The following is a 72,089-nucleotide window of genomic DNA, read 5'->3' on the forward strand; positions in this document are numbered from 1 at the left end:
ACCTTAGGAATTATTGCATAATGCAGCAGAATCCAATGGACACAATGCATGTTAGCAAAAAGATTAATAAAATCCCAGATTCCCCCCCCCCCACTTTAAAGAAATCATTAAGGCCACTGGGAATCTGGCTGCCTATCTGGGACTCCTAGCAACTTTGAATGAGCCTTCCAGTCACACTGCAGGCCAGCTTTGAAAATAAGAAATGCCTTTCATCCACTGGACATCCTAAACATACATAAGAACTTTCTCCAACACAACTGCATTCAAAAAGGTAGGCCCTGTCAATTGTATAAGGGAGACTCACAAACCATGATTAAAAACCCACCAGGTCCCACCTTGGCTTTGCCCAATCAATGCCCGAAGTTACGACTCAGGGCAGCTCAGTCAACCCCCTCTGGGCGAGGGACTTCCAAGTTGCCTCAAGACACAGTTTAGAAGTTGAACATCAACCTCACATGCTGCTATCTGCTACCACCAGCTTGCTTCTCACTGGCCAGTATGACAATGGAATTGGGAGCAAAAGGCTGCTGTTATCTTTGGAAAGTAATTCCCCCCCCCCCCCAGTGCTGCATCTTCCTGAAGCGAAGAGGCCACCTTCCAAGGGTTACTTCTCATTAAGTACTTACAGCAGAGGTCTTCAAACTTGGCAGCTTTAAGACTTGTGGACTTCAACTCCCAGAATTCCATAGCTGGCTGGAGAATTGAAGTCCACAAGTCTTAAAGCTGCCAAATTTGAAGACCTTTGGCTAACAGTAACGCTGGGAACATGAATTTAAAAATGCTACTTGAAGGCCTCCTAATGCATACTGAAATACTGGTACCGATGTAGAAATTCAACCTGACGCACTCGCGCTTTTAATAAACCAGATTACGGTTATTTCTTCCCACTGAGAAATGGGACAACCCTCTCCAATGTTTTTCCTCGGTCTAACTCTACAGGTACCCCTGGGTGGTTAGGCATCTTCTGTTGACATGGTACATCCACGCCCTGATTGGGACAAGAAGATGGGTGTTAACTATTGGGGGAAGAACAGCTCGAGTCTGTTCAAGGTGTCAAAAACAGCAAGAAAGTGGTTGTAGATTTTTAATTTTTTTAATCCCCTCTGGACTGCCAACGTTTGTGCGACTACATAGGATTCCGTCATATTTATAGTGCCAAAAGGAGGCAGACCCTTGGGTCCCATTGGATCAGTCAGCTTGCTTGGACAACTGCTCACTTGACAGGCTCCGGCTGCTCCGGCACAGTGCCAGATGGATTAGCCAGGGGTTCAGCCCCAGCTACCTGGACTGATGTGCTGGTCAGCTTGGATTAAACAAGGTGTGATCCACATCGAAGTTTGTGGGGCTAGTGTTATGACAGAAAACCCCTGCCTGTTTTAAACGCAGCCCTCCTTCAACCGCTATCCCTGATCACAAAAAAAAAAGGCAACTGAAGCTTAAAGCATGTCTGCCATTTGAAGAAAACAGGGTTTTTTTTCCCCCCCCTCAAGAAAGCATTTTCTGGCCAACAACATCAAGAACATTTCACTGCGTACCTTCAAGGTTTACAAGCGACACAGACACAGCTAAGGGCTCTTGGTCGGTCTTTCGATGATAAACTTAAGTTGGCTGCATATATTTCTTACTTATCCTGCTTAAGAAAAGAAAAGCTACTTTTCCCTGGCTTAATTTAGCCTATCTGGCGCCCTCCAAATACACCACGGTTTCCAGCTAACAAGCCAGGTTATTTGAGGACGATGGAAGATTTTAGCCCAGAGATCTTCAAACTAGCTGGCTGGAGAATTCTGGGAGTTGAAATCCACAAGTCTTAAAGCTGCCAAGTTTGAAGAACTCTGATTTAGCCTGACATATTTGGAGGGTGCCAGATTTGGGGAGGTTATTTTGATTTTATTTTTTTTAAAGGGTGCGTTTTTCTATAAGAAACATTCTATAACTAATATTCAGCAGAGTTCAAAATCAATGCTGTGGTAGATTTTTCAAATTTCATTTAACACTTTTAAGTGTTTTTTTAAAAAATGCCATTTCAAACAAGTGTTCTCAGATTGATACTGGAATAAGATTTCAAGACAACTGAATCACATTTGCAATTTCTATTTCTGTGGTTAACCCTCCCTTCCATTGATGGCCTATCGGACAGAATTTCTCAGTCTCCAGTGACTGTCTATCAACTTTCCCCAAAGATTAAAACGTTTTTGTTTCTTTTGTGACTTCCCAAGATTTCCCCCCAAGTGTGTATGTGTACATAAATGCATTTGGCATTTTTAAAAATAGGGTTTAAAAAAACGTAAGCTTTATTATGAAAAATAATTTCTGAATCCCTACATATATGGCAGAATTTTGTGCAAACATTCCAGATTGGCTTCTTGAGATGTTTTAGTTGTAACAGAACTCAATAAATAATGTTACCGTTAAGCAAGCCTTGAAATGAAAATTTACAAGCTGGCGGTCATGGACTCCTCATTTCCAGAGTCACATCACATGCCATTTGACAACCGTTGGTATAAACCAAAGTCTGGGATATATATTAAATACTGCTTTTCAGTTACGCCATGATAATTGAGTAACACTTATATATTCTACAGAGCTTATCTACAAGGAACGGGTAAGACTTTTAAATATAAATATATCCATTTCACCCTGTGAAATTTTGTGGCCACTTGTGAACCATGAATTAGGGACCCCAAAAACACAGAGAACAGTTTGGGATCTTCCTTGCGAAAACATACAACCTCCGTTAAATATTAAATATACATCTTTTACAAAGTTTGGGGTTATAAATAGAGACAATTTGCATAGGCCTCTGGAGAGACAGACTTATGGCTGAAGAGTAACGTGAAAGGAAGAAAACAACAACAACAAAAGAAAGATCAACAGTATCATTTGTCCATCACTCTCTAATTAATTCCCAGAACCGGAAGTTGGGCCTCTCAGTCATCTATTCTTCGGGGAGACATCTAAAGCAGGGGTCTCCAACCTTGGCAACTTTTAAGACTTGTGGACTTCAACTCCCAGAGTTCCTCAGCCAGCTTTGCTGGCTGAGGAACTCTGGGAGTAGAAGTCCACAAGTCTTAAAAGTTGCCAAGGTTGGAGACCCATGATCTAAAGGATACAATTTCCATCAGCAACTTTCCCGGACAGAGGAGACCATCGGCGCCATCAGGAGAGGTCACAGGCTCGTGCAGATCGAGGCTTGAAGAAGCAATGCACTTTTTTTTTTTTAAGAGGGTAAAACTGAGACTAGAAGAAGCAGCATCTGATGATGCGCATCGTTTGGTGCCTTCCAGGCTCTCACCGGAGCCTCCTGGACAGGAAAAGGGCGGGCAAGCAGCGTCATGGGACAGGACCGCGGCAACGACATGGGAGAGTCCCACTCGGGCTACGTCTTTGGTTTAGGGAGTCGGGAGTGACGGTGAAAAGTCAGGCCCCCCTCCCCGGGGCGAAGGGCCGGATCTCGGCTCTGTGGGGTGTCTTTTGCTGGCGTCAGGAGCTTCGAGGGGCCAGCCTGAAATCTCTGCTGCTCAGGAGCTACGATGGTTTGGGGGGTTGTCCTCTGCTTGGGGCGGAAGGAAATGGCCGGAGGGCGAAGTTTGGAGGCCCTCTGGGTCCTGCTACTCGGAAGGGAGAGGTTAGACACTGACTGGGGTTGTGCTTGGCCGCTCGGTGGAGGCACCAGGGAGTCTCTCGAAGAGCTTGCTGGAGGAGGCACTGGCGCGGTCTGCTTTGGGGCTCGGAGAGCTCTTGACATCTTTGGTGGCAAAGCCTGGTTTGGCCTGGAGCTGTGACTTTTTAGAGCTGGCGTGGCCTGCCCATCCTGCGCATTCAACTGGGCCGAGGGGGCAAGGGGCTGCGAGGCATTCAATTTCTGACCAGCGACGTCTTTCGCTTTTTCTCTGACCGTTTCATTCTTGATGGAATGTGCATTCGCCAGGGAGTTGTCATCGTTCCGCTGTGTGTTTAAAGTGCTTGGTTCATGTCCGCTGTCAGTGCCGGAGCCCAGGGCAGCGTGGTCGTCTTTGTGGCCAACGTGTTCCGGTTGGTCCTGAGGAGGGGGCTCACTGTGAGCCACGGTGGGTGATGCTTTTGCTAGTTTTCCCTGGCTGAGGTCTGCGGAATGGGGAAGGTGGCTGGAAGGCTGTAGTACTTGAGGCTATAGAGGAAACAGTACATGCCAATGGATTAGGAAAAGAAAGCATGGGAATCTTACTGGCATCTGCTTAAAAATTAACTTCTGTATTTAAAGCTAATGAGCAAAGGGCAAAGGAACCAATGTTTTCCATGCCTGTGCAAGGACACTAAAGGAATAGGCTTTTGCAGTCAAAATTCATGATTATATTTAGGTCTGTATGTAAATCTATACAATTCCAACACCCAACTGAACTCTTATTATTGTTCCTTAGTCACCTGTATTTTTGCCTTCTAGCCCAGAGGTCACTCAAGGAAACTAATACTAAAACAGAAGTCTCCAATCTTGGCAACTTTAAGACTTGTGGTCTTAGCAAAGCTGGCTGAGGAACTCTGGCAGTTGAAGTCCACAAGTCTTAAAGTTGACAAGTTTGGAGACCCCTGTACTAAAACATGAAATTGTATCAGCTAAAAACAGTTAAAATCAACTAATCTTCAAACTAGAAAAGGACAGGTAAAAAGGAGGCACTGGACTCTTTACCCTAAATGCAGTTAAAAGACTTTTCCTGAAGTGACAGTTGAAGGCAACTCCCAAGGCAATTATCCTCCATAGTTGGGGAGCAATGCAGCAACTGTACCAGTAAACAAATGTCGGAAAAGGAGGTCATTGTCTTCATTTGATAGGGTCTTTACTGGTTCAGATGAATTGGGCAACCCCTCCAAATATTTCATCCATTACTGCAGGGATCTCCAACCTTGGCAACTTTAAGACTTGTAGACTTCAACTCCCAGAATTCCCCAGCCAGCTATGCTTGAAGTTTAAAGTCTTAAAAGTTACCAAGGTTGGAGATCCCTGCATTAGAGTAGAAAAACTGGCCTATTCCTATTGTTTTATCACAATAGCAGACGTAACTGTGCCACAATTAAATGCTGTATAAGCAAATGTAACCACATGAGCACCGTCTTCCCAAGATCCATTGGCTAAAGCTTATTATTTGCAAGAATATGTTGATTTATTGGATTAATCGGACGTTGAAATCTCCATAAAGTCTTTGGGTTCTTCAGCTGTTAATAAATGGTAGGCTTAGTTAGAAGGTTATCTAGGCTGGCTTATATTTCAATGCAGAGTATACAACCTGGGATTACTACAGTAGTCCTGTTTCATGATCATTCTCTCTCAGAAACGATAACGAGTGTAAGGAAAAATTCCATAACTTGGTGAATGAGTAAATAGGGTTCAGGCCTGAGAAAGGTCTCTCCCTCACAGTTTTCACAAGACAAAACAGACAGTAAGCTGCATCATACGTTCCCTGTGTTTTAGTCTCATTTTAGCACTGTACATCCTGAGTTAATTGACGTGGCCTGATTTTAACAGATATATTTTACTGTTTTCTATACACAATGTACCCACCTGCATAGATGTGATGTTAGAAGACATGCAACTGTTGCAGATGGCAAATACAGACCAGAGTGATTTGTAGACAGAAAACATACAACACATAAAACACAAACTGCCCTCAACATACAACAATCTCACACAATCCCTCTATTTATATCAATGCCTGGAGGCTTTGAGGGGTATTATTATTTTTTACTGATGTAAAAAGGGCTCTCTTCCATTTCAGGATTTTAAGTTACCCAATGGAGGATAATAAAATAGTTATTCAACCCCTTTGCCTCATCATGGACCAGGCAGCGTTACACACAAATACAAAGTGATTTAATTTTTCTACAGGATGATCCTTTCTTACCATATATATCTACTGAAGGATACCTTCCTCTTTATATTATAAAATACCACCACCACTGAGGGGTGACAAAATGGAATTTGATCAGTACAAGAAAGAAAATTATGTACTAGTATTTGACAGTAAATGGGACGGAATAAAACAATTATTAAAACTGAGAATTAGATTACAGCAAACCTCAATTTATCAAAAGTTCCCAAAAAGAAAATACATTAAAATGCTGCAACGTAAATGTTATTTATATGTTGAAAAACAACAAAAAACAAAAAACTGTAACATATGCCTCATTACTCATAGTCTTACACAAATATGTGAGTTAGATCCTGTTCTTCTGCTTTAGGAAAAAGTGTGCCTAATGTAACTAAAATGAAACTGAACTAGTTATTAGTGTAATATCAAAAGGAATTCTAAGCCTCAAAAAGGTTAGAGCTGACTTTTGCCTAGTAAAATCTAATTTTGGGAGGAGAGAGAAGAGAGGAGAGGTCAGATGCAAAATTTTGACAGATCCAACATCAAGTGCAATAATTTAAATACAAGTTTTTAAATTAAACAGCCTTCATTTCTAAATAAAAATGGGACAGGTTTACACTCAGTTTCACAGATTGTTCAAATAGAAATCTATTTAGAATTTTTTTCCTCTCTCTTCTACTTGATCTACAAAACATTTCTCCTTGAAAGAGAGAAAGTCAGAGACAAAACTAGTTGACTCACATTTATAGAGTTTATCTTGGAGGGAGAATTAAATAAGGAAAAAAAAACATAACTGGATTAATTTTCTCTTAATGGACAGTGTGTCTAATCGGGTTGGTGACAGGACAGCGGAGGAAAAGAAGGAAATAGATGAAAGGGTGTGTATAAGGAGGGGTAACCCTAGTTATCTCCCACTCACCCAGTTCTGAAAGCAATGGGGGGAAAAAAACAGAAAATATAGGCTCAGTTTTTCCAACTCCTCCTTGATTAAATCACTGCTATGAGTCACTTTCTACTTCTCTAGCAACTGAAAGAAGTTACTGCAAGTTTATATAGAGAAGAAAAGGAAATCTTGCTTTCTGGGTATGGTGGAAAAATCTGTTTTTCAGCTCCCATCATGTTAAAACAGATCTTGTTTCATGCCAGGAAGGAACACACCTCCTTCAGCAAATCCTTGCTGCCCAATTGGTCAAATTACTGTCCCAAATGCAGAAACGTGCACCTTCTCCTTGTGACTGCAGAATCCCTCCCAAACACTATTTTAATCCAGTGATTAAATTCACAACCCTGGTCAAAAATAGCCATGGAACAAGAACTGTCAATTCAGATAGTGGCGAGACAGTTGTGTCAACACTTGAGCTATCCACCGCATCTCCTTATTCAAAGTTTCGGTCTTCTACTCTAACTCAACTGGGAATGGTCTGGTTGCGCGGGGAGAGCAGCTCCCAGAATCCCATTGGCTAGGAAAATAAAGGAAGGATTGCTCTAATGCAGGAGTCCCCAAACTTGGCAGCTTTAAGACTTGTGGATTTCAACTCCCAATTCTGGGAGTTGAAGTCCACAAGTCTTAAAGCTGCCAAGTTTGAAGACCTCTGCTCTAATGTGTTTCTCAGTTCCTTTATTTCTATGGAGATTCTCAATCACCCACATCATGGTTGTCCTAAAGGTGCTTTATCCAAAAGGCAACTGGACTTCCTTGGGTTTTTTTTTTTTCTTTGAAAACATTTCGCTTTTCACCCAAGAAGTTCGAATTTCAGTTAGAACTGAAAAAGCTTCTTGGATGAGAAGTGAAATGTTTAAAAAACACACACACACACCAACAAGACAGTCCAGTTTGAAAAAAGCATATTGGGGACTTGTAGACTTTATTACGCAACAATTCATAGAATAGACCTTTTTTTCACAGTCATGGTTCTCGACTAAAAGCCTTTAATGTAAATAATTAGCAAGATAGCTTTTCTTATAATTAAGCTGGCTATCTAGCCCATCTCAAAACTTGATGGCTTGAAAACAGCAAACTGGTTTTGGTTGGGTCCAAATGTGGTGAAATGGTTGGAAGATGCTGAGTGACAATTTATCACATTAGGGAATGTGTCTGTTTTTCTATCATACTTCTTCTTGCCTTTTGAAGCTAAGTGATCATTATATGAATAGGAATAAATCCAATTCAGGGCAACTCCTGAGAAACCAGGCATCAGTGTTTATTTAGATCACAAAAGTAATCTAAAAGCAGTCAAATATATACAGTAGTGGCCAAAATTGTGGAAACCTTATGGGAAAAGTGTATTTTTGAGGTTTGATGGCTAATAACACCACTTTTTTTTTTTTTTTTGAGTTTCAAGATAATCCTATTCCACTGCTGGAATGGCCCGGGAATAGCCCAGACCTTAACTCAATTGAAAATCTATGGAGCCGACTGAAGAAACTTGTTAGTCAGAAGTGACCCAGCAATAAAACCCAGTTCATAGAAGCCATCGTTCAATCTTGGTTTCACATTCTAACAGCTGCAGAACTAAAAGACTTGGTTCACTCCATGGGAAGACGTTGTAAGGCCATAATTCATGCTAAAGGTGACCCAACAAAGTATTAACTAACATGGGGATCATTTTAGTATATCTCGTTTTTTCTACGTGTTTCACTTTTCTTCTTTATACTGTAACTGCTATTCAAATAGCAAATCCTTCATAAAACTTATTGCATTACATTCTTGTTTAAATTATCTCTCCATTGACATATAATTTTATGGTACTACTCCCCAAAAAAGTGGTGTTATTAGCTAGTTTTAGAAAAGACACTTTTCCCAAAAGGTTTCCACAATTTTGGCTACTACTACTGTGTGTGTGTGTGTGTGTGTGTGTGTGTGTGTGTGTGTGTGTGTGTGTGTGTAGTCCTTGACTTACAACAGTTCATTTAGTGACCGCTCAAAGTTTAAAAAGCGCTGAAAAAAAGGATTTATGGCCATTTTTCAGAGTCATGATCTTTGAAGCATCCCCGTGATCACGTGATCAAAATTCAGATGCTTGGCAACTGGTTCATACTTATGACGGTTGCCGTGTCCCAGGGTCATGTGATCCCCCCTTTGTGACCTTCTGACAAGCAAAGTCAATGGAGAAGCCAGATTCAGTTAACAACCAGGTTACTAATTTATCAACTGCAGTGGTTCACTTAACAACTGTGGCAAGGAAGGTTGTAAAATGGGGCAAAACTCACTTAACAAATGTCTCACTTAATGACAGAAATGTTGGGCTCAATTGTGGTTGTAAGTCAAGGACTACCTGTATACAGTATATAAAAATAGCAATTGCTCCTTTGGAACTTTTGACTGTTTTGCACATCTCTGACAATGTTAGTGAGCCTCATGTAGGTCTATTTAATACAGGTGGTCCTTGGATTATGACTACTTGTTCAGCATCCATACAAATTTATGATGATGCTAAACAAGTGTTATTTATGACTGGTCCTTGGAGTTCCGGCCATTGCAACATGCCTGCGGTCACGTGATCATGGTTTCTGATATTCCCTGCCAGCTTCCCACAATCAAAATTGATGGGGAGGTTGCAAGAAGTCAGAAGTGAGGTCCCTGCTTAATGACAGCAACCAAGGCTGCCAGAACTGCTGTTGCTAAGTGTCGTTGTTAGGTGACATTGCATTTTACAATGGTATCGTTTCATTATGGCAATTCCAGTCCCAACTGCTATTGTAACTCAAGGACCACCAATATATCAATGGAGTGTCAGCTAAGAGTTACTAGCAAAAGTTGTGACTCGTTTCATTTGTTAAAAAAATAAAAGTTGTCCAACATCTGAGGTGGTGATCGATCGATACGTAAGAAGAATTTTATGGAGGGAGTTCAACCATTTTGAGAGATGCACGACCAGAACTGCTTAGTTAAGAGAATGAGCCTCTTTCCCACCAAAATTGTATTTGTCAGAATCAAGCATGTACTTTAGGCCTTCTGCTTTTGTAGCAGGGAGACAATCCCAGGCTTCCTTTAATTTGTGTCCTTTAAAACACAATTGACCTATTTGGAGCACTGGAATATTCCAATGGAGTTACTGTAGTTTAAAATTCAACTTAGGTGCAGCCAAAGAAGTCATATATCATTTTCAAAAGAGAGTATAGTGAAAGGATCTTTGGGAACATTTGTTACTGACGCTGGGAAAAAGCAGAAGGTTTTCTCGTACCCATTTCTCTCTCGAGATGAACTTTTATACTAAAAAAATGGGTACACAGAGAAGCATGGTCATATCCTGTGATGACTGCTTCCACATTAAGATGCTCCATAACCAAACATTTATGAACAAACAGATTCACCACTTAAATACCTTGACTTGAAACTACTTCAAACCTTGTGTAGGTTCACATATAGTGGAGTGTATGTTCGTATATAACAGGGGTCTCCAACCTTGGCCACTTTAAGACTTCTGGACTTCAACTCCCAGAGTTCCTCAGCCAGCTTTGCAGCTTTGCTGGCTGAGGAATTCTGGGAGTTGAAGTCCAGAAGTCTTAAAGTTGCCAAAGTTGGAGACCCCTGGTATATAATTTTGCTTAAAATACAATTTAAGCTTCTCAATGATAAAATAAACTCAGAAGGAATCTGGTTGACATCGTTTCTGATTAATAAATGGTTATTCAAAGACCTTTGAATGAAATTGGTGAGTTGGACATTAGAATTCTTTTTGAGTCTGGCAATATGTGTATGGTAATACACCAACACATCTCTCATCCTAAAATGTTTTCAATTTTCATTAAAAACCTCTTTCCTTTTCCTATTTACACAGTGAAATGTATGTATGTATGTATGTATGTATGTATGTATGTATGTATGTATGTATATATGAAAAAAACAAGACAAGAGCATGCACAAGTGTGATCTGCATGCACCATGCAGAAAGCAAGCACAACGGTGAAGACACAAAAGGAGAGGTCGGGAAAAAAATCTAAAGTTGTACTGTACCACGCTTTATCACAGAAGTAATGGACTAACTCCTCAACTCCTTGTCAATAGCACAATAGGAAGCAGAGACAAAAAAGAAAAGACAAGGACAATGATATCAGAGGGCCGAGACACAGTAATGAGCCACTGCCATGATTAAGAACATCCTCTTTACACATTGTGATAGTCACAATGCAGATTCCCCCAGTGTCAAAAAGGCAAACGGAGGGCATCTTTTAAATGCAACCATACCTACTCACCTTTATCCAGATCTCAGTATGCAACTATATCCGGTCATCCAATGGATCCTGCCCTCACATCTTGCTCTCAGGGGCCATCACATAATTTTATTATGTCCACCAGGTCACAAAGCTTCAGTGGGTTATCCTATAAATCCATATCCCCGTTTGTCTTTTTCCCACTAAAGACAGTCTATTTCTGTGCTTCATAATTTTCTAAAGTGTAAGCATGTCACTCGGCTTCAAATTGTCTTTGGATAACTTCCTAATTTCTTGAGCTAAACATCTGCCATGCTATAGAAGTTCTTGAACTACAACCCACCCATCAGCCTCAGACAAAATGGACAATATGGGGGAGGGGGGCTGGATTTTGTAATTCCTACGGAGTTTTCACTCTGCCTTTAAAGTTATGCAAGTTGAAAAGCTGCTTAATGGATGAGCTCTCTCAGCAACCGTAACATACAAGAGGCTAAGGATCTCTAATGAAAAGTTGTAAGTTCTCATGATGCTCTATTTTATTGGAATCAATTTTGCATGGCAGTGCTGTTCTTCCTGATAAATTTTAATAATATTCACAACAAATACAGCTGATAAAATTAGGATCTCCGAGATAAGGGCATCAAAGCACCAATAGGTCCACAGATGCCTCCTTAGCACTGGTTCAAGGTCTCTTTTCCAAATTTTAAAAAATATTTTAAAAATTCCCTTTTTAATGGAAATATTGCAAACTTCAGCTTACTGTTTTTAAGAAATAAAATTAAAAAGGTGGGACGCTCCTTGAAATAAGGAGGAAGTGATAGGGAATTTTGCTGTCTTCCTTTTCTCTCTGGTGATCCTGTCACTGGATATATTATTTCTCTTAAAACACACCACTGGAAGGCCATTTTAGCTTCAATTCTTGGCTCTCTAAAATTTCCCAAAATAGACCCCCAACAACAGCAAGCCAATAAGGCCAGTGGCAAAGATGCTGTTTTTACACAAGCAAAAAGCCAATTCCCCATCCCTAATCAAAGGGCAGTTCTCAGTTTAAATTCTGTTTCTAATTGTGTACCGTGTTTCCCCGAAAATAAGATCCTGTCTTATATTTTTTTGAACCCTAAAATAAGCACTTGGCCTTATTGCCATGCGCTCAAAAGCCTGATTGGGTTTTATTATCAGGGGATGTCTTATTTTGGGGAAAACAGGGTAAACATCAAGAATAGTACTGTGTCACCTGAAAGAAAAACAGAATCTAAAAGGCTGAGTAGCCTAAACATTAAGTGTACGGTTAGGTGGCAAATCCCAGCCAACCTTGTCTGATTCCCCAAATTTAAACAGGGTTCAGGCCTGGCTGGGATTTGATGAAAGTCTACCAGAAAACCTGAGAGCTACACACGAGTTTGGGATGTTGGAAAAACACAGCAGAACAGCAGAGGCAAACAATGAGAAATCTCTGTTGCCAACAAATTGTAGATTTTTTTTTAAAAAAAGAACAGCTTTATATTACTTTTTTGTGGAATGAGAATCATTTTAGCTACATTAATAACTGTCTTTTTTTGTTTTTGTTTTTGCAGATGTCTTTGTAAGTCGATATATTTATCTACTATTACATGTGTTTCTTTTGCTTTATGTATTTTTGGTTCACTTGTTCCAATACAGAAGCACTGACAGTAAAATAAAGAATGATGATCAGTCTAATTGCCGATACAAAATATTTCAAATTGTTGTTTTTAGCCAAAGAAAACCTATTTATAATCAGGATATGGCTTCAGTTAACTGGAACCCTTTGGAGACATTCATACAGCTATTCAAATCCTTCATATGGTCAGATCCAAATGTAATAAAATGGCCGCCTCTATAGCTCAGTTCCCAGATTTTGCTGTATACAGCAAGGCATCCAAGCTCAGGAATGGACTGTGAAAGGATCACCACTATAATGATCACCCCTATGTAGAACTTCGAAAAAGACTGGGCTTTGGGCAATTCCCAGATTTTTAACCGTTAATCCAGGCTAACTAGTTGCTTAGTTAACACTTCCTTGGAAATATCTTAAACAAATTCTATCAGCTGGATCTGAATCCCTGACCATCAGGATTTGTTTTGCATAGCTGTTTCTAGTTAGTCTAAATCCATCTGTATAGCACAGGAGTGTCAAACTCAAGGCCCCGGGGGCCGCATCCAGACCATGGGGTACTTAGATCTGGTCCGCAGGGCCGCCCTGGAAGCAATGAAGGACCAGCTGGAGGTGCTTCTGCCAGCGAAAACAGGGTCTCGAGCTCCGTTTTTGGCTGTCACAGCCTCCTGCAATCCTCTGCCAGTGAAAATGGCAGAGGGTTGCAGGAGGCCGTGGCAGGTGAAAACGGAGCTCGAGACCCTGTTTTCGCTGGCAGAGCACTTGGGCCGCCACAGGCACCCCTGACAAGAGTGATGTCGAACTGGCCATGCCCCCTCTGGCCTCGCCGCCGCCCCCCCTCAGGTCAAACACAACCCTGATACGGCCCTCAATGAAATGAAGTTTGATACCCCTGGTATAGCAGATCAGGAAATGGGACAACACTCCATTGGAAACCATGGTCTAAGGCTGATTTGTAAGTCTTGGCTTGTGTTTAACTATGGAAGAAACATAATCTTGCTAATTGGTAGAGATGAAAGCCAAGGGAAACCAAAAAAAGCGTATTAAAGGCTTTGCAGACTTTGTTGATTCTTTCTTACTGAGGTTCCATATTCTCCATGTTGATCTTCTCCTTCCTAAACTAGAGGTGGAGAAATTAACCTCCAAACCAAATCTATACTCTCTAAATCCTTCTTTCCAAAAGGGCACACACATAAAACTGATGCAAAAGCAAAACATTAATCCAGAAACCAAGCACACCTGCTGGAAATCTCTCTCTTCCCCCCCCCTCTCAATGATTCTATTTGTTTGGAAAACTCCAGTTTGTTCAACAAATTGTGGTTAAAATAAACATTATAGTTTAAGCATGACATATTAATTCATTTCTCCCCATACTCTGAAACTCTTTTCTGTACTTAATTATAACAAACAAGTTCATTAATATTGTGCACTATGTCAGGTATTGCTGACAGTTGCCATGGGTGCCCCATAATGAGTTAACATGGTCTGATATAAAACCCTGAAATAATGCAAGGGTGACTCAAGGAATACAAGTTGTTAAAACTATAAAAAAACTATATTTCTTGGTTTTCACATTTTAAACCATCTGACTTAGTTCTTACTTTGGAGATCAGTCTTCTATAATCTGCATATGTTAAAACTCATTAAGTCTGCCATAAGATTTTGTTTTTTTTAGGTTTTGCAAAACTGCAGTGTTGCTTTTAAAATTTCCCTTGTAATAATTAAAGAATACACAAAAAATTATATTCTCTATATCAGAACACTACAAATGAGCAAAAATGTTGTTTCTATGGTGCATTAACAAGAATACGAAAAAAAATTCCCATTTTAGTTCAAACAGTTACAAGTTAATAAGTAATATTAATACAACATGCAGAATTGAAAAAGCTGCTTCTTAGCTGTTACGTGCTTTTTTTTTCTTTCTTTTCTTTTCTTTTCTTTTTTTTTTTTTGAGGAAAGACCCCTTGGAGAAACATACACATGTAGCTAGAAGCCAAGCTTAATTCTCCAAAGAAAGCAATGTGTCATGTATTATTATTAAAATATGGTTTGCCTTGAATGTATCTACACAAATATTTTGCAAGGAAATTGGGGTGGTGGGTACACATGCCAATAACATGGACGAACACAGCCACACATTTCAAAAAGCCACGGGGAGGGGCAGGAAGCAGGAGGGCAAGCAAATTATAGTTTGCAGGAGAAAGAAATAAAAAACTTCCAGACCGATTTAAGGCCCGTTACAAAACCGTTTTCCATCCAGTAGTCAACAGAAGTTTTATAGCAAGTGAAGGAGGCAAAGGGGTTAAGGATTGTCCCATGTTCTTGCAAGGGAGAGCAGAGAGAGCGAGAGCTGAGCGACGGGGGGGGGAGTGCGTGCAAGGGGGAAACTGCTAGTGGAGCAAGGGTTGGGGGGACAGGGGGGTGAGTGAGGAGTACAGACTCACTCTGTCTGCGCTGCGGTGGAAGAGTCCGAGGAATGCCCTGGAATGAGCCCTGCCAGGGAGAGAAGGAAGGAGCAGAAAGACCACTCTGTGCGGAGAAAGACGGGGGAGAAAGAAATAAAATAAAACACAGAACCAGGGGGAAAAACCAGTACCAAAAGCTACATTGTTCCTCTTCTCTTAACGAGAAAAAGCTGCAATTCTAACCATCCCAAATGAATCATTGGATTTGCCAAGCGTCCTTCGACCACTCTCTTTATTCCAGACACAGACCCGATTCTATTAGCTCATGATAAGCAGAGTTCGGGGGGGGGGATTCACCCCCCCTTCTGAATTTTCACTTTTTTTTTTTTTTTTTTTGCTTCTGAATGTTATCAAGAGCCTCACAAGGGTCCTACGTATGCATAAAAAGGTTGAACGGAAAGCAGCATAATTAAAATTTAGTGTCTGGCTGCGTATATTTCATAAACAAAGACATTCAACAATACAAGTAGTGCTCAGGTTAGGACTATAGAGGAGACTGGACAATTTGTCATTTAAGTGGTGTGGTTGTTACATGAGGCATCACGTGACTGGTGGCCATGGGACACTGTGACTGTCATAAATGAATGAGGGTTGCCGAGTGCCCAAACCACAATTGTGTGACCATGGGGATGCTGCAACCGTCTGTGTGAGGACCAGTTGCAAGTTACTTTTTACTGCAACTTCAAACAATGGTTGCAAATCAAGGACTACCCTTTACATTTTAACATATCACACAACCAACTTGATAAAAATTGCTGGGATCTTCTTTTAATTATTTCCAAAGATTGTTAGCTCAACGCAGAAACTAAAAATAGGGAAATTAAAAAAAAAAACAGGACAAGGAATTGCAGAAATTTTAGTTATTTTGAATGAAACTAATAATTAAATGGAGGTAAGTAGTTTCACCCACCAGGAAGGTCCCAAGGAAACGTATGTCAAATATTTCAGTAAATCATAGAATATACAATCAAGTTAAAACAATGTATCCAAGCAAACTTTATAAGTTTCAGAAATCTGGAAAACAAAAAATAATTTTCACGGAAGAAAATTCTATCAGCAAGGCCCCAGGACTAAGAATGCCCCCGTCCTGGCCATCTCTCATTTCTGATAGGGGACCCCACAGTAGAGTTAAGAAGACAGGATAAGTCCCCTGAATATAAATCTTTTGAAAGAAGAGGTCTTCACAGCAAACAGAGTCCCTTCTTTGGATTATTAAAGAGCTGTATCTTTGCCCAGGCCTGAATAGCAGCTACTCTGTAAGCTGCTTCTACAAGAGTCTCAGAAGCAGTTATTCGTTTCTGCTTGAACGCATCTAGAGTTATCTACTCTCTATCTCGGTCTTTCCATTACTAAACTGCTTTTACTGTCAGGAAAATTTCTCTGGCTTTCAGCTGAAATATGTTTGCACACACACTGTAGACTGTTCCTGATCTCTTCTGAACAACATCTCTTTAGGAGTTGAATCTTAACTGCCTTCACAAGGCTAACCTCCACTTCTATCACTGTCTCCTTGTAAGACTTAATTTTCTGGAGCTGACTCTCTAGGTTGATCATTTGTGCATCCCTTCCTGTTTATTTAAACCAGGGGTCTCCAACCAAGTCTTAAAGTTGCCAAGGTTGGAGACCCCTGGTTTAAACTCTTCTTCCAGTGAAGTGTCTGGAACTGGACGCAGCACTTAAGAAGTTTGACTTCTACAGAAACTATTTTTTCGTACTTTAGAAAGTATAATTTAATAACACCCCAAAGGTCAGATTCCTGACTCATTCAGTTCATAATTATCTAAGTTCTTAGATCCTTCCTTCACCTCTCCTTTTTTTTTTTTTAAAAAAAAATGATTTATATGCCGCCCTTCTCCGGAGACTCAGGGCGGCTTACAATGCTTTTAAGCAATAGCCTTCATGCTTTTGTATATTTATACAAAGTCAGCTTACTGCCCCCACAAACTGGGTCCTCATTTTACCTACCTTAGAAAGGATGGAAGGCTGAGTCAACCTTGAGCCTGGTGAGATTTGAACTTGCAGTAATTGCAGACAGCTGGTGTTAATCACAATGCTATCAGTCTGCTGACCCACCAGGCCCTTCCTGAATCCTCTATTAATGAATTTGTTTTTTATTTCTAAAAAAGAGTAACTTGTCTGATTAAATGTTGTTATTTTCAGTCTTTTCCCTAACTTTTCAAAATCATTTAAGTTTGTTTCTTCTTGCCATCTGCGAATTTCCTTTCTTTCCTTCACGTCCTCATTTAATACAGTAACAGCAGCCTGGGACCACCCTTGGTATCATCTCACTCAATATTTCTTTCAATAAAAAGGATAATTTATGAAAACATACTGAAAATGTTTGTCAAGCTTCTATGCATCCAACTAAAGTTATGCCATCCGCCCGCACTTAATAAACTTGCCAATTGGAATAGGATTAATTAAATTTCTCCAGATTTATCTATCAGGTGCAACTATAGCTTTGGTTGTTATTTGGAAATTCTGAGCATATTGTTTTAAAGAACTTAAATACGCGTATTTACTTCTATTTCAGGAATTAGATATATGTGTTTAATATATTTTTAAAAATACTCAGAAGCATATTGATTTTTTTTGGTGGAGTCTACCTTTTGTGTAAATCTCCAGGTGTAGTTATTGGTATATGTCATTACATAAATATAATTAATAAATAAAAAAATAAATGAAATGAAATGAAAAGATCTGGCTATATACATTTTCATGTTTTTCTTTCATCTATTTGAAAAAAAAAATAGATTACGATATCTTCCTGCCCTGTTTCATTTATTTTCTGGAATAAAAATGGAAGAATACACAAATACAAGGATGGTTAAAAGCTATGAGTCTGAGAAAAGAAAAAAAAACCTGATGACTTTTCAAGCTGATCTGAAAAATTAATTCTTTTTTTTTTCTTGGAAAGTTTTAGGGTTGAACCATGTTTTGGTAATTCCAACTCTAAAAATCTTCAAGAACAAAAATGAGCTCATTCCTTTCTAATTCCCAAAGGCAACAAGGGAAGGGGGAAAAAAAAGAAATCCTCAAGGGGACTATAAAAAGATTTAGTATATTCCTTTGTAAAAATTTTAACTTTCAACATATCCATTTTTTTTTTTAAATAACAAAAATTAGCGTGACTTTCCAAACAAGTTCTACAGTTGTGTTTGATTTACTGCACTGACATTTGCTATCCTGGCATTTCATGCAATATCCACTTCATTTACCGTATTTTTCAGAGTATAAAACACACCGGAGTATAAGATGCACCTTAGTTTTTGGACAAGAAAATAAGAAAAAAGCTGATTGGCAGGTGGATCAGCCTCCCGGAATACCCCCAATCAGCTGTTCCCAGAGGTGAATTTTAGCAACAGGTTCCTTGGTTGTGAGCTCTGTGCCTTGCTTTTTTTTCTGCCTCTGAAACTTCTGAAACTTTTTTTTTCTACCTCTGAAAGCCTCCGAAACAGAGCTTCAGAAAAAAAGCCTCTGAAGCTCTGTTTGGGGGTTTCTTTTCTGAAGCTTCTTCTGATGCTTTTTTCAGCCTCTGAAACCTCAATTTGAGAAGCTGGGCAGGACTACATTCGGAGTATAAGACTCACCCAGATTTTCACCCTTTTTTGGGGGGGGGGGGTAAAGTGTGTCTTATACTCTGAAAAATACGGTAAATCTTCAGTAAATTATCTCTGTGTACACTTTATAGATTGTCTCTATCTTACATAAAAGTACAATTACTAAAAATTAAAACTGGAGTAGGACATTATAGTATAATGTAGTATTTTTTAAATTCCAGAACCGCAAAGAAAACTTAATACTAGGAGTAGTGATTCTAAATGGTCAAGAAATTAATGTTGTCAAAGAAATGTATGTTGGTAAATGTTCCCACTACTTTAGAAAAAAGTGTGTTAAATCTGACTGGGTTATAAGATATATTCAGAATTGCCCCCCCCCGTTTTTTCAGAGATCAATTTTTTTTCGCTTTTGCCATGTAATCCACAAAATCCAGTATTAATGAATCTAGGATATATAATACCCGCCTTTTGAATGTGTACCTAAAATATGATGAATGAGGCAAGTCTAGAATTCTAAGCCTTAAAGACTATAAATGTTTTTTATAAAGATTATAAAAAAAAAGAAGTGATAGTGAAAATATCATTATAAAGTATACACACTAGAGCACACTAGAGGTGTCAAACTGGATTTCTTCGCGGGCCAGCAGGTAGGGGTGGCGGGGAGCGGGGTGGGTGGGTGGAGAGATGGGACGGACACCTCCTGCAGCACCCTGCTGGCGAAAATGGCCCCCCGCACCTCGTTTTCACCCTCTATGGCCTCCTGCAACACTCTGCTGGCCGAAGGTGGGCCGAAAACGGGCCTCCATGCGGCCTGTTTTCGGCCTGCCCGGCATCCAGCAGCACTCTGCCAGCTAAAAACTGGCACAGACACTGTGGGCCGGTCCTTTGATATTTCTAGGCTGCCCCCCTCCCCCCCGGGTTGGATTTAAGCACCCCGCGGGCCAGATCCAGCCCCCGGGCCTTGAGTTTGACACCCCTGCAGTAGAGCAATGATGGGAGTGCAGATAGTTGTAGACTTACAACCACAATTGGAACCAAAATGTCCATTTCTAACAAGGCGGTTGTTAATTGAATCACATCCAACTTCACAGGGGTTTTGCCAAGCAACTCCCTGGAATTGTTAGGCATATTAGACAACTGTTAAGCAAATGGCTTAGGGCCAGGGTACCTACGAGACCGCCTTCTGCCACCAATAGCCTCCCACCGGCCAGTACGCTCGCACAGAGTGGGCCTCCTCAGGGTGCCGTCTGCCAGACAATGTCAGCTGGCGACCCCCAGGGGGAGAGCCTTCTCTGTGGCGGCGCCCACCCTCTGGAACAACCTCCCCCCAGAGATACGTACAATAACAGACCTCCGGATTTTTCGTCGGGCACTGAAAACCTATTTATTTCAACTAGCTAGGCTGGCTTGAGTTAAATTTTAAATTGATTTTAAATTGGGTTGTTTTAATTTACGGCCAAAATATCTAATTATTTTAAACTGTTTTTAAATTTTGTATGTCCTGTTCTTTACTTTGGCTGTTCACCGCCCTGAGTCCTATTTGGAGAAGGGCGGTATAGAAATTGAAACAAATAAAATAAATAAATAAAATAAATCTGGCTTCCCCCACTGACTGTGACACTATGTGTGATTTCAGAAACCAGCTGAGGTCACACATGGTGATCGTACAATCCAGGGACACTACAACTGTCATAAATACATGCCAATGGTCACGTGCCCTCATTTTGATCATGTGGCCATGGGGATGCTGCAAAGGCCACAAGTGTGGGGACCGACTGGTCGGCCACAAGTTACTTTTTTTCAGTGCTGTTGCAACTTTGAACAGTCACTAAATGAATGGTTTTAAGTCTAGGGCTACCTCTATTTTGAAGTATGATACCCAATAATACAACTGAAAGTAAATATATAGCATAAGCAAGTATCTCTATGCAAGGAGCATCTTTTCCAGTAAATGACTCACCGTATTTCTTCTCCAGGTGGTCTGGGTGAATTTGTCAGCAAAGCCGCCCGTGGTCACTTCAGGCATCTTACTGCCTTTGTGGCAGTCACACCTAACAGTCTTTATGCAGAGGGAAGAGAGAAAACCCGGTGAGGACCAAGAACAGCCACACAGAGGCTACCTCACAGGGGGATCCAAAGCCAGCTTCAGTCAAGAGGCAGTAGAGATACAAATTCAAATCCAACAGATCCACTAAGAGTAGACCAAAACCACCACACAGCACAGGTCTTCCTGAGAGAAAATTTACCGTATTTTTTGCTCCATAAAGATGCTCCTGACCATAAGACACACCTAGGTTTAAAGGAGGAAAAAAAGAAAAAAAAAATATCTGCCTCTGCCTCCCAGCATCCATCCGGTATTCATCTGGCTAGCACCCTTGCAGCAAACGGCCTGGTCAGCTTCAGCACGTTATCACAGCCCCAGCACGTGGCTCATCAGGGCTCTGCTCCGTTGCACCCACCACCAGTCAGCGACGGCTGGATCCCGGCCTCCCGTAACCCCACCAATCAGCAGGCTGGCCGACCGGAAACACCGCCATTGCTGCCTCCTCCGTGTCTGTTGTCTCCGCCAGGGAACGCTGGAGCCTTTGCTGCAGAGCAGCTGATTGGTGGTTAGATCGGCTTCCCAGAATACCACCAATCAGCTGTTCCAGGCAGTGGGGATCGCTGCCACAATTCGCCGCTGCTGCCTGTCACTCATGTTTGCTGCATAAGATGCACAGACATTTCCACCCACTTTTGGGAGAAAAAAAAGTTTGTCTTATGGAGCGAAAAATACAGTAAGTGCTTCTTTCCTAAAATCTTCATGCAGCTAAGGGGCACAACCGTTTTCTGCCATTATTATGATCGCATTTTTCATGTGTGGCGTTATTACTTACAAGACGATGTTCAAGCTCCTGGATGGTCTCGTCTTTCTTTTTTAAATCATCTTTCAGCCGTGTGATCTCACTCAGTAATTCGTCAGTCTGGCATAAAAATAATTTCCATAAATTAAGATATTAATGTGTTTTGAGAAATATTATAATGTCTAATTATATGCTGCAGAAGGAAAAAGTATGGCTTTGAAACCAGGACTGAATAATGGATTTCACATTACCAAATGTTTAAGAATGATACAAATTGCAGGTATTATTGGTATCTCTACCCTCATATTTCTCTTATTTATTAAATTTCTTTGCCATCCATCTCGCTGGGAGACCTCATCAATTACATGCTGAATACATTCAATAAATAAATAACATTTGCCTAAGACAGATATGTATAGTTTTGTACCAAGACACAGGCATTTGTTTAGGAGGAGAAATAAAGTTAAAAAGACTGGAAACCTATTACTTTTCTGATACTTGCCATTCACAAAATAACTGCTATGTGTAGTGAACATTCTACCAGTGCTACCATCATTCACGCAGTCCATATATTATCAGACTTACATAAAAAGTTATGCCATTTTGGGGGATGCCACATTTATAACTACACATTAAATATGATAATTTACACAGCACATCCAAAAATGTAGGAAGCATTACTCAATTTATTCTGAAAAACTGGATTGTGCAATACTTTCCAAAATGGAATATTACATAAGTTAGGGACTGCCTATGTACAATCTTCATTTAGATCATAGCTCAGACATTTACGGTTTTATTATTAATTAAATAATTGGATATTTTCCCCACTCCAGTCTATTAAATTACTTGTTTGTGATGTTTTTTATATTCATGTTTTAAGCTAACTTTTAAAGGCCTTCCGGTGTTTGCATTTCTCCCACTTTCACATGTTTAAAAGTATTAATTAGAGAGGTCTATTCTATTATGTGTTGTCCGATTTTTAAATAATTTTGTATGCCCATTTATTTTAATTAGCCTCTGTTCCTGTTCTACGTTATTTCCTTAAATTCTATGTCTCTACACGGATCCTTTTAAAATAGTTTTATTTAAGTGCCTAATCTATTTTGGGGATTTAAGATGATAGTACAAGCATCCCAACCCTGAGAAAAACATGCAGCTTGGAATTATTTAAATAAGACATATAAATAGTTTAGAACAGATATTAGATTGTATATCTGTGATCTGTCTGGTGTGATTTTCCTAGCAGAACCAAGCCTCTTCAATATCCTGGGCAATTCCATTTTAAGGTCTCATCTCCAATTACCTTATACGTTGGTTCAGGTTCCACCTCTTCTGGACTTGATGGCACCGGGAGTGTGATGTTGTGCAGTGACATGTTTTCATCATTCTGCAAAAGAGCAACATTTTTTTGTCGTTGTTTTGAGCATCTAAATCTTACGAAGATAGCGAGACTTAGGAAATTAAGGCTTAAAAATTTTAAACCCCAGTTGAACAATCTACCATAAACAAAAGGAAGGAGCGTAAGTGGATTCTTGCATGAAGAATGACCCAGAAATTTCATTTTTTTCAACTAAAATCAGAAAACCTTTATCAGCTGCCTTCTTTTCCCAAATTCTCCATGAGGGACAGATCCTACAGTAAGTCCAAACTATAAAATAAGCCAACAAACAGAAAAGCAATAGGAATCAACAATTTAACACAACTGCCCAGAGTTTCTGTAATGGCCTTTGATATCCTTGCAAGAATTACATTTTCTCTCCCCTCTGCTGACCAAAGCAATGAAATAAAGCAACCTATTCCAAGACCTTGTCAACTCAGAGGCAGCCTGGAGGAGAGTCCATCCTCACAACCGCTGTGGCTTGCTGCCATCACTGGCAGTCATTTCTGGTTGGCTGATTTAGCTCTTCATTATTACCGGATGCCGTTGCTTCTCCTGGGCCTTTTACAACCACAGCCAGCATGAAACCCCCCTTCTGGGCCTTCAAGGGTTACTGCAGGGCCCATTAACTGCAGCCAGTCCCACACTTTGGCTTTTGCTAGATGGGCTAATAGAACAGAGCTGGAAGGGACATTGGAGGTCATCTACTCCAGCCCCCTGCTGAAGCAGGAGAACCTATACCATCTCAGACAAATGGTTATCCAACATCTTCTTAAAAACTTCCAGTGTTGGAGCATTTACAACTTCTGAAGGCAACTTCCCTTCCACTGGTTAATTGTCCTCACTGTTAGGAAGTTTCTCCTTAATTACAGGTTGTTTCTCTCTTTGATGAGTTTCCAACCATTATTTCTTATCCTGCCCTCTGGTGCTTTGGAGAACAATTTGACCCCTTCCTCTTTGTGGCAGCCCCTCAAATACTGAAATACTGCTATCATGTCACCCCTAATTCTTCTTTTCTTTAGACTAGCCAGACCCAAGACTGGGAGCAAGTTAAGACTCTTCTGATATTTAGATACTCGTTTTTCATCTGCCTTTTCTTGGTGGCTGCTCTAAACCTACCTTCAACGGCGCAAAGGCCTGCGCCTATTTTTAAGTATATAAAGAGCTCTTTGTTTTTGATGCTTGCCAAGTGCTTGAAGCCTTGTCTTGGTTACCTGCTCTGGGGCCCACTTTCCTACCTCTGCAACAAATAGGCCTCTCCAACCTGGCCTCTGGGGGATCTGCTCCTTTTGAGGTTTCTGAAACTGTTCCATCCTGAATTCCTCAACTAGCTGGCTGGATCCTCCTGACTGCCTCTGCTGGGTATTTTCCAGAAGCCCACAGCCTCCTTGCACTGCTCTCCTGTTTAATCTCCCTTTGCTTTTCTCTCTTTCCTGAGGAACCCTCAGCTCCAAAAGCTGAAGCCCACTAAGGCCTCTCTTCTCCTTGAGAAGGCAGAGCCAAGACATGGCTATGAAGAAAATTCCCCTTAGTCCTGCCCTCTCAGGCATCCGTTCCTTCCATTGTCCTAATCACTTGAGAAAACAAACCCTCTTCCTTTTCTGCAGCCTGTCAGGTCTACGAAAAGCTTGGAAAAAGCTACACTCTGTTTTCAGTCTAAAATACTGGGCAACAACAACAGAAGAAGCAGCAGCTTGAACTTTAGCATGGGTGGGGTGGGGATACATCTGTACAGTTTCTGACTGAATACTTTTATTAAGGAATCAAAGGCAGAAAAATAAATAAAAGTGGTGTTGCAAATAAAATAAAACAAAAAACAAGGGCATCTGGGGTGTGTTTAGATCCAGAAGGGATGTGGTTCCACATCTGTTTTTTTTTGGGGGGGGGGGGCATAAGCCTCTCCTATGACTTTTAGCACCACAATGACTGGAAACAGGGGATGCCCATTTTTAAGCAACGTGTACACAGATGAGGCAAAAGGGGAAGGGGACGGCAGAAGATGAAATGGTTAAGTCAGTAGCAGTGAATGTGAGTTTGGTCAGAGTCCAGGAATGGAGGATGGGGTGGGGATACAACTTAGTGACTGAACAACAACACACAAACATTCTAAAAAAGAGCTAAAAAAAGAGAGGAAATCTCCTGTGTTCTCCCAGAGAGGAAAATGCCAGGCTGGGTCTGGAACAAGGTTTGTCTTGGTGTCTACAAAAGGCAGCACTTGAAGTCACTGTCTACTAAAAGGCTCTTGGCCTCGAGTAGATGATCAGGTCTTAGCCAAACTTGGCAGCTGTAAGACTTGTGGATTTCGACTCCCAGAATTCTCTGGGAGTTTTTTTTTTAATTTGATTTATATGCCGCCCTTCTCCGGAGACTCAGGGCGGCTTACAGTGCGTTAAGCAATAGCCTTCATACTTTTGTATATTTTTATACAAAGTCAGCTTATTGCCCCCACAAACTGGGTCCTCATTTCACCTACCTTAGAAAGGATGGAAGGCTGAGTCAACCTTGAGCCTGGCGAGATTCGATCTTACTTTAATTGCAGACAGCTGTTGTTAAATTACAGAGCTCTGTCTGTTGAGCTATCCAGGCTCCTGTTGAAGTCCACAAGTCTTACAGCTGCCAAGTTTGGAGACCTCTGCCTTAGCCCAATAAGCCTCCTGAGGTCCGGACCATCCCCACCCTATCGGCCTTCCGAAAAGCGGTGAAGACCTGGCTTTTCCAGCAGGCCTGGGGCCGTTGATCTCACTCTTGTGATCTGGTGAGATCCAGCCATGAATGGCGTGAATGTGTTTTTAATTTTTCAATGTTTTTTTTATAATTATTTTTTAAAATGTATTGTGAGCTGCCCTGAGTCTTTAGAGAGGGGCAGCATATAAATTTAATTAGGAGGAGCCTGGATAGCTCAACAGACTAAAAGCCTGTTATTAACATTCAGCTGTCTGCAATTATTGCAAGTTCGAATCTCGCCAGGCTCAAGGTTGACTCAGCCTTCCATCCTTTCTAAGGTAGGTAAATTGAGGACCCAGTTTGTGGGGGCAATAAGCTGACTTTGTATAAAATATACAAAAGTATGAAGGCTATTGCTTAACGCATTGTAAGCCGCCCTGAGTCTCCAGAGAAGGGCGGCATATAAATCTAATTTAAAAAAAAAAATAATTAAATTAAATTAAATTAAATTAAGCCAATGTGGAGAAAACCTTTCCCTCTGACCTTTATTTTTTTATTTTAAGAAAGAAAAAATCAGCTTCTCAATCTGTACGAAAAACAGTCTGAAAGATGAGACAACTGTGATTTAAAAAGGATAGCTTTAAAACTACCCGCTAAGTTTTAAATACCCATGGTATTGACAGCAACCCATTTTAATAATTTTATTTTTCCTCTATTGGATCTATATTCCTTCATGTATTTTCTACAGTAACTGGAAGAAGCCGTCTTCCGGAATTTGGGCTGCGGGGCTGCCTTTGGAAGCACAAATGCTGACCGTTGGTATTCAGACAGACGGCATCATGGTTGACATCACAACCTGTTGGTTAACAGGCCACGTTCCTCTCCCCGGCTGGGGCCACAATGTGAGCCATGAATGGTTTAATAAGTTTATGTTCCAACTCTAATTAGCATAATCAGCAAGCGGCAGCATTAGCTCTGGAGGAACCCAACAGATTTATATTGCTATGATACTTTAATCCTCTTTTCCCAGGCCAAAAGTATTTGTGACTGTGAGGAATGAGAACCAGCCCCTTAATGCTCCCTACGGCAGTTAAGATCAGGGCTGTCCAACCATGGCAACTTTTAACACCTGTGGCCTTCAACTTATAACACCAACGCAATTATTAAATTTGCGGATGACACAACGGTGGTGGGGCTCATTAATAAGAACAATGAGTCTGCTTACAGGAAGGAAGTACAAGGGCTGACATTGTGATGTAATGAAAATAATCTCACATTTAACACCACAAAAACTAAAGAATTTATAATTGACTTCAGGAGGAAGAGAGATGTACACTTACCATTGTACATAAATGGTGAGGAGGTGGAGAGGGTGGGTAGTTTTAAATTTCTGGGCACTTATATCTCGGAGGACCTCTCATGGACTATGAATGCTAACATGCTTGTGAAGAAGGCACAGAAGAGGCTGTACTTCCTGAGAATGCTCAGGAAGATAAATCTATCTCAGTATCTACTTCTGTCCTACTATCGCAGCACCATTGAGAGTGTCCTGACATACGACATTCTTGCATGGTATGGGAGCAGCTCTGTAGCGGGCAAAAAAGCTCTACAGAGAATCATTAAAACTGCCCAGAATATCATTGGGCTCCAGCTACCAACCCTGGATGACATCTTGAAATCTCGCTGTTTGAGGAAGTTGCATAACATTCTCAGAGATTCTTCCCATCCTGCTTACAACCTTTTTGGTCTGTTGCCTTCTGACAGAAGATACAGGACAATTAAAACTCGGACCACACGTTTTCTGAATAGTTTTTATCCCAGAGCTATAATTGCACTCAACAATGAACTAAAGGGCCACCATCAGTGAGCTGTTGGACAGTATTATTTGGTCTGTTGTGTGGATGTTTGGGTGGTTTAGGGGAAGTTATTATTATTATTATTAACTTCCCGAATTCCCCAGCCAGCTGAATCTCAAGCAGAACTGAACTAAAATTTTGAGTTTTAATCAATTAAAAAATGCTTGCTATTCGAAGTGATGCTCTGGTTGCTAAACCCCCATCCACTGCAACATCCATTAACCTGAAAATCCAATTCCCAGCATTTGGGAAAAGACATTCCTCAGACAGGATGACCTTTCTCTCAACCCTCCATTCTGCAGGAATGGGAATATTTACTATTACTACTACTACTAGAAGGTAAAGTAAAAGGTAAAGGTTTCCCTCGCACATATGTGCTAGTTCAAAACATTTCTAAACCTAAAATGCAAATTAGACTCTTCGGGGCACAGGGATTAAGTTTGTAACAGACTATTTTGTACTGTACACAACAGTGCTTGTACACTTGGCACACTTCCAAAACTTGCCCAAAACAGCTATCTTGCTCTATGACGGTGCCTTTTACACTCAAAACAAGGGATTTCCGATTCAAGATGCTACGATCCAGGACATTAGGGCTTATTACTATTTCAGCAGCCAACTTCAGTGTCTTTAAATATTAAATATTTAGGTTCATAATAGAAAAGAGTAATGACATGTTACCTTTTCTCCTCACTAACCTGATGGAGTATTCTTTTCATTTTTAAGAGCTGGGTTTTCACCGCTGTGCACTCTTGAACCATATGCCGAAGGGTCATTTCATCCAAGACCACAGTATTTGCTGGCAAACTCCTCAGTGGTGGATACAAGCCTGATGCCCCATAGCCTTCGAGATGACTGACAGGGGGAGATTCGACATAGTTGCAACCCCTGAAACAGAGTTTGGAGGGTGTTAGTAAAGAACCTTTGTTTATTAAGTCTCCACAGGAGAAGTGCATTTCTGTATTGAATTAAGAGCAATGCAGTATTCTATCTACAGTAGTGGCCAAAATTGTGGAAACCTTATGGGGAAAGTGTATTTTTGAGATTTGATGGCTAATAACACCACTTTTTTTTTTTTTTTAAGTTTCAAGATAATCCTATTCCACTGCTGGAATGGCCTGGGAATAGCCCAGACCCCAACCCGACTAAAATCTATGGAGCCGACTAAAGAAACTTGTTAGTCAGAAGCGACCCAGCAATAAAACCCAGTTAATAGAAGCCATCATTCAATCTTGATTTCACATTAGAACAGCTACAGAACTAAAAGACTTGGTTCACTCGCTGGGAAAACGTTGTAAGGCCATAATTCATGCTAAAGGTCACCCAACTAACTATTACAGTAACTGACATGGTGATAATTTTTGTATATCTCGTTTTTCCATTAATATATAATTTTATGGTACCACTACTCCCCCCCCCCAAAAAAAGTGGTGTTATTAGCTAGTTTTAGAAAATACACTTTTCCCAAAAGCTTTCTATAATTTTGGCCACTACTGTAGTTGTTCAAGATCAGATGGTTATTCTCTGCTCTGAATCCCTGCCAGAAAAACTGTTTGGCTGTGGCAGTGGATCTCCTTTATGATGGCTTTCCAACTTTCAAGGGTTTTCCTCAAGAGTTTACCTTGCACTTGTGTCACTGGTATTTCACCCTCAGGTCAAGCCTTATTTTCCCAGGCACTGAAAAATACATGTACCATTTTTACTTATACTGTTTCATTTGTTCTGTCCTACACACATTTTGTTGTTTTGCTTTTAATATGGTTATTCTTGCTCTTGCCTTGTAGGCCATCCAGTTATCTTCACACAAAGTGCAATCTTAAAATATTAGCGCTCATTGATTGATAAATCATACATATAACTCACTCCCATAGACTCATTTTTGTTTTGGCTATTGCGTGTTATATATCAAATGTGAAGGTGAACATTTCACCTTCAACACAGTCGCAATCACTTTGGAGAAGCTTTCAGTGAGAAACAGCCTCGTTTCAACTGTTTTGCCCTGAGTTTGAAATCTTTTCAGAAAGATTAAAGTAGCCCATCAGGAATGGAAAACAGCCATTTCAAGCTCAAGGTAAGGTGTTGATTGTTGTCTGAGTTAGGGACATTTGACAATTCTCTGGACTGCTGTCTTTTCTTTCTAAGAATCACTGTAGATTTTTAACTCAGGGAGGGGACCTCTAATGATTAATGGCTGCTGGAATGATCCCAAACCCCAACCTTCAACCTTTTCCTCCCCTGAGAATCACACCTGTTCAGATCATTTCGGACGTGGGAATAGTGCTCAGTGGGACTAAGATGATAATGATCCTGAGTATTCCACCTCTGGGGTGTCCTCTTCCAGAGTCCCTCTGCTTTCTGCTGTCGAATATTTCTGTCCGGTCGCTCATAACGGTTCATATTGTCATATTCCTCTGTATCAACAGAAGAAAATATAGCAACTCTGATTTAAGCAGAACTAGTATCAACACAAAAACCAAAACAGGTATCAGATGGCACTCTTAGTTAATTCACAGTTGGCCATAATGAAGTCAAGGAATTGCACATAAATTAGGTCGGGCATAAAAAATGACATTTTATTTCACAATATGATGATGATCAGAGGCAAGATATAAATCTCAAGTTTATATCAAGATGTGAAACTCAAGTTTTCTTCTCCATAACACATCAAACAACAGAAATACGATGCTAGTTGTGCTAAATTAACTGGCTTCCAGTATAGCAAAGCTGCTACTGCAGTTCAATAATTTAAATTCTTTCTTTAGCCGCATGAGGAATAAAGAATCAAGCCGTTCCTTTGCTATCTCTCCGAACACAACTTAAAGCAGACAAAACTGCCTCTATTCTTCGCAAGGATTTTCCCCTACACTTATATAATCAATGATGAAACATTATCTTTGAAGAGTTTTATTAATTAAGGAAAGGTTTCAGAACACTCGTTTTACCACGCAACATGAAACTTCTAAAAAAAACACATCCGTCAGTGCCTCCCAAAACAACAGTCTGGTTTCTGACAACTGGATGAGGCAATTGTTTGGAAATCTTAAAAGCCAAACCAAGAAGCGCAGCGGGGGAAGAAAAGTTTGAAGAAACCCTGCTTTCCACTTACCTAAAACTGTTTTTCTTCTCATGGCTAAGCCTTGGCTGCGTGGCCCTTTTCCTAGCTGTTGCTCGGCTGCCCACTCATAGTTTTGCAGAAGACGGGAACAAACAGGCCTTCCTTCCTGACCATTCCCTGCTTGCGTAGAGTTGGGAAAGCAGCCCAGTTTGACCCTGTGACTTACAACTCCCGTCCTCCAAGTTGCATACTTCTTGCCACAGAACAATTGCTATAAATAGAGGGCAAGTTCCATCACAGGCTCCAAAAGGGAGCCAGAAAATTACAAACCTACAAATTACTTTAGCATTTGCTAGGGTCAATCAGTCTTCGGGCAAGATGTAGTTAACTCCTGAATCTTGGGAGTTGAAAGCGACCACTGAATCTAAGATCTGTTTTCTGAACCCACATTAAAGCAAGACTTGAATGCATCCAGTAAAAAAGAAACCCGGTCTATACCTACAGTCAACGTTGGCTCTCTTCGGATTTTTCCTAACCTTCCACTGAAATTCTAATCACTCTGCTCTGGATGTAAAATTAAAAGGTTTGGTTACTTAAGTTCCAGACTGTAGAAAGGTTTTCTGTGTACTTATATAGCTAGTTGATTTTGGTGTGTTTTTTTTTTAAAAAAAAAAAACAAACAAAAGGATACACTGTAATTTTAACCCTATTATACCAAAAGCATCAGTGAGAACTAATTTAAAAAGACTTAGCTGAAAATGCTGGCTCTAAAAATGAGACAAAAACAGAAGCTGAGAAATCTCTGAACAGGCTTCTGTGCAAACAGTGTTTCAAAAGTATTGTTCTGTTAAGAAACTTCAGAAAAATTAAACAGTGGGGATATTATTCATTGCATTCCTTGAGCATAAAATGAAGTTGTACGGCAGGGGTATCCAACGTCAGCAACTTTAAGACTTGCAGACTTCACCTTCCAGAATACCTCAGCCACCTTTGGGAATTCTGGGAATTGAAATCCACAAATCTTATCTCAAAGGTGCTTTTTCAAGAGGCAACTGGACTTCCTGGTTTTGCTTTGAAGACGTTTTGCTTTTCATCCAAGAAGAAGTGAAACGTCTTCAAAGCAAAACCAGAACATCCGGTTGCTCTTGAAAAAGCACCTTTGGGATAAGATTTGTAGACTTCAACTCCCAGAACCTTTGGGACAACCATGGCCTGGATGACTGAGAATCTCCATAGATATCCACAAATCTTAAAAGTTGCCAAGGTTGGTCAGCCCTGAGGTACCCTGAGATAAATGCCTCTATATAGGCACAGCCTTGGTGTCCTACAGATTTCACGGGATGACCACTCTATAAGTTGTTGGTTTTCTTGGCTTAATAGAAATCAAAGCTGAGATCAAAATAGCATCAGTAATACAGACTCCAGACACTTCATGTTATGGTCCGCCAGCAGCCTGAGGACCTGGCAGCGGAGTCAGACAGCGATGAGGCTGAGGAAGAACATGGGCCAGTCCTGGAGGCTGGGGAAGGCCCAGATGAGGGCTCTGTGTCAGAGGCAGAGATGGGGCCAGGGCCATTGGGGGGTGATGTGCAGACTCTGGAGCCTCCAGAGGCTGACAGTAGAGAGGCAGAGGAACAGGAGGAGCCTGTTCTTAGTGCACGCATGAGAAGAGCTGCCAGAAAGCAGGAGCAGCTAAAGCAGAGAGGACGACTCGGGAGTAGGGCCAAGAGATGATTGGCCCCTCCCATAAGGCTTAAAAGGCCAGCAACGGTTCTTGGCCTCTTTGTCAGAAAACAATGTTGATAGTCTTGCTGCACTTATCTCTGGTCGGCGTCTTCTGCTTTTGAACTTTTGCCAAGAGAAGCCTTTGGCAGTTTGCCTAATTATACCAAGGTTGGTGATTAGACTGAAGAATTTGTGTTATGAAAAGTTTGTTTTAATTTAGTTTGGACTATGCTGAGAATGAGTTAATTCTCAGCTGTTCTAATAAAGTCTGTTTGTTTTGGAACTGTTTGTGTCTAATACTACCTACTTGGGCCTGGGTCAGAACACTTCAGAAGGATCCTTTCACTAACCATTATCACAGGGTGTGTCCTCAGGTAAGTCGACATCAAGCATAAGATCATCATCTTCAAGATCACAGGACTCAAGGTTGTTCAGGATATCCTGCAAGGAACGAGAAATGGCTTCAAGCTGAGCCCACCGGACTGTGTTTCTCGAAGTCCGACTAACACACATGCAGTTTGAAAGTTTCTGCAACTACAGAAGAGAACTTTATCATGGTCAATGATCGGAGCAGCTTCCAACTATCCAGCACAGCTAGTATTGAAGTGAAAAGCAATAATTAACCCCCAGGCCTCTTCAAATAGGTGCTAAGTATTCAGGTTAAAACAGATCTTTTATTTCGGCCATAGTCCAGCGTAAAATACAAGGAGGAAAAATTACACCCATTTCAGCCTTAACTTATAGAAACTTGTAAACGATAAAACATCATTTAAAGCTACAACGACAAACATAATACAATTATATTCAAATGCTAAAATATGTCTAGGAAAGTAAGGAAGAGATGACCAGCAACAAGGAGGGGGGACTCAATTATGCTGGCAATGGGGAACCACTGGGAGACTTGGAAGAACACAATAATAAGGGATGGATCCTCATGGAGAAAATCTACCTAGGTCAGGGGTGTCAAACTCAATTTCACTGAGGGCCGCATCAGGGTTGTGTTTGACCTCGGGGGGCCAGGGGAGGGGGGGCATGGCCAGCTCGACGTCACTCCTGTTGGAGGCGCCAGTGGTGGCCTGAGCGCTCTGCCAGTGAAAATGGGCTCCTGAGTGCCATTTTCGTCTGCCATGGCCTCCTGCAACCCTCTGCCAGCGAAAACGGAGCTCGGGAGGCAGAGGGTTGCAGGAGGCCATGGCAGATGAAAATGGCGCTCAGGAGCCCATTTTCACTGGCAGAAACACTACAGGCTGGTCTACTGTTTCCAGGGCGGCCTCGCAGGCCAGATCTAAGCACTTCTAAGAGCCTTGAGTTTGACACCCCTGACCTAGGTGGTCATTAAGAGTTGCAAGCGACTTGAGGACACTCAATTAATCAAGCATCTCTATGAATGTTCTTAATATTATTGGACTAAAATGGGGGAAGGGCTATGAAAATCACATAAAGGACGTTAAAAACAGATAAAGCAGCACAGGGGAGCCATCATATTTTCCAGGTACAAAACCAAGGATTTGGAAGGTAATACATTTGATTTGCATATATTTGATTATTGGCCTTGAAGAAATATCCCAATAGCGTCAATAAAACTATGTCCATTAGACTAGTCCCCAGTACTGGGACAAAAGGCATTTATGAAAACTTTTATTAAGTTTTTAAAATGTTTCTGGTTTCACAGGTGATAGATGTGTCTCTCTGAACGCTGTTATTACTTTTACAAACTACAATTTAAAATAGAATAGAATAGAATAGAATAGAATAGAATAGAATAGAATAGAATAGAATAGAATAGAATAGAATAGAATAGAATAGAATAGAATTCTTTATTGGCCAAGCGTGATTGGACACACAAGAAATTTGTCTTTGGATTTAATAAGCAACTAGGACTTTTCACAACTATCAGAACATCATAATTGAATGTAGAAATGAAATATTACTACAGCCCCATTAATATTTTACAGTAAACTCCTCCCCTCAATTGATATTTCACTCGTCCCTTAAAGAGAAAAGGGTAAACTGAATTAATAAACTCATTTCTTTCATTCTAGCACATTGTAGATTTCAAGGTCTTTGTACTAACTGAGTGAAGCAGCAGCAGATAAAGTTGTATCTTCCCCACTAATTTACAAAAGGGATGACAGTCAAAACGGCAGTATTTCTTTTCTTTTTTTAAAAAAAGGGGGCCAGTCAACATATTTTAAGTTTAAAAAAATCCATCAAATAGTGCTGGATATTAACCTATCCATACATAGAGAATTGCTCTTCTACATTACATCACAGCTGAACGGTGAAGCAGGTCCCATACCTTTAGGAAAGAAAATAAAGATGACGAAGGATTAAAATAAAATACTTCTCAAGGAAGGGAGACCAGGGACAAGACGCAGAGGCTGGGTTTAAGCTTATTACTGCCGTTGCCATAGCAACCCTGGGGGGGGATTCAAGACCACCTCCCAGCCTGTATCCAATCACAGAGGTGCAACCACTGACTGCCACCACATTGCCAGTCTGCCTGAGGCTAGCCAAACAATCACATGGAGAGGGATGTCAGTTGCCATGGTGAGAAACAAACCTTACTCTTTATCCTCTTATTGACTCTAGGAAGCCAAGGGAAAAAAAATGCACAATGACTTTTGCTCAACTACAGTTGTGGAAATCATTCCTCCAAACCAAACTTTGGCAAGTTTCTGGTCACTGCTATTTTTTCATGATTTGGGGTCATTTGCCCATACTTTTGAAATGGAAAAGTGTTTAATGTTTAAGCATAAGGTAAAGGTTCCCCTCGCACATATGTGCTAGTCATTCCCGACTCAAGGGGGCAGTTTTCATCTCTGTTTCAAAGCCGAAGAGCCAGCGTTGTCCGAAGACGTCTCCGTGGTCATGTGGCCAGCATGACTCAACGCCAAAGGCGCACGGAACGCTGTTACCTTCCCACCAAAGGGAGTCCCTATTTTTCTACTTGCATTTTTTTTTACGTGCTTTCGAACTGCTAGGTTGGCAGAAGCTGGGACAAGTAACGGGAGCTCATCCCGTTACGCGGCACTAGGGATTCGAACCGCTGAAGTGCCAACCTTTCAATCGACAATCTCAGCATCTTAGCCACTGAGCCACCGTGTCCCACCGCGACCACTGTACTACCAAGAGCCTTGGTAGTACAGTGGTCTAAAGCACCATTATTAAAACCAGCTGCCTGCAATTACTGCAGGTTCGAATCTCGCCAGGCTCAAGGTTGACTCAGCCTTCCATCCTTTCTAAGGTAGGTAAATTGAGGACCCAATTTGTGGGGGCAATAAGCTGACTTTGTATAAATATACAAAAAGGATGAAGGCTATTGCTTAGCACATTGTAAGCCACCCTGAGTCTCCAGAGAAGGGTGGCATATAAATCAAATTAAAAAAAATAAAAATAAAAATAAAAAAATAAAAAAAAATAAAGGAGAATATTGGTAGTGCAGAGTTGAAATGAGGGGTGCTCTCTGACCTTGGTTGTTTCCTGGCAGACATTTCATTACCCAACTAGGTGGCATCATCAGTGCTAGAAGGTTGAGTGCCAACCTTTCTCCCTTCTAGCACCGATCATGTTACCTAATTTGGGTAATGAAACGCATGCAAGAAAACAACCAAGGTCAGAGAGCATCAAGGGCCCCACATTCATAGATGTCAAGGCAATGCCATGGCAGTGGTTCAGATGTAATTCAGAAATGATACTTGGGAATGGGCTAGAGAGCAAATGCAACATTTAGTTGTGACTTATTAAAGTAGCCCCCTCTTCTTCAGAATTGATGATGGGACAATAATTTTAATCGGGTTTTAAATATGGTTTTATAAGGGTTTTAGAATGGGAATTTTAAATTCGGCCAAAACTGAATTATTTTAATATGGTTTTTAAATTTGTCTTGTATATTGTTTTATTATGGCTGTTCACCGCCCTGAGTCCTTCAGGAGAAGGGCGGTATAAAAAAAATATAATAAAGAATAAATATAATAATAAAGAATTGACAGCGACTGCAGCTGTGTAACCCTGGAGACTGACCTGACTGCTTTAAGAGGCCAGAGAGAGATGCTGTACCTGTGTCTCTATAACTCCACAGCATTTATTCCAAATTAACTCTGAACTACTGCAGGATCTCTAATTGCTATATACTAATTATCAGATGTAAAGAAAAATATGTTTCATTAAAAAAATTCAAATTAGAGAGTATAGTAGCAATCCATAATAAATGAGATCTCCATGTTCCTGATATTCTTTAAAGCCATTAGATCACTGCCTTTTTGCATGAAAATAAGTTTTTTTTCAATCTTTCTCCTTTTTCTACTGCTTTGTTAAACTACTGTAATAATACCAATGTAATAGGTAATTCATAAATAGTAATTCAGAGCATTTGGAATTATAAATTAAGTCCATTAAAATATCCTTGACTTTAAAATAGAGATTCTTCATTATGGCTTCTTACACTTGCAATAAAAACAATCTCTTCATTTCATTCTTCCAGGGTGAGTTTCTAAAAACAAATTTATTGCTTTATTCTGAATAAGACTGATCGTCATCGACTGAGATTCCAGCCACATTCTTTTCATAGGCTTGCTTTTGCTCAGCGTGACACAGAATGACCTCTACAATCCTGCAGGTTGCTTACTGCAAAAGGTCATCTTCACACAATAAGAAAAATGTACAGCTTTAATTGGTTGAAAGCAAAAATGTTGGCAGGTTTCTAGGTGGAAAAGCAGCAGAACAATACACGTTTCTTTTTTAACAAAAAAAGAAAAGAAAAAAAAAAGAAAGAAACTCCAGAAAAATCATCTCAAGCCTTGCTTGAGCCTTGCATTTGATAGATAATTAAGATATCCAACCCATAAATGTAACAGGATGGTAGCAGGGGTGAAATGCTCCCAGTTCAGACCGAATCGCCCGATCCGGTAGCGATGGCAGCGGATGGTTTGGAGAACCTGTAGCAAAAATCCCTGCCCCCCCCCCCATGCCCAGCTGAGCCACGCAATCATCAGAGGCTTTTTTTTAACTTTTAAAAGTATTTTTTCTACAACCTCTTCGACCAAAAAATGCTTTTAAAAGTAAAAAAAAAAAAAAGCCTCTGATGATCGCGTGGCTCAGCTGGGATCATCAGAGGCTTTTAAAAGCATTTTTTTCTGCAATCTCTTAAGGTTGTAGAAAAAAATGCTTTTAAAAGTAAAAAAGTAAAAAAAAAAAAGTTGGCCACGCCCACCCATTACCCCCCTACCAAGCCATGCCCACAGAACCTGTAGTAACAAATTTTACATTTCACCACTGGATGGTAGTCAAATGTTTGTGTATGCCAGAGGTCTTCAAACTTGGCAGCTTTAAGACTTGTGGACTTCAACTCCCAGAATTCTCCAGCCAGCATAGCTAAAGTTTTTTAAAAAAAGCCAGGGTCCATATTTTATAAGGTACAAATCGTGACTAAATCTCGAATTTGTACTCCGTTTTTATTGAGCAGGCAGGGAGAATAAATGCTCAAAAAACCATTGAAGACTTTTGTTGGAAGAAATGTCCATCTGGGTTCAGTTCCAAGTGGGGAGAAAGACACTGGAAACATGGAGGCTATTTGGAAAGATGGCTTAATGGTGAACAGGACTACGTGGTTTGAGGTCCTGGGCAAAATGAGCACATGGGTGAGAGAGAGAGAGCGAGAGAGAGAGAGATTTATACCCTCTCTTGAGCCCCGCCTTGGAGCTTCCTGTTCCTGTGTAAAAAATGTATTCTGATTGGTTGTCAAACTCCCATGGGGCCCTGCAGGGGTAACTTTGTAAATTGTCTTGAGTCCCAGGCTTGGTTGAATCTTGCTGAGTGATGCAATCTCCCCAGGTGTCATGTGGTGAGTTCTGTGCTAGATGGGTAGAGGGCTAATCCTATTATATCCTGAGGGCCATGTCTTAATTCCATCACCCTGGATCTGGTGGGGCAGGGAGCTGCTGCTTTGTCTTTAAACGTATTTCTTCTTTTCTCATCCAGGGAGGTATAATATTCTGCCTTTTTAATATTTCCTAAAATATTTCATTCTTCTAGGAGGAGGGTGGGTGCTAACCCCTACACTTTTGACTCAGTTTAACTACTACTGCGTTTTTGAGCAACAGGCTGTCTCACAAAGTAAGGTCTCTAGAAATGCCTTGTACTAAGAATATTACTACTGTCAGATAAATAGATGGATTTCTGCTTTCTGCAATTAGGATTCCCATGATTTACAAATAAAATGAGGATTAAAAAGTAAGAGAAGTCATGTTTCTTCTCTTCTTCTTCTTTTTAAATTGTGTTATTACCTGACTTGTCTCCCTGGCTTGTTGTAACCAGCTATCTCTGTATACCTGAGAAAATGGATGCCCTGGCCCTTACATCATCACTCATACAACAATTAATTGAATAATAAGCCATAAGGAAGATTATGCCAACTCCCTTTTCTCCTTTATAATTACACATTGTTGCCCTGTGTTGATCATTCTGCTTCCTTGCAAATTTTGCCACATCAAAATTAACCCCCTTCCCCTGATTCTTTAATGTACAAAGCACTAATATCTTCAGGGGGATTATTACAGATTGTTGAATGCCCTCTTTATATAAATTTGCACTGAAGGAATATTTTAAAATGTATACTCTTTTATCTGCATTTAGAATGTAAACTAAAATTAAACAGAGAACACTCTTACTTTTTAGGCAGAGGCTCCATGCAAGAAAATATTTATTGCATGCCCATAGAACATTTCTGTTTTAATACTACAAACACACAGGGCCACTTTGAATGAACCAAATTGTAAAGTGTGACAAAATAGAATATATTGACAGATACGGATACTGCCATTTTCATTTCTTAGCACAGGGGTCTCCAACCTTGGCAACTTTAAGACTTGTGGACTTGTCCACAAGTCGTAAAGTTGCCAAGGTTGGAGACCCCTGTGCTAAGAAGACTCAGCAGTTAAAACGTCTGCTTCTTAATTACAAAAGCATATATATTTCTCAAGTGACGTGTGCATCTATGCCATTTATGTGAAATGGTATTCCTATTACCTGTGGATAACAACATAGATTGCTTTCTAGGTGGCACAAAACAGCACTAATGGCATTTTGGATCTAGTGTCAGAATTCTACAAACGAGGCCATTTTAATCCAGGTATATTTTAGAAAGATAGACATGCAAAGTATGCTAAATTCTAGGCAATTGGATATTTGGCACAAACTGTAAGCACATGTGATCAGTCAAGCATACAGTTAACTTCATTTGTTTCAGGAACAAATAAATAAATAGAGTTGTGAATATTGGTACTACTGTTGCCAAGTTAATTACATAATCAGAAAGAGGAAATATGACATCGGTCTGACATGCAATGTTTACACCAGTTATTGCACACTGTTGTGCTGCCACCTAGCCTCTACTCACAACATTTCTAAAGAACTGCTTAAAATATTCAACATCATACAGTCTCAACTGTATTTAAATTTGGGAAGGAGAGAGAAGTTGCACCAAAAATCACCTAGACTTTTTCAGGCAGCTTAACACACCGTGTTTTCAAATACAGGACTGTATTAACAGTAGTGGCCAAAACTGTGGAAACCTTTTGGGAAAAGTGTATTTTCTAAAACTAGCTAATAACACCACTTTTTTGGGGAGTAGTACCATAAAATTATATATCAATGGAAAGATAATTTAATCAAGAATGTAATGCAATAACATTTATGAAGGATTTGCTATTAGAATAACAGTTGCAGTATAAAGAAGAAAAGTGAAACACTTAGGAAAAAACGAGATATACAAAAATTATCACCATGTCAGTTACTGGAATAGTTAATTGGGTTACCTTTAGCATGAATTGCAGCCTTACAACATCTTCCCATGGAGTGAACCAAGTCTTTTAGTTCTGCAGCTGTTATCATGTGAAACCAAGATTGAATGATGGCTTCTATTAACTAGGTTTTATTGCTGGGTCACTTCTGACTAGCAAGTTTCTTTAGTCGGCTCCATAGATTTTCAATTGGCTTAAGGTCTGGGCTATTCCCAGGCCATTCCAGCAGTGGAATAGGATTATCTTGAAATTTCCCCAAAAAAGAGTGGTGTTCGGTTCGGTTGATGCTCCAAAAAGCCGACCTTCTCGCGCTGCGAGACTCCCCCCTCTCGCAGGCCTGGCCCTCCACATTATTGAGGGCCTATCTTGATGACGGGCTTTGGAACCCCGAGAGATGGCATGTAGCGAAGAGGGGGTTGAGGGGTTTTTTAGTTAAATTTTTAAAGAAAATTTTAAGGGGACCCGGGAGGGAGGGAGGGGGTTGTAAAAGCAGACCTGGGGGGGTCCAGATAGCGACTGAGCGGGATGATGGGTCGATTAGTTGCAGCAGGAGGGTCGTGAAAGGAAATTTAACCGGGGAGCAGGGGGATGACAGGAAGGGCTGCGAAATTGAAATAATGAGTGGGAGGGGCAGGTATGACGGACGCAGGGGGTCATATCAAGTGTCGGGGGTGCGCATACGCTGTTTATGAGCGATTGCGCACTCCGGCCCCCAATGCGTGACTCGTGTCCTGGGTTGTGTAGAGTCTCAGGCCCAGGGTCCGCGGCTGATGTTGTGTAATGCCAGGTCGGTGGTTAATAAAGCCCCCCTCATTTGTGATCTTATTTTGGAGGGGGGTGCGGACCTGGCAGGTATTACGGAGACCTGGTTGGGCCAGGAGGGGGGGGTCCCCTCGTTGAGATGTGCCTGCCAGGTTTCCGTGCATTTCATCAGCCAAGGGCCCAGGGGAGGGGTGGGGGAGTGGCGGTGATTATTAGGGAAAGTCTTTGTCCGAGGGAGACCACTGTTCCTCAGATAGCCGGATGTGAGTCCCTTTGTGTGAAGTGGGGCCGTGGGGTGCAGATGGGTTTGCTGACTACGTACCTGGCTCCCTGCCACGTGGCAGCGACCCTGCCCGAGCTACTCGACGTCATTGCCGGGGTGGCGGTTGATACCCCCAGACTTATTGTCATGGGGGATTTCAACCTTCCATCTGCGGGTGAGGCGTCAGAGGCGGCTCGGGAGTTCATGGCTTCCATGACGGCCATGGACCTGACCCAGTTAGTTCAAGGCGCAACTCACATAGGGGGACACACTCTGGACCTGATTTTTGTCTCTGGTCAGTGGTTGAATGATCTTGGTAGAGGGGACCTAGATATTAAACCCTTGTCATGGACAGATCATTTGCTCCTCCAACTAGACTTTCCTACCGCCTTCTCCCGCCGCAGGGAGACGGAGCCAACTAGATGGTTCCGTCCCAGGCGCCTGATGGACCCCGAAAGGTTCCTGACGGAGCTTGGGCCGTTCCCTGAGACCCTAACACACGACTCGACTGAAGAGCTGGTGGCCGCCTGGGAAAGGGCGGCCACCGGAGCTTTGGACCGCGTCGTGCCTTTGCGGCCTCTGACCCGATGCCGATCTCAACTGGCTCCTTGGTTTTCTGAGGAGCTGAGAGAGATGAAGCGTCGGAAAAGACGCCTAGAGAGCATTTGGAGGACTAGTCAATCCGATTCCGACCGGACACAGGTGAGGTCTTATATCAAGACCTACCTAGTGGCGATAAAAGCGGCAAAGTCTAACCACTTTTCCGCTCTTATCGCATCTGCAGAGAACCGCCCAGCCGCCTTGTTTAGGGTGACCCACTCCCTTCTCCGGGGGGGAGTGCGGGAAGATCCCTTGCAGGGTCGTGCTGAGGATTTTGTACAGTTCCTGCATGATAAAGTCGCTCGGATTCGGGATGGCTTGGACTCCGACTGGATGAGTCCGCGGGAGGAGACGAGGGCAGGTCTTGAAAATGTTATCTGGGAGGAGTTTGATCCTGTGACTCCCGAGGATGTGGACAGGGTTCTGGGTAAGATTAATGCCGCCACGTGTTTATTGGACCCGTGTCCCTCCTGGTTGGTGCTGGCCTCCCGGGAGGTTACACGAGGCTGGCTCCAGGGGATTATAAGTGCTTCTTTGAGTGAGGGTGCCTTTCCTGCCACCTTGAAAGAGGCGGTAGTGAGACCCTTCCTCAAGAAGCCTTCCCTGGACCCGGCTGAATTAGCCAACTATCGTCCAGTCTCCAACCTTCGTTTTGTGGCGAAGGTTGTTGAGAGCGTGGTGGCACGACAACTTCCCCGGCACCTGGATGAAGCTATCTATCTGGACCCGTACCAGTCGGGCTTCAGGCAGGGGTACAGCACAGAAACGGCATTGGTCGCGTTGGTGGATGATCTCTGGAGGGCTCGGGACAGGGGTTGCTCCTCTGTCCTAGTCCTATTAGACCTCTCAGCGGCTTTTGATACCATCGACCATGGTATCATGCTGCAGCGGTTGAGGGGGTTAGGAATAGGGGGCACCGTTCTGCGGTGGTTCTCCTCCTTCCTCTCCGACCGCTCGCAGTTTGTGTTGGCAGGGGGACAGAGGTCGACCTCGAGGCATCTCGCATGGGGAGTGCCGCAAGGGTCAGTCCTCTCGCCTCTCCTGTTCAACATTTATGTGAAGCCGCTGGGTGAGATCATCCGTGGTTTTGGGGTGAAGTGTCATCTGTACGCTGACGATACTCAGCTGTACATCTCCACCCCAGACCACCCCAACGATGCCCTTGATGTGATGTCCCGCTGCCTGGAGGCCGTGCGGGCCTGGATGGGGAGGAACAGGCTCAGACTCAACCCCTCCAAGACCGAGTGGCTGTGGCTTCCGGCGCCCCGATATAGTCAGCAGGTGCCATCGCTGACTATTGGGGGTGAATCCTTGCCCCCCACAGAGAGGGCTCGCAATCTGGGTGTCCTCCTGGACGCACGGCTGTCTTTAGAAGAGCACATGACGGCCGTGGCCAGGGGGGCCTTTTATCAGGTTCGCCTGATTCGCCAGTTGCAGCCCTTTCTGGATCGGGACGCCTTGCGCACGGTCACTCACGCCCTTGTCACCTCCCGGATGGACTATTGTAATGCTCTCTACATGGGGCTCCCCTTGAAGAGCACTCGGAGGCTCCAACTGGTCCAGAATGCGGCCGCGCGGGTGGTTATGGGTGCAACTTGTTGTGCCCACGTGACACCCCTCCTGCGCGAGCTGCACTGGCTCCCAGTGGTCTTCCGGGTGCGATTCAAGGTGTTGGTTACCACCTTTAAAGCGCTCCATGGCATAGGACCCGGGTACCTTCGAGACCGACTTCTGCCACCAATAGCCTCCCACAGACCAGTCCGCTCCCACAGAGAGGGTCTCCTCAGGGTGCCATCGGCCAAGTTATGTCGGCTGGCGACACCCAGGGGGAGGGCCTTCTCTGTGGGAGCCCCAGTCCTGTGAAATGAACTGCCCCCGGAAATACGTAAGATCTCCGACCTCCGGGTGTTTCGCTGCGCTCTGAAGACCCTGTTGTTCCACCAGGCCGGGCTATTAACATAACGTTTTAAATTGGGGTATTTTAAATTTCTGGGATTTTAATTGGAGCCTAATTATTTAATGATTTTAAATTTTAACTGTTGTTTTGTTTCTGTGTTTTTAAATAGGCTGTACACCGCCCTGAGTCCTTCGGGAGAAGGGCGGTATAGAAATAAAATTATTATGATTATTATGATTATTATGATTATGATTATTATTATTATTATTATTATTATGATTATTATTATTATTATTATTATTAGCCATCAAACCTCAAAAATACACTTTTCCCAAAAGGTTTCCACAATTTTGGCCACTACTGTATATGGACATTCCCATTAGTGTTTATATTTCAGCTCCTAAAAGAGAAAGATTGTGTCTTAAATTTCTAAGCCTGTTTAGTAAAATGAAAAGTTAGTGGATGGTAACAAGATATTAGTAGAAGTTTACAAAGTTAACTTTTTCAAAGCGAGCACGTTTATCTCTTCAGTGGGCAATTTCAGCCTCTGTGTTTGTGTTTCTTTATTGCCATTGGGGCCAAAGACCAAAAACAGGGTTACAAAATTGGTACAATTGCTAAAAATGATGAACCACTCGAAAAAAATATAAGCTTGCTCAACCTTGCAGAAATCCAAATAAAAATTCTGACTGCTCAAGAGATAAAATATTGTAGCTAGACTCTTAAAAGAATCCTCGTAGTCTTTAAAATGAAAAATGTTCAGAGTATTAATCTAATAAATCTTAATGTCATATTAATATTCCCTCCTGTCTAATTTTCAGGTTTCATATATTTATAATGATAAATGACAGATTTTTTTTTTCAAAAATATATCTAAAAGAATTAATCAACAATGGGGATAGCTGTACTGTTAAATCAAAAAAAATGGAAGTGCTAGAGAAAGGGCGATCAGAGAATAAAAAACCTCATTTTTTTGCATTTATTTCACTATGGAAGATATTGCGAGTAGCTTCAACTTACAACTATTTGTTTAGTGACCGTTTGAAGTTAAAACAACACTGAAAAAAGTGACTTATGACTGTCACATTTATGTCCTTTGCAACGTCCCTGTGGTCACGTGATTAAAAGTTGGACACTTGGCAACTGACATGTACTCATGACAGTTGCAGTGTTCCAGGATCACATGATCGCCTTTTGCGACCTTCTGGCAAGTCAATGAAGAAACCAGATTCACTTAACCGTTAACAACTGCAGTGATCTGTTTAACAACCATGGCAAACAAGGCTGTAAAATGGGGCAAATTTCACTTAACAACTGTCTCACTTGGTAACAAAAATTGTAGTTGTAAGTTGAGGATTACCTACAGATAGAAGCCAATCACTAAATTAGAGGGGTTTTTTTCAAACAGGACAGCTGAAAAATTCATATTGTGAGGCTTAAGAGGAGGCTTCTGTGGGACCTTAAGAAACTAGCATGTGATATTAGCATATATAGTATCAGCATTCTCCATCAAATGAAGAATTAAAGTTTTCAAACTTTCTACACTTTCCACAAGGTATCAGTCATAGAATAGAATAGAATAGAATAGAATAGAATAGAATAGAATAGAATAGAATAGAATAGAATAGAATAGAATAGAATAGAACAGAACAGAACAGAATAGAACAGAATAGAACAGAATAGAAAACTAGAAAATAAAATTCTTTATTGGCCAAGTGTGTTTGGACATACAAGGAATTTGTGTTTGGTGCATATGCTCAGTGTACATAAAAGGAAAAAGAAAAAATGCATTTATGAAGAATTATAAGATATAACACTTAGTAAGTCATAGGTTACTAAAAAGCAATCAAATCATACTAGGAAACAAACAGAACAATATAAATCGTAAAAATACAAGCAACATGGTTATAGTCATAAGTGGGAGGAGATGGGTGATAGGAAGGATGAGAAGACTAATAGTAATGCAGCCTTAGTGAATAGTTTGACAGTGTTGTGGGAATTAGTTGTTTAGCAGAGTGGTGGCATTTGGGGGAAAACTGTCCTTGTGTCTAGTTGTTCTGGTGTGCAGTGCCCACCAGATTAAGATTTTCTGCTTAACATCAAGCATTCACAAACTTTCTAGTGCACCCTCAATTTCCATAGGCCACTGGTCAAAGACAAAAATATACAACACTGAATATTCTCAATAGCTTGGATAGCTGCACCCTGCACGACAACATCCTAAGCAACTGTCTTTCGAAAAAGACTGACCACTCTTGCTCTTGAGCTACAAAAACACTTCCAAAGAATCTTGAAGAGCAAGACCTCTGCTATCTATTTTTCTTATTTAAAATATTTCAAACAAACCCTTAACAGTATTTTAATTCACTGACAGGATCTTAATACAATTGAACAAGTTTGTAAGTTACAACTGCAAAAGCAATATAAGCAAAAGCACTTATTTCTACATTTAAAGATCAACCAAGCTTATAAAGGCAGCTTGTTATATTAACCAGTCTCCCCTCTGGTTCTAACTTCTCCAATTATTCTCATTTCCTGCTTTATTCAAACTGAGATCTTTGTACATGCTGCATCAGCCATGGAATTCTCAGAAAAAGATGGAGTTAATGTGAGATACAACACAGATATTTGCATGGCACTGATAATGTATCAGTGTGTGTGTATGCATGTGTGTGTTTGTCTGTGTCTACACAGAGAATACATACAATGCTGTTCATAATATAAAAACAAAGAATACATACGATGCTGTTCATTTCTGAAGAATCATAACTGCCGCACGGATGGACACTCCCAATGGGCTCCAGCCCTTCTTCATCCCACATGTAGGTCCCATCTGAACTGTCAGAGGGGGAAAGCTCGAAAGAGGAACCAGCTCTGTAATCCATTTCCGAAGAAATTTCATTGTTCCCAGTGGGAAGTTTGGCAGTTTCACTCTTGTCATCTACTTCTTAAATAAAAAAATAAAATTTAAAAAAAAAACCCTTATTACAAATACATACAGTATACAGATTCTTAATTTAACACTTCAGTACTTTCCTTTTCGGGACTAAGGAACTGAGGAAAACTTTTATCACATCAAAGCAGCTCTCCAATTGTATTCTGCGACCCACTCAGGAAGCTAAACCACACAAGCTCAGCTTTCTCCTATTGAAGGGGGGAGAACTGCCCTTCATATGCTATTCCGCTACATGCTAAGCCAAAGGCTGGGAACCCACAATGTACTACCCTAGTCGACAATCACACATTTAAGGAAGCTTGTCTTGGTTACTGACTGTGGTTACTGAACCTGAACCAGCTTCCCCAGAAGACCAGAGTTTATCCAGAAAAAAACAAGTGGACTTGATCCTGGGCTCATATTGAAATGAGGCTGATCTTAAAGATGATTTAGAAATGACAACTGATGCAAACGTCAATGGAGATTCGTCCCAAAGGTGCTTTTTCCGAAAGGCAATTAGGCTTTCTTGCTTTTTATTTTTTTTCCTTGAAAACATTTTGCTTTTCATCCAAGAAGCTTCTTGGATGAGAAGTGAAACATTTTCAAGGAGGAAAAAAAAAAAAACCCAATAAAGTCCAGTTGCCTTTCAGACAAGGTGGATTTAAATCGAGTTGATTTAAATCACAATTTAAATCATGATTTAAATCACTAGTAAAAAGGCTTGATTTAAATCAACTCGATTTAATTCATAATTTTTAAAGAGCAACTGTCATCTCTGCTACTCCTTTGACCCGCTGTTGACTCACCAATAGTCCCAATGTTGCAGAATATACAGCCTTGTGCTACATAACTAAGCTCCATTTCATGCTGAATAAACTAAATAATTTATGTATCTTAAATAGAAAACTATCTTACGATAGATTTTTACCCCAAAAGTTTTTTATTAAAATAAATTCGATAAAAATCAAAAAAATCCGATTTAAATAAAAAAAATCTGATTTTTTTGATTTTTTTAAAAAAATCATTGATTTTTTATCCACCCCGCTTTTAGAAAAAGCATCTTTGGGACAACCATGACCTGGATGACTGAGAATCTCCATTGACATTAAGCACATCTTAAGCTGACAATGTTAGCTTTCAAGTGTTCAAGTTGTACAATTAAATCAAATATAGTCTGAATTTTAACATTCACTACAATTAATTGAAAAACGAATGTACATGAGGACTTTCAAATGCCAAATGTTCCGGATTAACAACATTAATAAAAACGTTGAATAGTGGAATGTTTATTTGAGAATCAGTAACATCATTTTATGAGCTCCATTAGCTTCTAAACTGAGTACTGAAAAACAACACCCTGCATATTTACCTGACACATGTATATGCAGCCATTCCTCATTATTGTAGTCCGACTTCTCATTTTCCTGAAAAGATAGCTGTAGCTGATGTGGTGGCATTCCATTTCTATCTTCCAGCTTTTCAGCAGGAACTTTCTCTTCTTGAATCAGCATGGTTCGGCTGGGATCTTCTAAATCTATAAAATCATCGCTAAAATCTTCGCTAAGGTCATTTTTCTCCGAAGAGGACAGGGAAGATATTGATATTTCATCCACGTCGCCATCTGTGCACATTTTACAGCTACTCTCTACAAAATCGTCGCTCTGAGCTTCTATTGCATCCGCAGCACCTCTTTTAACATCCGCAGAAATCAAATCTTCCATTAAACTATTCGTAACGTCTTTCCCGGTGTTGCCATCCACGGGGATCTTTCTACCCAAATGGTGGCCGACAGGCTTCAGCAACGAAGGGCGGCCTGATCTGAACCTCAGGGGAGACGCGTCCCCCGAACCGTTTAAGAGGGGCTGTTTCTTGACATGAGAAGGTGCTAAAGCAGCCAACGACCTAGGAAATTCGTATCTCGGAGGTTCGTTCCCGTTGGGCACATCCAACTGGCGCGCACTTCTTGACAGGAGATTCGACCTCTGCGACGGTCTAAGAGCTAGGTGTTGATTCTGGTAAGGCCTTGTCAGATCCACCGCTCTGTTAAACGAGTGGGATCGGGTGAGAGATGCGGGAGGCAAAAGAGAGCTTTGAAGGGAATGCGAGAAGCTTTGAGACCGGACCATTTTTTCACAAGCGGGTGGAACATGGTCTGTGGCTCTCGCCAGGCTCTCCCCTGAGCTACTCCGAGTGACAAAATGGTTCCCCCTAATCCTCTGCAAGCCTATCATCGACTGGCTCCCACAAATGCCATTCAACTGCTGTTTTGGTGCGTTAAATCCAGAATAGGAAGTCCTGTTTAACAAAGAACTTTTGGCGTACTTAGAATTAGACAGACCCGATAAACATTTCTGACTTAATTCTTCCGCGGGCGATACAAACATGTTGTCTTGTTTCGCTGTTTTTGAAAATGTGATCTTTGAACTGGTCCTAAGCTCTTCCTGACCAACTGATCCTTCGGACTGAGGACACCTTTTCAATCCGGTCACTCGTTCACTGGGATCCTGACTGGAGTTATATTCATTACCGACCCGATCTCCCAGAGGACATTTGTTAGACTTTCTCCAGTTAAAAGCAAAGGAAGACAGACGAGTGGTGCCATTGTGCTTGCTGAAATTTTTGTCAATGATCTGTGCATTCCCTGAAAGGTGAGGAGCCGTCCCATTTGGAACAGGCGATAAGGTACTGCCAGCAGGCTTGGTTCCATATTTTGGTAACCTGGAAACCAAAGATGTCCTGGTATGAGCTTTTTCTTCCATGTGCTATAGTCCTTCCATGCGATATAGCCTTCCAACATTGACTCTAAAGGGGAAAAAAACGGGGAGATATTAATGTTAAGCACATGCCCTTGAAGAGAAATACAAACTGACACTTAAAACGAGTGAAATATCTTCACATTAGGTAGAATGCATCTACATGGAAAAAAGAGATCAGCTAAATATAACAGGCATACAGGATCCCACTAATGCTATTTGAGGAGGGTATTTATTAGACTTTCTCCAGTTAAAAAAAGACAGAAGACAATGTATAGTGCCATTGTGCTCGCAGAAAGATTTGCCGGCAGTCTGTTTTTTTTTTTCCCCTGAAAAATTAGGAACAGATTGGAACAAAAAAGGATTTAGGAGCAAGTACTCTTAAGGACTCAATATCTACTCACCTAAGGAGCCTATTAGGTGAGATTAAAACTTGCCTGGAGGACATATATCGCCCCTGCCCCCCAACCAATTTGCTCAGACAGAAGCAGCTACTTTGGATAAGCAGCAAAACATTTCAAACTAAAAAAGAAAAATAAGTCCAGTTGCCCTGTCTCAACTTCCATTCAACTCTACCTGGATTACTGAGAATCTTCATTGATAACAAATTAGAAAGTTTCTAAAGTTTTGTTCTGCACTTTAGTAACCTGCGAAGCAAAGATGTCCATTAATACATTTTCTCTGACATATCCTGTCATCCTTCCATGTGATATAACTTTCAAATACTGCCGGCATTTTTCAATCTGCTTCAACCTAACATATCAACAATTCCAGAAATGAAACTGTGGTTCAATGTATTTATGCGCTGAGAGATCAAGGAATGCTCGTTGTATCTTCCAATGACCAGATGATGTCTGGAAGCTCTGACAAGTCAGCCATCAACAGAAACACAGAGGTAAACCTGTCTACGCAACATTTAAAAAACCAGGGAGGAAACCACTAATCTTCCCTAGCAGCCAACACCCAGAAAAGCAGGAACCAGCGTAAGAGAAACAATCAGGAAAGAAGCAGTGTCCTAAGGAACCATCAAGGAAGAACCGATGCCCCACCAAGATGGTGGGTTCAACTACAGTAAACAAACCACCAGCAAACCTCTTCACTCTCCAATCTTCACTGATGTTACATAGTGTGGTGATGAGAAGTCTGCAGGAAAACAATCTCATTCAGAGGACACAAACAACCCAACCGTCCAAAAATAATATAACAATATTATTTGGTTATTTTACCTATATTATTAAATATGCTCGTAAGTCATTTTAAGCACTCTATACATGACAAAACTGGCCATATGATTTGTGTGATTGCACAGTTTAAATAAATACGAACTAACATATAGATTATACAGAGGCACTGGAAATTAATAGCATTGTATATTCACAGGTTTTTGCTCAAGTACCTGATAACACAACCACTAATTTCTCCATCATGGGCAACCAGGGTTGAAGGTATGTTTCTGTTTTGTTTCATTTTGTTTGTTTTACTGCTTTGTATTTTATTTTCTACGATAAAACAATACATTTTTAAAAAATTGGGCACTTGGCAACAAGTATCTGGATCCATTCCAGTCAGGCTTCAGGCCCGGGTACAGCACGGAAACGCATTGGTAGATGATCTCTGGAGGGCTCGGGACAGGGGATGCTCCTCTGTCCTGGTCCTGTTAGATCTCTCAGCGGCTTTTGATACCATCGACCATGGTATCATGCTGCACCGGTTGGAAGAGTTAGGGGTGGGAGGCACTGTGTCGCAGTGGTTCTCCTCCTTTCTCTCTGACCGGTCGCAGTCTGTGTTGACAGGGGGGCAGAGGTCGACCCCGAGGCCCCTCATATGCGGGGTGCCGCAAGGATCGGTCCTCTCATCCCTCCTGTTCAACATTTATGTGAAGCTGCTGGGCGAGATCATCCGTGGTTTCGGGGTGAAGTACCACCAGTACGCTGACGACACCCAGCTGTACATCTCCACCCCAGACCACCCCAACGATGCCCTTGAAGTGATGTCCCGGTGCCTGGAGGCCGTGTGGATCTGGATGGGGAGGAATAGGCTCAGGCTCAACCCATCCAAGACCGAGTGGCTGTGGTTTCCAACATCCCGATATAGTCAGTTGGTGCCATCACTGACTATTGGGCGCAAATCATTGGCCCCCACGGAGAGGGCGCACAACTTGGGCGTCCTCCTGGATTCACTGCTGTCTTTAGAAGAGCACTTGACGGCCGTGACCGGGAGGATTTTTCATCAGGTTCGCCTGATTCGCCAGTTGCGTCCCTTTCTGGATCGGGACTCCTTACGCACGGTCACTCATGCCCTCGTCACCTCCCGCCTGGACTATTGCAACTCTCTCTACATGGGGCTCGCCTTGAGGAGCACCCGGAGGCTCCAACTGGCGCAGAGTGCGGCCGCGCGGGTGGTAATAGGAGCGACATGGCTTTCCCATGTAACACCCCTCCTGCGCGAGCTGCACTGGCTCCCGGTGGTCTTCCGGGTGCGCTTCAAGGTTTTGGTTACCACCTTTAAAGCGCTCCATGGCTCAGGACCTGGGTACTTGCAGGACCGCCTACTACCACCAATAGCCTCCCACCGGCCGGTACGCTCTCATAGAGGGGCTACTCCAGGTGCCGTCGGCCAAACAATGTCGACTGGCGGCGCCCAGGGGGAGAGCCTTCTCTGTGGGGGCACCTACTATCTGGAACGAGCTCCCCCCCGGAGATACGGAGGATCCTGGATCTGCACACCTTCCGCCGCGCTCTAAAGACCTTTTTATTTCACCAGGCGGGCCTGGCCTAACTTTCTCCCTCTTTTTAAACATTTTTAATATTCTTTAATATTTTTTAGTATTTTTAATATTCAAAGTTTAAATTTGTTTTAAATTGATTGGGATTTTAAATTTGTCTGGGCCAAACTATTTAATTCAATTTTATCTCTGCTTTTTAAATTTTGTATGTATGTATTTTATTGTTGGCTGTTCACTGCCCTGAGTCCTTCGGGAGTAGGGCAGTATATAAATCAAATCAAAGTAAAGTAAAAAGTAAAGTATGTATTTATGACCGTTGCACTATGCCGGGGTGATGTGCTCACCATCTGTAATCTTCCCAGCTGCTTCCACCATCAAAATCAAAAGGATTAGCCCGATTTGCTTAATGACTGAATGATTCACTTAATAACTGCAACAAATTACTTAACACCTGTGACAAAAAAAGTTGTAAAATGAAACGCAACTCACTTAACAAATATCCCGCTTAGCAACCGAAATTTTGGGCTCAATGATGGTCATAAGTCGAGGACCAACTGTACTACTCCAACCAAGATGTAACATTGGCTGCTATTATTCCCCTGGGGGAGAAGATAGTTCACTCATCATCCTGCATTGCCCTCCCCCAGGAGAGCCTTTTTGATTAAATAAAATCAATCTATCTGATGATGGCCTCATTCTGGATTTCAAAGTAATGACAACTAAGCCATTGTTTCCCCTCCATTTACCGGAAGAATCTCCAAAGCACAAGGAAGGAGAAATCAGCCTGCATTCCTTGCTCACTAAAACCTAAGCTTTTTTCCTCAAAGCACTTCCAGGCTGAAGGACAGACAAGTAACATTCACAAATTCCTCGGCTGAACTGTGCCATTCATACTCCACTGCAATGCTGATCTTCCTTTTTCTGCTGATAGATGTTTGACAATGACATAGCTGCTTTAAAGAGCTGCAGATAAGAGCAACATTCACATTTCCACACCTTCTCAAACACCTTCCTGGAACTGAATCTGCACAGCCTACTAAATCTTCTTCTCAAATTAACTTCTTCACTTGCCTGGCGTTAATCATTACTGTTTAGAAAGATAGCCAGTTACTAAGCTTGAGCAAGAGAACAAATTATTTGGGGAAGGGAAAAAAATGATTAGAAAACATAATTGAAAACCCTTGGATTCTCGGCTATTTTATTCCAATTAATGTATTATTTTCATTTAAAAAAATCTTCTGAAGTAAATTCTAACTCCCAATTAGGATCAGCAATATCATTTGTAATTTCTAATTCAACATTCTACTTTTAACACTTAAACCATTTAATATATAAACAGATTAGATACATTAAACTGCAGTACTTAATTAGGTCAGTTACTTAGCCATTATTTTATGTTACTCGATGGAGAAGATGCAATTTAACTACTGATACCGAAATGAACATGAAATTTAAAGTTATACTTTCTACAAAAACAAGAAAAGCTACTAAAAATAGATTACAATATGTTTATGAATTCATACTCTGACAATCCATATCATATCACCGTGATCATCAGAATTACTACTGGATGTTGATCACTTTACAATCAGCCAGTGATAAATCAATGATTCTTTCTTCCCACTTGATCAAAAGAGAAATGCTAAAGGCATGATCTATGCAGTTTCTATACATTAGAAGAAATTGCCATATCCTTAAAATAATATATCTTTTATTTAAATGAACGCTTTTCTTGAGTGGAGCATAAGATGTCTATTTTCAGATATGCATGCTTAAAACCAAGTTAATGATGACTCTCATTATTTCAACCTTCATTATTGTATTAGAGCAGCTCTTCTAAAGGCAACTTCCAAGGACTGTAATAAGGAGAATAAAAACAATTTTTAATCCTCTTAAAGATCTTCTATATCTAGTAGAGGGATTAGCTGGCCCTGCAATAGGAGCTGACATCTGCTCTCACCTTTTTCCACCTTTCTATGCTGCTCTGGAAATCTTCCCACTTGGCTATTGATTTAGAGAGACCTGTGGCATAGAAAGGTTTCATGTCTGCTTCCCACTCAGGGAGCCACATTTTGTTAATCATTATACCTTGTCACAGAACAGGCATCTACCAATCCGTGGGTTAGGTGTGGATTTTGCTCTAGGGCTGAACAACTTGGATCCTAGGTTAGGGAACTCACAGAAGAGTTAATTCTAGATAGCACAGAGACTTCTTCTGAAAAACTGGGGAGAACCCAGGAGTGTTTTCCCCATGATTTAGAAAGTCTCTTTGGATTGTGGAGATCCCTGAGTCTCTAAAGCAGGGGTCTCTAACCTTGGCAACTTTAAGACTTGTGGACTTCAACTCCCAGAGCTTTGCTGGCTGAGGAACTCTTGGACTTGAAGTCCACAAGTCTTAAAGTTGCCAAGATCGGAGACCCCTGCCCTAAATGGCAAGAACCCCTGCTTTTAATGGCAAGAAGCAGAGATAAGAAAGGCGGTGGGGGTTAAAAGAAATATTTCTCAACTATTGTCTACGGAGTTTCTCAATCATCCAGAGGTCATGGTTGTGCCAAAGCTGCTTTTTTCCAAAAGGCAGATGGACTTTCTTGGATTTCACCCCCCCTCACTTTTTTTTTTCTTCAGAAACAAAGAAGCTCCTTGGATGACAAGCGAAAAGTGTTCAAAGGGGGAAAAAAAAGCCTAGAAAGTTCAGTTGCCTTTTGGAAAAAGCACCTCCGAGGTTAAATTTCTAGACAACATTGTTGGTTGAGGGGGGGGGGGGAGGCGCTGCATGCATGTTTTAAAAAAATAAACAGAGTTCCAAAAGAAAAACAACAACGCAGCTTTTGTATTAACTCTTAACACTGCCGTAGACATTAAAACTCATATTGCATTTAGTCATCACCATCTACTCAGGAAGACCAAGCCCTTCCGTGGCTACTCAACTATTCTTCTAATTTCAGCAAAGGATTCCTTCTGGCTTCCAATGGACCCCACCCTTTCGCCAAGGTGCTCCGAGCGATGGACATCCCTCTTCCCCTCGATTTATTCTTCCCTGTGACCTGGGGAAGAAGACAGGGATGAGCGGAAGTGACTGGCCAGAATTGTGCTCCGAGATCATCCACAATTGAAAGGTTGTTTTTAATTAATCCTTGGAATGAGAAGCCTTTTGTGCTGGGCGAGTAGGCGCTGCTCTACTCCCACCCCTCCCCAGCCGTGCAGAGGAGACCCTTCCTGTGCCCTGGGGAAGGAGACCCTCTTGGCGGACCCCCAGGGCAGAAGGCCAAGCCTGCCTATCCCAGCAGGCTCCCCTTCTGCAGAGGTGGGGGGCGGGGGAGGCCATTTCTGTGAGTCACGGGAGCCAGAGAGCAAAAGCCCCAGTAAGACCAGTGGGGCCTCCCCCTTTCTCTCCTAAAGAAATGGTCCCTTTCATGCATTTCTCTGAGGGGCAGTTCAAAAATGAGATCAATAAATAGAGGGATAGAGAGAAAGAGGGAGGGAGAGACAAGAGAGGGAGGTGGGTAGGTAGGTAGGTAGATGAGAGTGGAGGAATAGGAAGAGAAAGAGAGAGAGAAAGGGAGGATAGATAGATAGATAGATAGATAGATAGATAGATAGATAGATAGATAGATAGATAGATAGATGAGTGGGAAGGAGTGGGAAAAGAGAGAAAGGAAGGATAGAGAGAGAGAGAGATTCAGAAGGCATTTTTGAATATTTCAGGCAACCTGGTCTGAGCAAGGAAGAGAGAGAAAGAGATATGATAGATAGATAGATAGATAGATAGATAGATAGATAGATAGATAGATAGATAGATGAGAGTGAAAGAGTAGGAGAAGAAAGAAAGGGAGGATAGATGGATGGAGAGAGATTCAGAAGGCATTTTTGAATATTTCAGACAACCTGGTCTGAGCAAGGAAGAGAGAGAGAGAGATGATAGATGATAGAGAGAGAGAGAGAGAGAGAGAGAGAGAAGGAGTAGGAAAAGAAAGAGAGAAAGAGAGGATAGATGGATGGAGAGAGAGAGAGAGATTCAGAAGGCATTTTTGAATATTTCAGGCAACCTGGTCTGAGCAAGGAAGAAAGAGATGATGTTGATGGATGGATGGATGAGAGTGGAGGAATAAGAAGAGAAAGAGAGAGAGAAGGGAGGGAGAGGGAAAGGGAGAGAGAGAGAGAGAGAGAGAGAGAAAGGAGGATAGACAGAAGGGGAGAGAAAGGAGAGAGAGGAAAAGGGAGGCGAAAGGAGGCGCTCCTGGCTCCAAGCATTCCAGCCATTGGGAGATAGGGTCTCTCCAGGGGGGAGGGGGGCTACCTTCTTTCCCACGGTTGGGGGCGGCCCTTGATTTCCACCCCCCACCCCCACTCACCGCAGGAGCGGAGCAGGCGAGGCGAGGCGAGCCGGCGGCTGTCTTCGGAGGATGAGGAGGAGGAGGAGAAGGAGGAGTCCGACCGTCCCTCGCTGGGCCGCCCTCGTCCGTCCCCGGAACTGGCCGCCGGGTCTGGCCCCGCCCTGCTGACAGCTGATGTCGCGTCACCCGCGGCGCACGCGCACTGGCGCTTGGCCGCCGCCCCCCCTTCCCTGCCCACCCAGCGAACATTCCACTGGCCCCGCCCCCTCTCCGCAACGGCTTTTCCCGCTCGGATTCAAATCGAAAAGGGGGGGGGGGAAGGGAGGGAAATAGAAGGAGTTTAATGTTTCTGCTTAATTTTATGCTTAATTTGCTTAAATTGCCGCCCTGGGAAAATTAAATAGGGAGACATAAATGTCTGCGGGGTCCTTGAGATTCTCTGAGCTGGGAGGGGTTTTTTTGCAGACGTTTCATGACCCAAGTAGGGAGCAGCATCAGGGCGTAGGGCATCAATGTTCCCAGCACATATTATTGGCTAGCAATTTTTGGGACTGAGAGCTTTAAAAGAAGAACCAGTTTTCTTTTCGTGGAGCACTTAGGTGCTCTCTAAGCTTGGGTTGGTTGGTTTGCTTGTTTTGCAAGGGTTTCCTTTACAATGCATTGATGATGTAACCTAGTGGGGTCATGAGATGTCTGCAAGAAAGCAATCAGGCTTAGAGAGCATCAAATACCCCACGCACAGTCCTCCACAAACCCCCACTCCCTTCCAGGACTAATGAAGTTGCCTAATTTGCATCATGACAGGTCTGAAAGGAAGCAAACTCAGCACCAAGGATCCCTCAATTCAGTTCTGAGCTATAAATATTCTCTATCATTATGCAGATTTCTGGCAATCTCCAGTATGCTCATTGAGAAGCTGCCTACTCAAAATTATTTTGCTACTATCAAGACTCCCTCCATGCACTTCCCTTAAATTCTTTCTGCGTGCAAGAAATACATTCAGTATAGGAGGGATTGTTGCCATTATCAAAATATTTAGCATTGGGTTGGAACTGGTGTGCTTGCTAGCTACTTGCCCTCAGCTACCTTTCATTGAGCTAATTCTACATTACAGGCCATTTCACGTCTTTGAATTTACCCCCAGCATAGAGAGAGAAGCTAATTTTAATCCAATGAAGATAACATGGAATAAGTAGATCCAATGCGTAGAGTCAGCATTATTAATGAATGAATGAAGGTCCAATGGGCATTAATTTATTTTGCATCAAATTTCTTAGAGGCAACTGCTTAGGGCAGCTGCGCCCAACCGCTTTTCCAATGAACTTCCTGCAAGCCTTTGATTTTCTCCTTGGGGTTTGTTTGGCTGTTTTGTTGCTTACTTTGGATACTTGGACTGTAAGCACAAAGTATTTTCTTTAGAAAACAGCAATAACAAGGCAAATCCTGAACCCAGACAGCACAGGCCCTCCATGTACATTTATTCACGTGAAAGGCTAATACCTTCTTGTCAAAATTCATGGAAATTTAGCATGTTGAGAGATTTATGTATTTTATGCCACATGTTGTATTATGGCCAGTGATTATTTATTTATTTATTTATTAGTTCGATTTATATGCCGCCCTTTTCCAGAGACTCAGGGCGGCTTACAATGTGTTAAGCAATAGCCTTCATACTTTTGTATATACTTGCTTAGTAGGGCTTTGGGGGGGGGACCCTAAGCGGTGTTCTTTTTTATACAAAGTCAATTTATTGCCCCCTGTCACGAGTGTTTCCAGGATTGCTGTGGCTATCTGCCTACTCACAAACAGTATGGTTTTAATCAAGCCATCTACTGTTGCCAATTACCTGCAAGCCTTCCCCGCCCTAGTTAATTGCAGGTTAACTCCCTATATAAGCAAGGACCTTTGCTTGCTACTTGGGCCTAGTCTTCTAGGCCTAAATGCACAGCTCCTGCAGGAAGCTTGGTGTAATGCCGCAGATGGGAGAAGAATGCAGATAAGGACTCCAGACGTTGTTACAGAGAGACTCCCACAGATGCTTGCCTTTTGCTGTTTTGTAGCACGCAAGCTATCATCGGGACTGCTGTTGCTGGACCTTCTTCCTCCCACAAGCTTCAAGCAATGTTTGCTGTTTGAACTGATTTTATTTCAGGTGACTTTCAGCTGTGAAGCTCGTGCTGTTCCCACCATGATGGCCTTGATGATGTATCGACGCCGAGGCTGCTTACCTTCATGCTAGCTTTATTCTTTTGTGAACTGTTTCGGTATTGTGGAGAGGGATCTAGGGAGATAGCCTTGCTTCACATACCCAGATAAGACTTTGTTTTTAATGTGTTTTCTTAAAGACATAGTGCTTTTTAAATGTTTTAAAGTAAATTATATTTTTACACAAGACGCCTCTGTCAGAATTATTTCAGTCTCAGTGTGTTTACTCATGAGCTGGTTCACGGTCCGGGGTACCCCTCAACCCCATTTCGTCACACCCCCACAATCTGGGTCCTCATTTTACCTATCTCAAAAGAATGGAAGGCTGAGTCAACCTTGAGCCTGGTGAGATTTGAACTTGCAGTAATTGCAGGCAGCTGGCAGCTAAGTACTACTTTAACAGCACTTAGTCCACTGCGCCACCAAGGCTCACCTGAGCCAGCAAAATGTCTAAGCCTACGAGCATGTGTGTGTATAATCTCGTATAATCAATGTATTTTCTTTGTTTTTTCCTCTTGTTTTGTTTAAACTTTCTTTTTAATTTCTTCATTTTTGTTTATGGATATGACCTGCCTCGTTATGGTTATGAGTATGCCTGATGGCAAGATAGGAGGCAAATAAATTTAATAGTAATATGATCAGATTTCTCAAAAGCAGATACATTCCCATCCATCCATCCATAATTCCTCATCATGAGACATTGGGAGTTTGTCAAAGAATATGATTGCTTTAAAGAATAATTCCATTTTCAAACACCCATTTTAGAGTTTGTTTAGCCATATCAATGCTGTGTAGAACCCATGGTAATGTTAACACTTAACAATGCTTGGCTAGTAAAGATGCACTTTCATGGCTTTTGAAAAGAATTATCATATCATCAAACCAGATATGACTGGGGGCACTGTGTACACCCATTCTTCATGCATACCTAAATCCAGTATATAAAGCAAAAAAACTACTGTTTTGTTGAAAAGACAAAATTCACATTCTAAATTTAGTTAGACCCATTCGGAGCCTTTACTGTACAAGTACAGGTAGTGCTTGACTTACAATAGTTCGTTTAGTAGCAGTTCAAAGTTACAACAACACTAAAAATGTGACTTATGACCGTTTTTCACATTTAACGACCTTTGTAGCATCCCCATGATCACATGATAAAAATTCAGACACTTTGGCATCTGGTTCATGTTTATGATGGTTGCTGTGTCCTGGGATCATGTGATCTCCTTTTGCAACCATCTCATAAGCAAAGTAAATAGGGAAGCCAGATTCACTTAACCTGATTACTAACTAATCCACTGCACTGGTTCACTTAACAACTGTGGCAAGAAAGGTCGTAAAATAGGGCAAAACTCACTTAACAAAAGTCTCATTTAGGAACAGAAATTTTGGGCTCAATTGTGGTCATAAATTGAGAACTACCAGGATTCTTTATTCTGAAGAGTGGTTGTTATAACGTTCAATTTTTCTTTCAGTTATACATTCCAGCTTTACGCCTGGAAACCCAACAGGCATGCAATTCTTACCGAGTGCTAGAAACAAGAAAGTATTAGTTGAAGTAACTGCCAGCAAACGAATAAGGAGGAGTAGGAGGTGAAAGGGATTACAATCCAATTTGTCTACAAATAAAAGGGATTACAATCCAATTTGTCTACAAATTGGATAACAATAACTCAATTAAAATGGTCTTCAACGATTTGATCATTGCGTAAAATATTTGTGAAACCAGATTTTAAACCTTTAGATCTTCTCTAAAACTCTCCTCACTGATCCAGAGAGGAGATGATGCACAAGATACGATGATTAATAAAAACTGCTGCTTTTCTGAAGATGAGATATGTTTTTTACAGTTTTATTCCTGTTGTAGATTTATAAAAATAAATTCAGAAAATCTCACCTGCACACCTGTTATATTCCTAAGCCACCTGATACTGTAACATTTCAATACAATATATATTATTAAAATGTATATGATGAAGTTCAGTCATACTGGATTAGTGTCAGCTCTTTTTATAAACTTTTCATTATGGTACAACCACGAACATTTCCAATCCTTTCGTTTGGAAAGAAATAATATTGTCTAGAAGTAATTTACCTTCCCCCAACCTATCAGCCTTCAGCATCTTCATTTAATGGCTTTCAGACAGGGGTGAAATCCAGCAGGTTCTGACAGGTTCTGGAGAACCGGTAGTGGAAATTTTGAGTAGTTTGGAGAATCGGCAAATATCACCTCTGGCTGGCCCCAGAGTGGGCTGGGAATGGAGATTTTGCAGCATCCTTCCCCTGCCATGCCCACCAAGCCAGGCCCACAGAACCGGTAGTAAAAAAAATTGGATTTCAACACTGCTTTCAGGTAGTAGATATATATAGTTGGTAGTCCTTGGCTTACAACAGTTCATTTAGTTGATCATTCAAAATTACAATAGCATTGAAAAAAGTGACTTATGGCCATTTTCCCCGCTTACGACCGTTGCAGCATCCACATGGCCATGTGATCAAAATTAAAATGCTTGACAACTGACCTATATTTATGACAGCCACAGTGCCTTGGGGTCCTGTGATCAGCTTCTCTGATCTTTTGACAAGCAAAGTCATTGGGAAACCAGATTCACTTAACAACCGTGTTACTAACTTAACAACTGCGGTGATTCATTCAACAACTGTGGCACGAAAGATCATAAAATCGGGCAAACAGAAATTTTGGCCTTAATTGTGGCTGAGGACTACCTGTACTGAATTAGATACGTCAGATGTAATGTGGCATTCTGGAGGCTTTCTGTGTTCGTAGTTAATATTGGTTGATCTTGACTTTTTAAAAAATTCATGAATTATGTAATTCTATTTGGGGTTTATTACTGCATATCTTACTTGAGGTTTATTCAGTCATGAAAATCAGGCAACATATTTGACTAAAGAAACATTTAAAATAATTCAGTTTGCATTGTTAGCAATTTTTATGTTGCTTAAACACATATTATTTTGTACACAGATCAGAGCACAATAAAAATGTGCTAAGAATGATATTCTACGGTTTATTGCTTGATTCCCCCCCACAAAAAAAATGAAAATATCTGGTTGAATACAGTATTGTATTCAAAATAATATTTAAGTGTTATCATGCATAAAATTGTATAGAGTTGTGCATTCAATTCTGCAGCTTTTCTGCATCTATATCTTTTTTGCTCTATTTCTGCAACAGTCATCGGTACTAATTATGCATGCTTTGCACATTAGTTGACAGTTAACCAGGTATCATTTTATTCCATATATTTATTGGAGAGAGGAAAAGAGACTCATCAAGAGGTTAGACGGATAAGAAATGTTACACAAAGTGAAAAAAGAGAGAAATACTGAACGAAGGAAAGGCATGAGAAGGTGAAAAGGGAACATAGTTAACTCTTGTTAACCCACACGCTTCGCCGTACTTCTTTCTGCCTTCCTCTTTTCACAAACCATCCTGATTTCCACCATCTCCATTTCATTGCCTTTTGTTATCTGAGCTACTCTCCGCCCTCTTGATGGATCTATCTGCTGCATCCATGCATGACGTTCTTGGTCTTCTCTGTCCTCTTGATCCATTCTCTCTCTCTCTCTCTCACTCTTTGTTCCTCTCTTAGGTGATACAATCCTCAGGCAACTCTATCCGAGTTTGTTGCAGAAATCACATCCAGGAAGCACACACAGATAGCTGATGCAGCAGGATTCATTAAATAAGAAACAGATAGACTGTTGCCATGTCTATCCCAGTTGCCATGTCCTATTCTAGTTCATGAATCTACTCTGACAAACTCCCTCTATGACCACAGCAGATGTCTTTTGTGATGGCCCCTGACTTTCATATTTAATGCAGTATCCATTCATTGTGGACCCTCTTCTAAGTTCACCCTTCTATTGTTGACCCTCTTCATTAGACCCTCTTCTAAGTCCTCCATTCCCACTGCTTACTTGTTTGTTTGTTTGTTTGTTTGTTTGTTTGTTTGTTTGTTTGTTTGTTTCTAAAATTGATAGACTGACCATCTTACCACAAGGTAACTCTGGGCTTACTTTTTCCAACTCTTCCAGCAACCTTGTCAATTTTTTTTTCCTCTTTTCAAGAAACATTCCCATTTCTTTCTCATGGTCTTAACATTTTCAGATAACCTGTTGAAGAATATGTCAATGGAGATTCTCAGTCATCCAGGTCATGGTTGTTCCAAAAGTGTCTTTTTTTCAAGAGGCAACTGGACTTTCTGGTTTGTTTGTTTGTTTGTTTGTTGTTTGAAGACGTTTCGCTTCTGAAAAACTGAAGAAGCTTCTTGGATGAGAATAGAATAGGGATAGGGATAGGAATTGAATTGAATTGAATTGAATTGAATTGAATTGAATTATTTATTGGCCAAGTGTGATTGGACACACAAGGAATTTGTCTTTGGTGCATATGCTCTCAGTGTACATAAGGAGAATAAAATACATTCATCAAGAATAAAAGATACAATACTTAATGATAGTCATAGGATACTAATAAGCAATCAAATCATATTAGGAAACAATAAAAACAATATAAGTTGTAAAGATACAAGCAACATGGATATAGCCATAAGTGGGAAGAGATAGGTACTAGTAAGGATGAGAAGAAGAATAGTAATACAGTTTTAATAGTTAATTTGACAGCGTTGTGGGATTTAGTTGCTTAACAGAGTGATAGCATTTGGGGGGGAAACTGTTCTTGTGTCTAGTTGTTCTGGTGTGCAGTGCTCTATAGCATCGTTTTGAGGGTAGGAGTTGAAACAATTTATGTCCAGGATATGAGGAGTCTGTAAATATTTTCACAACCCTCTTTTTGACTCGTGCAGTTTACAGGTCCTCAATGGAAGGTTGGTAACAATTGTTTTTTCTGCAGTTCTAATGATCCTCTGAAGTCCGTGTCTGTCTTGTTGGGTTGCAGAACCAAACCAGACAGTTATGGAGGTGCAGATGACAGACTCAATCATTCCTCTGTAGAACTGAATCAGCAGCTCCTTGGGCAGTTTGAGCTTTCTGAGTTGGCGCAGAAAGAACATTCTTTGTTGTGCTTTTTTGATGACGTTTTTGATGTTAGGTGTCCATTTTAAGTCTTGAGATATGATAGAACCTAGAAACTTGAAACATCTTCAAAGAAAACATCTTCAAAGAAAACCCCCCAGAAAGTCCAGTTATCTCTTGAAAAAGCACCCTTGGGACTGTTGAAGAATAAAAAAATCTGCATAGTGTTCCCCAGATTTGGTCATTATTACATCTGATCCCTTTCCTGTCAGAATTCTGACAAACACTTTTCCTGACACACTTAACAAGCGAATTCCCCTGTGAGTTTTGCATCCATCCTGTCCATTTTTCCTTTCTCCGGTCATCAGGCACAGAAGGAATCTTCGTATGTTAAGGATGTCCATGCAAGGATGTAAGGCCAGAAATTCAGGATACCCAAATTGTTTAGCAGGGTATTCATGCTAATTTTTCACAGGTTCTATTGTACTTTCAGTTCACCATGTAGATGATGTCTGCAGCACAAAGAAATTCCCAACCTTTGGGAGCTAGAAACTTCATTTTCCAGTGTCAGGGCTTATGGTGGACCATCTCAACAATATGGTTGCCATGGAAGGAAGCTTGCCCAAAGAAAAATGAGTGCATTTTATTACAAAACATGGCTGTCACCATCTACTAGTCTTGCCCAGGAGGTCAATAATGCTGCATCAGAAACAATCTTGTGAGTCAATAATTGATCCAGACATACTGGTTCAACTGTTGGCACATGGTAGAGGAAGAGAGATTATTCCACAATAACTAAATATCAATTAAATAGCTGTAAAGTTGATGGCCAGCCCCACCTTCTTCTAACTCGGAAAGAAAGAAGGGAGGGAGGGAGGGAGGGAGGGAGGGAGGGAGGGAAAGGAAGGAAAGGCAGGGAGGGAGGGAAAAAGAAAGAGAGAGAGAGAAGGGAGGGAGGGAGGGAAAAAGAAAAAAGAAGGGAAGGAAGGAAGGGAAAGAAGGGAGGGAGGGAGGGAAAGAAAGAAGAAAGAAAAAGAAAGAAAGGGAAGGAAGGAAGAGAAAAAGAAGGAAGGAAGAAAGGAAAGAAAGAAAAAGAAAGAAAGAAAGAAAGAAGAAAGAAAGAAAGAAAGAAAGAAAGAAAGAAAGAAAGAAAGAAAGAAAGAAAGAAAGAAAGAAAGAACCATGATCACTATAAGGATAAAATGTAAACTCAACTCAAAGGACCAACAGACCAAAAAAAAAAGGTATCTCTCCTTTGTTTAGTTAATTCTACCATTTATTTTCTGAAGAGGCTTAATAGTTTCTTGAAAAGTTCTGCCCCGCGAGTCAGACCAACGGTTTCCAGTATTTCCTGAATATTTACAAATAATGAGATGACAGAAATGGATGGGATTCTAGGCAAGTTCCCGTGATCCTTTATTGGGCATTTGCCCAAAAACCAATTACTGCACATAAAACGGAGAGGAACAAAGCCGACAAGCATGACAAGCAGAAACAGAGAGATGTCAAGGGGAGGGGCGGGGGAGAGAGAGAGAGAGAGAGAGAGAGAGAGAGAGAGAGAGAGAGAGAGAGATCAAATTCAGATGGCAGCAGATATCAAGTAAACGTACAGAGCGTTTGCTTTTTACAGGGAGTTTGTAATGACTGAAACCAAATCGGAGTCAGCTATTGGGGCTATGTCACCTGTAATCTTAGACAAAGCACTCCAGTTGAAAACCGTGGCAGGGAGAGGTCATTTCAGATGGTATTTTGGCCTTCTTCCATTCCTAAATTGCTGCCTGTTACATGTTAAAGAGAAGTGTTTTGAGACCCGGAAGGTAAAAGCTACTTCTAAATTTGACTTACATTTTTATTACCACCAGCCTCCTATTTTTTTTGGAGGTAATGGAGTAGATGGGAACCCAGAAGTTGCAGCGGGATATCGAGAGTCTCCCGGGAATGCTGGTTAATTATGCATGGGCAACAACTCAGAGAAGCCAGCGGCATCTGGGAAAACAGATCAATGACAAGAAACAATACACGCTTGCTTTTTCCTGATCCTTAACTGAGAGGAGAGGCCAGATCCTTTTTCAACATTAGAAATGCGCCAACGTTTTGAATCCGCCTCAGTTTTTGACAATAGCACAAAAAAAGGGCCTATTCTTGGGACCGTAGAAATGACATTTGTTCTTAATTTTTACCAAAGGTTAACATCTCGTCTTTTGTGAAGAGCACAGATTTATTGCCACAGGAAAATCATGGTGCTCTTAAATTTAAAAAAAACAACAACAACAACTTCAGAAGCCGTGTTAAAAGTAAAACATTAGGCAAGACTGTTCCACAGGACAGAACAGAAAGAGGAAACAACATTCAGAGGATAAGTTTGATATAATTACTATGATGTAATAAACAATGGTTTATTAGACTGAGGTTCTTCCAGACAAACACTCCCATGAGATACCCAGACGTGGCTTTCGTATGCAATTGTTCAGGAGAGGTTGTTTTGATTGATCCTAATAGGTTCATCTAGCTGTGGATTCTTTTAGATATTTTCAGGGGTTGGTTGCTGGGGGTTCGGGAGAACCTCTTAGCTAAGATTCTCTGCAATTCGGAGAACCCCCAAATCCCACTCCTGGCTGGCCCCACTCACCCCACCCTGTCCCTCCCAGGAGTCCTCACGTGGCCCGTTTTGGATGTAGGTAAGTGCCCTCCCCGCGGAGACTCGGGGAGGGCAAAAAACTGGCCTACCGGAAGTTCAGGAAGGCCAGAAAGGGGCCTGTTTCTGGCCTCCAGAGGACCTCAGGAGCCTGGGGAGGCCGTTTTCGCCCTCCCGGAGGCTCGAGGAAAGCCTCTGGAGCCCGGGGAGGGCAAAAATGCCCCCCCACCACCACCACCATGGTCCAGGAGGCCGACTAGGCCACACCCACCATGGCCATGCCCACCTAGCAACCGGGCAGAGAACTCCTTGCTAAAATTTTTGAAGCCCACTCCTGGATATTTCGCCAATGGTACAAGAAAACTATGACTGGCCAATGTTCCTAATTAATGCCATGCCATGTGTAAAATAGCTTACTGTAAGACCTACACCACAATGTCCAAACCAGCTTCCAAAGTTTTAAATAAAAATACGTTAGGGTAAAAAAAAATCAAAACAATATCTATCATCATCATGCAAAACCAACATCTCAATTTTTTGACCACTCTTTCTATAAACGGAATAAAATAAGCAGCCATCTTCCAATCTTTTCCCCAATCAGTTTAAAATAGCATGTGAAGTTCTCCCTTTTTTATTTTTTTATTTTAAAAAACAGTCACAACAATTGTGTGAGGTAAAACTCAAACTGCAAATAATTATTCACCAATAGTCAAGTTAGTTCATCCAACTTTCTAACCATCGCATCACCTTAAGGGGGCTTTTTAAGAATAAATAATATTTTTAAATATTTTAATATTATTTAATCTTTTACTATAATAGTTTTATGAATAAAAATTATTCTTAAAATTATTAATTTAAATAAAAATTCTTAAAATATTAAAGAATTTAATATTATTTAATATTTTAATATATTTTTAAGAATAAATAATATTTTCTTTTTAAGAATAAAGAATCCTAGTCTAGTCTATTTGATTGTCTTATTCTGAAATCTTGTTGAAAGTGACTTCCCTGGAAATAATTGATGTAGCAAAACAATTGTTCAGTTCTATTAAAAATTCAATGCTCTGCCCCAAATGACAAGGAAGAATTGGGCTGCCCATAAAATAGCAGCTTTGAGGGTGAACTCTGACTCCCCTGGAGCTTATAACGTACTTTTGGAGGGAGGTAAAACCTGGTGTAGGAAGGTTTGCACTATCTTGGGGAAAAAAAATCAGTTGTTAAAGATTGGTAAGCCTTTAAAACTAGCCTTTTATGCACTATTTTTTTTTTAATGGATAGGTTCTAGATTAAGTAAATCACTTCAAGTGCATATATCGAAAGGCAGATAATAGACTTAATCAATGCAAAGTGAGGGCTTTGGAAAAATCTGGTTCGAAATGCACATTTATGGAGATGATTGATGTTAAAAAGCCTTTTCTCCACTCTAATACTTTTTCTCCACTCTAATACCCACACTCTTAACCAAGCCTGGCTAAGGGCAAAACATTTTAATGTCCAGCTTATTTTGCTGAGAGTGATATCGGCACATGTTCCCCTTTTGCTCTCTCTGGAATCAGCGGGGCTTAGAAAGACTTGCACTGGGAATGATCATCTCCTAAATAAATTATTTGTGTGGGGACAAGGAAGAAATGCCTGGCATGCCACTGAGAGCAATTCAAAAGCTCCCCATCTGTCAGACAAAGCTGAGTTGATGAAATCATACAAATCTTCCACCCTCTTTAGTATAAATAAATACTGTTGTAATCTCCAGGATTATTCCATCTGGCATTGCTGTATAATGGACCCTCTGTATTAGGGAAAAATTAGTCAATTTACTCGCCATGGTACTGTCTCTTCAGACATTTTTGTGAGGTATTTTAAAGGCTGTTTGTCTTCTTTCATGCAATCAAGATGTCCTTTGTGTCCTGATGTTTTTGGCAACATCTTTGACTTGTAAAAACAATTTCTTCTTCTTAATGGCATACATCCACAACATCCCAAAACCTTGGTTGAAACCTTGTGTCTTCGATGATATGTTGGTTTGTTTTCTTGGCTGCCCATAAGTCTTCTCTAATAGCAAACCACTCTTCCCATCATTTACTTATTTATTTATTTATTAGTCATATTTCTATGCCACCCACTCTCCGAGGATTCTGGGCGGCTTACACCAAAGTCAGTATACTAAATAGCATATTGCCCCTAACAATCTGGGTCCTCATTTTACCCACCTCGGAAGGATGGAAGGCTGAGTCAACCTTGAGCCGGTGAGATTTGATCTGCTGATCTGCTGAACTAGCAGTCAGCTGAAGTAGCTGCAGTACTGTACTCTAACCACTGCGCCATCTTGGCTCTTGCGTCTTCAAAGTCCAACGTTCACTTCCATAAATTGTCAAAAGCAGTATTATGGTCTTGTGCTATTCTGATCATAAGGCCAAACTAACTGGTAGGTTATAATCAGTGGTGGGATTCAAATAATTTAACAATTATTCTCTGCCCTAATGACCAGCTGGGTGGGCGTGATCAGGGGGTGTGACAGGCAGCACTCAGCCTCCTACACCACCACTACCCCGGGAGCAAAAATGGGCTCCATGGGACCACACTGCATCGCCTCGTGCCCCGTTTTGGGCCTAATAGGCCTCCCTGCACTTACCTGGGAGCCAAAGTGGGGTGCGTGGGGACTCCTGGAAGGGGCGGGGCAGGGCCAGACAGCAATTTAACAACCGGTCTGCCCAAACCAGCTGAATCCCATCACTGGATAATGCATTTAGCATATATTGTTTTGCTTTAAAAACAAGCAAACAGGCACTGAACAGGACAGCAGGACTGAAGCCAGCCTTTGACTCTTCATGCAGCCTCAAAGAAAGCCCAATCTCTACTTCAACCTGCACAGTCACAGGTTAGTTATTAAATCTCCTTCTCTCCTGATCTACCTGCAGTGAAGAACTTGTCACCATCTGGATCTTGCTGAACTACAGTCCCTTGTGGGCAGTGACAACTGACAGCTGAAACCCAAAAACATACAAAGGAGCTGAGATTGCCCCTGCCTGAAATTATGCCCCATCCCAGAATCATGCATATCAAGTTTGACTTTCAGCTCTACAACACAGAGCTGCAGCAAAACAACACAATGGCTCCATCAATCATCAAGGCAGGAGCAGGCCAGGCTGGCACAGCCCAGGAACCATCTGTGCCCATCATTTCTGCCATGGTTATCTCAAACCTTCATGATCAAGTGGCAAAGGTCAACATGTGAAAAGCCACACCGCCTACATTTCTAGCAGCAGGCCAAAGGTCTGACTTCTGTATCAGCGAGACCTCCTTACAAAAAGGTAGGAAGAGCCCTCTTGGCCCAGCAGAGTCTATCAGGTTTATCTTATGACCCTGCCTTCTAAAGTCCATATCAGGTTACAAAGCGAATGCACTGAAAGCTGTAGAACGTAGTTTTAGTACTCGTTTACTACAGCTGATGTGATTGTATGTGTGTATGTCTTTTACATGCATAGTAGGCTATGAAAATGAGAAAATGCATAGCTTTGATGGCAAAGACAGGTACTGTATAGGTATTCCCTGACTTACAACAGTTTGTTTAGTGACCTTTCAAATTTACAGCATGGAAAAAGTGACTTATATGCGTTTTTCATACTTATGACTGTTGCAGCATTCCCCATAATCATGTGATCAAACTTCAGACCCTTGTCAACTGACTCACATTTATGACAGTTGCATTGTCCCAGGGTCACGTGATTCACCTTTTGTGACCTTCTGACAAGCAAAATCAATGGGGAAGTCAGATTCACTTAGGAACCGTGTTACTAACATAACAACTGCAGTGACATGCTTAACAAACGTGACAAGAAAAGCCGTAAAATGGTACAAACTCATTTCACAACTTGTCTCACGTAGCAATAGAAATGTTGGGCTCAATTGTAGTCGTAAGTCAAGGACTCCCTGTATCCAGATCTGGAATTCAGACACAACCTTTAACAAACGCATTCTGCTCCAATGTCGGAACACTGTTGCTTTGGTTATCACCATCACCATCATGTCAAATATCAGGCTGCTATTATCTTTAGCATGACCTTCACCATGTAGCTTTCAGGTTTCCTGTTCTACCATTCATTTCATTGGGCCACCTGTTTTTTAATCACTGCAAAAATCAATGGCAAAATAGAGTCAGGTGAGGAGAAAAACAATCAATTCAGTATCATGTAAAATTAGCAGAGGGAGGAGCAATTGTCTAACCACCTTGGAGAAGCATGAAGAACAATAACCAGTCTTACAGGACTGCTTTTTTCCAACTGAGGAACAAAGCATGGAGAAAGTCATTTGTTGTCCCTGTATTCCAACCCAGGCCTCAGAAAATGAGGAGAACCCCAGTGGTGGGATTCACCAGTTGTAACAACCGGTTTGCTTTGTGTGCCCTCCAGAGGCCAGAAATGGGCCTGTTTCCAGACTTCCAGTACATCTGGTAGGCCTGCTTTTTGTCCTCCCCAGGCTCCAGAGGCTTCCTTGGAGCCTCCAGGAGGGCGAAAACGGCCTCCCGTGGGTACCGGAGGCCCTCCGGAGGCTGGAAACAAGCCCATTTCTGGACTTCCGGTAGGCCCGTTTTTCGCACTCCCAGAGCCTCCACGCACACCCTGCACTTACCTGGCATCCAAAACGGGCCGCGTGGAGACTCCTGGGAGGGACGGGGCAGGATGGGCAGGATCAGTCAGTCCTTGGAACAACCGGTTCGGCAAACCAGATTAAAATTAACATTCGGTTAGCCCAAACCGGTGTGAATCAGCTGAATCGCACCCCTGGGGAACCCCCTTTTTAATATCCCCAGGCAGTTCCAGCCTTCATAGATCTGGAAAAAACTGCAAATGCATGATTGACTCTCCACTACAGCACAGGAACTCAGTCCATAACAGGGGCTTCCTGGACCACAGTTTTCCATGCTTTTATCTTTCAGACTGAAGCTTTTTCGCAGGAGTTTATTTTTATTTATTTTTTTATTTATCTTTAATGCAATATGATTTAGGTTTCTTAGAACGTCCAGTTCTAAGTTATACATTTCAAAAGTAAATACAGGGAAATGGGAAGCCATCATATTTACCTGTGGGAAATATTATTTCTTCCAATCTTACTTTAAACATCTTGCTCAGGAGAAATTGTGCACCTGCCCAGGGCAAATGAATGCTTTACAGATGAATTTATTTAATTGCATCCTTTGCCTTCCTTTGCTTCTTTGAATAGATAATTGCCGTGCATGTTTCAAAGAATCTGTGATACTCTTGACACTTCCCCCATTAGACAGTACTTAAAATAAAATAGAGGAGGGGTATTTTACTGATGTAAATTGCCAGTATCCAATTGTCTGGGAGAACGATCACCAGAAAGCTCTTTATTATACCAAGGGAGGACAGAAATATTATACCAAGGGAGGACAGTAACAGTGGGAAACCTTGAGTTGACGATTCTTCAAAGGATTGGATTCTTTCATTTATATGATTGTAAAATATTGCACGGTTTGTAAAAATAAGTAAATATTAAATTAGCCTTTAAAATCTACACTGTGGGGCAACTACTGAGTAACTGATTAGCTGACTCAAATCAATGTCAACCAGTAGCAATCATACAGGTAGAGCGTCTCCAGGACAATTCAGTCACCCAACTACTCCTTCAGATCTTCCAAAGCCTCTGCAACCTGTAATATCCATCACCTCTGGAGCTGAGTCCATCCACCTTGCTGCTGGTTCTGGCTTCTTGTCTCTCATTCCGTCTTTCTCTATGGAGCAATGGACACTTAAAAGTCTAGATTTGAATATTTTCATCTTTAACTGTGTTTTGTGATGGCTGAATTGGATAGCCACCTCTTTTTTTATTTATACAGCCGCCACTTCTACACATCATCCGTTTTTCCTTTTAGGTGAAGATAATATGGGGAAGGAGGGGAGGAAAAGCTAGAATTTCAGCTGGAGCAGCTTGGAGCAGCAACCCCTAATTGCAATATTGTGACGAAATGGGGTTGAGGGGTACCCCGG

General features: G+C 41.4%; 1 protein-coding gene across 3 annotated transcripts; it reads right to left on the minus strand.

Annotated features, from left to right (window-relative positions):
• Window positions 1–3,056: 3,056 nt before the first annotated feature.
• On the minus strand, window positions 3,057–49,190 carry CCSER2 (coiled-coil serine rich protein 2). Of its 3 annotated transcripts, none has more exons than XM_070945824.1 (10): window positions 47,801–49,190; window positions 46,238–46,440; window positions 32,527–32,617; window positions 29,645–29,807; window positions 28,095–28,284; window positions 22,802–22,885; window positions 21,486–21,615; window positions 20,613–20,668; window positions 15,072–15,156; window positions 3,968–4,147 (listed from the first exon to the last, which is right to left on the minus strand). In XM_070945824.1, the coding sequence occupies exons 1-10, from the start codon at window positions 49,188–49,190 to the stop codon at window positions 4,053–4,055; spliced, it is 2,487 nt and encodes an 828-aa protein (XP_070801925.1). In that variant the 3' UTR covers window positions 3,968–4,052. The 3 variants fall into 3 exon arrangements, with proteins under 3 accessions (XP_070801922.1, XP_070801925.1, XP_070801923.1); XM_070945822.1 differs by having other exon boundaries at window positions 20,613–20,711; window positions 21,529–21,615; window positions 46,238–46,443; XM_070945821.1 differs by lacking the exon at window positions 15,072–15,156 and having other exon boundaries at window positions 3,057–4,147; window positions 20,613–20,711; window positions 21,529–21,615; window positions 46,238–46,443.
• Window positions 49,191–72,089: the final 22,899 nt, after the last annotated feature.

This window comes from Pituophis catenifer, unplaced genomic scaffold (assembly GCF_029215685.1).
Source record: "Pituophis catenifer annectens isolate HBS135680 unplaced genomic scaffold, rPitCat1.0.hap2 SCAF_6, whole genome shotgun sequence".
NCBI classification, from domain to species: Eukaryota; Metazoa; Chordata; class Lepidosauria; order Squamata; family Colubridae; genus Pituophis; species Pituophis catenifer.

What these genes read in the sequence shown, in the direction of transcription:
- CCSER2 (XM_070945821.1), bottom strand. Translation starts at nt 49,190, where the DNA reads ATGGAAGAAAAAGCTCATACCAGGACATCTTTGGTTTCCAGGTTACCA. An exon ending in CTTCAGAAATGAACAGCATC is followed by an intron (nt 32,618 to 46,237) that starts GTATGTATTCTT and finishes CGTTCCTTGCAG; the next exon opens with GATATCCTGAACAACCTTGA. An exon ending in CCACCTGGAGAAGAAATACG is followed by an intron (nt 4,148 to 20,612) that starts GTGAGTCATTTA and finishes TTTCCTCTATAG; the next exon opens with CCTCAAGTACTACAGCCTTC.